At 35.7% G+C, this 53,932-nt stretch overlaps 2 protein-coding genes across 7 annotated transcripts; one reads left to right on the forward strand and one right to left on the reverse strand.

Annotated features, from left to right (window-relative positions):
* Window positions 1-16,532: 16,532 nt before the first annotated feature.
* LOC140957100 (branched-chain-amino-acid aminotransferase-like protein 1) lies at window positions 16,533-39,569 on the reverse strand. Of its 6 annotated transcripts, XM_073414219.1 has the most exons (22): window positions 39,428-39,569; window positions 39,244-39,353; window positions 37,993-38,091; window positions 37,380-37,451; window positions 35,223-35,315; window positions 34,790-34,957; window positions 29,356-29,414; window positions 24,673-24,775; window positions 23,801-23,977; window positions 23,576-23,676; window positions 20,884-20,938; window positions 20,641-20,727; window positions 19,831-19,882; window positions 19,653-19,738; window positions 19,240-19,293; window positions 19,071-19,154; window positions 18,628-18,699; window positions 18,068-18,148; window positions 17,476-17,511; window positions 16,841-17,028; window positions 16,628-16,751; window positions 16,533-16,588 (listed from the first exon to the last, which is right to left on the reverse strand). In XM_073414219.1, the coding sequence occupies exons 2-20, from the start codon at window positions 39,331-39,333 to the stop codon at window positions 16,900-16,902; spliced, it is 1,698 nt and encodes a 565-aa protein (XP_073270320.1). In that variant the 5' UTR covers window positions 39,334-39,353; window positions 39,428-39,569; the 3' UTR covers window positions 16,533-16,588; window positions 16,628-16,751; window positions 16,841-16,899. The 6 variants fall into 6 exon arrangements, with proteins under 6 accessions (XP_073270320.1, XP_073270323.1, XP_073270318.1 ...); XM_073414222.1 differs by lacking the exon at window positions 16,533-16,588 and having other exon boundaries at window positions 16,618-16,751; window positions 34,820-34,957; XM_073414217.1 differs by lacking the exon at window positions 16,533-16,588 and having other exon boundaries at window positions 16,618-16,751.
* An 8,706-nt stretch (window positions 39,570-48,275) lies between these two features.
* On the forward strand, window positions 48,276-51,717 carry LOC140956898 (transcription factor ABORTED MICROSPORES-like). Its single transcript, XM_073413829.1, has 10 exons — window positions 48,276-48,953; window positions 49,035-49,133; window positions 49,248-49,427; window positions 49,499-49,577; window positions 49,664-49,732; window positions 50,015-50,080; window positions 50,161-50,607; window positions 50,686-50,973; window positions 51,055-51,231; window positions 51,364-51,717. Coding segments are annotated over exons 1-10 (1,632 nt in total). The 5' UTR covers window positions 48,276-48,951; the 3' UTR covers window positions 51,589-51,717.
* Window positions 51,718-53,932: the final 2,215 nt, after the last annotated feature.

Genomic DNA, 53,932 nt, shown 5'->3' on the forward strand with positions numbered 1-53,932 from the left:
TTTGTGAGACGGACTAATCTGGTCTATACCTGCAATGAAAAATAATAATTCTGAAAAAAAAAATAATACACAATATACTTTTAATATTAAAAGTAATTATTTTGACTCAAATCAAAATATATTAACACAATATTTTTTCATAACATAAAAAACAAAAAATAATATTTTTATATTGAAAAATAATATTTTAGACATAAAAAATAGTACTTGTCATGGGCTGGTAGGATCAAAGATCTGTCTGACAAAGTTGACCCATGAGACGGTCTCACAGAATTTGTGTTGTTATTAATGTTTCAATTGATCATATATTCATTTTTATACATTGGATAATCATTATTCTTCTACATCGGAATACACAAACAATTCTTCCATATTTAAAAACTAAAACATTGATCATTTTCTTTCTCTATTTCATATACAAAAAAATTGATAAAATGATGATTTTATTCCTCATACTTTATTACTAAAATGCTTATGGTTCTTAAATATTTAATCTTAATATTTTTGGTCCCTAAACTTAAAAAAAAAAAAAACGAGACATATTTAGCCTTTGTCGTTATCTTTAACCACAAAGTTAACAACAATAAATAAATTTGTCATACTTTTAAATTTTATGGACCAAAAGTGTTATATATAAATAATAGAGGTTAAAAATAAAAATATTATTGATAAGTATAAAAATGGTAAATAAAATTCATGTTTATGATATACATATATTTATTTTCTCTTATTTTATTACTATATATCTACGAAATTAAATAAGCGTGAAATTTTAACATAAGAAAAAAAATTGTTAGGGATCATAATAGAGTTTAAAGGAGGTAAATAAGATCTTCTAAAATTTTATAAATTTTGATCCGTTCTTGACAGTTTTTAAATTGTTAAAAAATATTTTTGAACGACTAGTTTTGTTGGACCACTGACAAATGAGTTAGTGCGGAAACAGTCTGGTTTGAATAGTAATAAACTATATAAAACGGTTTGACAGTTTAATAACAAACAACTTGAAAAATGATTTGAAAGTATGTAAAGTACGTAATGAAATAACACAAGTATTTTTATTGACGTTCGGAGATAAAACTCCTACATTACTCATTCTTTCACTTATGAATGTTTCCACTAAAAGACTTTGGTTTTACAACGATTTGTACCAACTCACTTCGGCTAGGACTAATCACTGCTTAATTTGAAACTCTTAGTGATCACTTTACAAATCTAGATATTTAAGAACCGTCGGTTCACCAAAAATCAATACAATAACCCAAAAGTCAATCTTGATGGCTTGAGCTGTTGGTGTAGTACAAAATGATCTTCGATGATTTGATATAAACTGATAAAAGTGTGCTAAGAGAGCATATTGAGATTGAAAGCTTTAGTGTACTCAAAGTTCTCAGAAAATATGCGAGCTTCAGATAAATTTGTTGATTCAACAGATTCGGTCGTCTTCTTTCTCTTTGAAATCTTCATATATAAAGTGGAAAAGCTCAAAGAGCCAGATTTATATTTCAATGATCAACTGTACTGTCACCCGACAGAATGGACATATCACTTTCAGTTGTCACATGTATAACTAAATGCCCATTTAATGTTCTTTTTTATTTTGGGACTTTAAGCTCTTGCTTTTCATAAAGATGACACAACATGTCCGAAATAGGTAGCATTATACCATTCGAGAGTTAGTAGGATACTATGTATCCTTCTAAAAAGAACAGATATTAAACGGCTTGACTTGTAGTATCCCTTTTTAAATTACTCATTTTTGGCCGATGGCAGTGCTGTTGGACTTTCAATGGTTTAAACATGTGTACTACCGGTCATTTTGACAGATGATATTTGCAGCTAGAGTTCAGATATTTTGCTGTTTGAATTCTTGCCAAAATGGCTTGATCTTCTGATGGTCTTGTCTGAACGACTTGATTTGCTCCAGCGGTCTGAAAACCTGAAAATACAATTGAAAAACTGCTAGATATGAAACAGCTCGGTGTTGTTATTTTTTCAATCACCAAATTTAGGGTAATAAAAATATTCTAACAGTTTCTCCCTCTTTTGATGACAAAACCAAGCTACAAATCTATACAGAAAGTTACATTAACACAATTAAGCGATAATGGAAAAAGAATGAATTTAATTGAGTGAATGAAATGTCATTTGTACAAGTGCAATAAAATGCAAGTCCTAAAACACCTATAAAGAAAATAGAAAGCTATCTTCTCTTGTTAGTACCTCCACCACTGTCACTGTCTCTACTTCTTCTCTCATCCTCTTCCTTTCTCCTCTTATCATCAAATCTCTTTGACTCTTCATATTTGGATCTCTTAGTTCGACGTTTGCTATCTTCAATCTTTTTGTAGTACATAATTTTGCCTTTTTTGGCATCAACACGTTGTATATACTCACAAATTTATTGCAACTAGCTGCCCATAATATCAAACCGCTCATCCATATGTTGTCTGACTTGAGCAAATTGAGCTTTCAGTTCAGTCTCCATATGATTTTGACCTCATCAAATCAGAGCTGAAATTTATGTGTTCATGGCAATAGCTCGATTCTTTATTATGGTTTGATGAGCTGTGGTCAAACAAAATTGGGATTCAATGGCATTTAGTTTCTTGATCACTTGAGCCTTGAAACTGTAGAACTGCACATGATGAGCATAGTTTTTGAATTCTATGTCATTCAAAGATTGAGAGATTGTCAGCATCTGAGACATGAGATGATCTAATAGAGTCTTGGTTGGAGAGTCTGCTCTTTCGGTTAGAAAGTTATCAGGAGTAGGGGAGGAAGGACTAGCTTGGTGTTCCATAGACCTACCGGCTAGACTTGGAGTGATGGCATTGGCGGCTGGAACTTGGAATTGTTCGAGCTATTGCTCAACCACTTCTTCAATAAAAATCTGATCAGACTCTTCTCCATAAATAACCAACTCTTTGCCAGATGGATTCTTAGGAGAGATAATTTTATCTTCAGTCTGTTTGTCTAGAAGAAGTGATTGGCAATGATTCCACATTCAAATCTTCGTCAGCATAATTTCCCCCTTTCGCAACAGTAAAATCTTCAAGCATGGGAGAGGTTGGTTCCATCTTGCTTTGATCGAAGTTGAACTGGGATAGAGATCTAACTACTTCATCCACAGAGATTAAAGAAATCTCTAGGAGTTCTTCAGATGGCACTTGATGTGGCGTGGAGGATGGAGCTTCTGCATTCAAAGGTTCAGACCGGTCCACTTGACCACGGGTCTGAAAAGCAGTTTTGACAAATTTTGGAATTAGAAAATCATTTTCGACAACAGTAAAATCTTCAAGCATGGGAGAGGATGGGTCCATCTTGCTTTGATCGAAGTCGAACTGGGATAAAGATCTGACTACTTCATCCACAGAGACTAAAGAAATCTCTGGGAGTTCTTCATATGACACTTGATGTGGCGTGTAGGATGCAGCTTCTACATTCAAAGATTCAGAACGGTCCACTCGACCACGGGTCTGAAAAACAGTTTCGACAAATGTTGGAATTAAAAAGCATTTTTGACAACAGTTGGAATCTGAAAAGCAGCTACTTCCTTCACCTTCTTCTCTTTTCTTGTCACTTTCAAATGGACAATGGTTCGAAAGTCCACCCAACTCTCAAACTCATCCATTTTCTATTTTGCACTTTGGTTCACTTGCTCCGTTGAGAGGTTGATGGTGGCTTGAACGTTGGAGAGTTTGGGCTTGACCATAAGGATTTCATTTCCTTTGGCTTTTGGATCAATGATTGGTAGACCGAATTGGTGAGAAGTCTCTTCCAGTTCCACAATTTTCATGCCCTTTATGCTAGACATGGGAATGGAAGGAATTAGATCAGGGCGAAGTGGCTCATAAACGTTCTTTATCAACTTGATCTTCTTTACTCTGGGCTTATCCGTCCGCTTCTTCTTCTTCTCATAGAAGACTTGAGTGAGAGGAACTTTCTCTCTGGCATCTTTAGAATCTAAAGAGAGAACTACTTTCCTTTTAGTCTCCTTAGTCCGTGTCTTGGCCTTATCGATATATTTCTTTTCCTCTTCTTATTCTCCCCCAATATTTAAATCCAAAAACTCGACTCTGTTTGGAATATGGTAGAAAGGAACTACAAACCTAGCAGATTGGGCTTCCTTCTTTACCGTGTAGGTGAAACTCTTGGACAAAATATCAGAACATTTGACATTGATTCTGGAGGCAACGGTCTCCATGACAAGGAATTTCTCAATCTTTATTTTGTCAAAGGCACCAGTCTTGACCAACAATAGCTTTCTATCTATGTTTGCTAGCAACCGGTACTCCACTTTCAAATCCTTATTCTGGGCGGTGAGAGCAACAAGAAAAGAGCCTGACAAACTGAAATCGGTTCTCCGGTGAGTAGAGTTGCCTTCTGGCCATTGGAAGAAGGATCTAAGTCCAATCATTGGTAGGTCGAATGTTTTTGCAAACAACTTCTTGGTTATGCCGAGATTAGTTCCTTGGAATGTGCACAAGATGAATCAATTATCCATCCTTGTGTCTCTAACAACTAGTTTATTATAGTCTCTGAGTACTAGAAGCTGCAACCCAGAAACTTCCTGAGTACTGAAGCCTCCAACATAATGAACATTGGGATCACGACCTTGTCTGTCATGACCAAAATATAGGTGAAGTTGATAGCAAGAGTGTTGTTCGATTGGCTTGTCATTTTGAATGTTGGTTTGAATAAACGGTCTGACTGTTTCTGCACTACGCATTTAGAAGGCAAATAGAATAGTATTTCTTGAAGAATATGAAAGGATGCAATGTAATCGGAAAGAATGAAAGACAATTAACACAAAATATATATACTACTTGAATTGATAGACATGACATGCCACATATTTGTATGTCACTGATGTCATTTTAAAATTTTGAAAAGTCAAAAAGTGACTTTTGGCGGTTCATGTATACGATTAAAAATAAAAGATTTAAACATGGATAATAACCGTGAAATCAGTAAATTCTGAATTTAAAATAATTTAAAATTTGAAATATTTAAAATCAGACCATTCAAAAGATTAATTTATTTCAGATAGAAGTAGTTGCAAATGGTTCAATTGATAGAGTGAAATTTTGCTCAACTGTCTCAACAACTTCAGTTTGACTTGCCACTCCAATTAACTTTTCAACCATTGATTGGTTCTGAGCAAGTTGGTCCCTCACTGATTTAGAAACAAAGAATGATTCAGGGATCGTGACTGTAGCAATTGGAACTTCAACTGATTTAACTGGTGTTGGAATTGATAGTGGTGGTAAAGAAACAATTTAGAACCCAAACTCCACTTCAGTTTTAACTGCCATCTGATCCTCTTGATTTTGAACTAAAATTTTCAAAACTTGTTCTTCAACTTCCAACATTGTTGCATCAGTTCTTAAAACTATTCTTCAAGAACCTCTGCAATATTCTTAGTTACAGACTTCAGGATCTTATCAACATTGAGTAAAGACACACCATCAACTGGTTCAATTTTCAACTGAACTTATGGTGCTAGACTGATTGCAGGTACAGTCGAGTCAAATGGTGTCTCAGCTGAACTTGATGATGGTCTAGCTTGGCTTAACTTCTATTGGACTTGAAATGAAGAACCACCCTCAACTTGTTTTTCTTTGGTAGAGTCCTTGGAATTTTTCTTGCTTTTGGATTCAACAGGGTCTATCTCTCAGAATTTGATTTTAATTTGTAAAGAGCTGAAATCCACATCCAACTAAGTAAATGTTGCTATGTCATCATGAGAAGTTGGGCAGGTCGGATCATAGTTCTTATTCAGTTCTTTACAAGTCAAGGTCAGTTTCTTGATTCTCATTAAATCAAATAAATATTATTTCCTTTCCAACGCATGAACTACTATCACTGCTTTCACAGCCTTCATCACAATCTTCTCAAGAGCAATGAACTTCTTCGAAGTCTCTTTCCTCTTCAGTTTGCGAGCAAGAGTGATTGTCCTAAACTAATATCATTCATAAAAAAATTCAGTTTTTGTATCAACGTAATCATTCAATTCATCCATTAATAAATCAATCTGAGTTTGGAATATAGATAATGGTTTGGAATTCTTAGTTTCAACCATATTTCCTTTTTTTTTCCTTATGTCCCTTTAGAAGAGAAACTTGAGTTCAGTCTAGACCTGGTGTACTCAATAGATCCCTGATTACCACGCCCTTAGACCTTGCTTCCTGTAGAATCGTGGCTGGAGCAATTGTTTGCAGATGAGCAACTATCCCAACCAATGTCAAATTTTCTGCAGGCTTAGCAGAAACTTCCTTGTCAGTTGCCTTAGCAGTAGCTGCCTTGGCATCTGTTTTGGGCAAACGAGGATCAGTTTTCTTTACTTCAATCTTCTTCTTCTTCTTCTTCTCAACAGACAACAGTTCTAGCTTGCTCAGTGTTGAGATTGGTTTAGTCTTGGTGGTTCTATCTTTCTTGACTGGTGGTGAAGGTGTTGTCTCAGAGTCACTCTCATGAGTGATCGGTTTCTTCTTAGTCTTTGGCTTGTGAGCTAAATTGATTTTGCTTTCATGTCCTTAGACTTCTTAGCCTGAGCTAACTCATCCACAATTTTATTCATAACCTTTAGCAGTCTTGCCAGTGAAATATTCTCGAGCCTCAGAGCCATGATGCTTTGTGCATTCAACTTCCTGAGTTTGTGTTAGAGGAATGCTAGAGTCCTCAAATAGTTTGCTCAACTAAATTGCGATGCCAAAAAATTGATTCGTATGCTGCACATATTCTTCAAAATTTTGAACAGAATAGTTGACCAGTTGATCTTTATCCTCTTTACTATAACCGTCATTACTTGAAACTTCTCGACAGTTAGGGCAACAAAAGAACCTGTTTTAGCAATCAAAACCTTGACCACAACATCCGCCATCAGCTAATACTCTAACTTGAGCTCTTCCTTAGCATCCGACAATTTAACAGCTTTCCAAAAGCATAAAACTTCAGTTGCATCTCCTCCATTTTAGTTAAAGAGATGCCAGCAAAACTTGTAATACCATTAAGACGGTAACTAAAATAGAGAAGCAAAGAAATCCTCGTCAATCAGGAGAGAATGCTCATTGATGTGCATCACTTTCTTTTCTTCTTCATTGACCTTACTTCTTTTATAGACACACGACAACTTAGTCAAGAAGATGTCCAAGCAAGATGCCAAAAGAAAACTCCTGAGTCCAGATGACTCCAACAGTCGAATACTCCTGATATTGCTTCGTCTTCCATGACATAAATAGAGTCAGAGTCTACAGCAAGAGAGTTCAAAACATAAGCTGGTGAAGGTGATGCCATTTTGAGAATAAAATCGAAAAAAATTTAATAAAATATTGAATGCGGTTGAAAATTGGTAAGCAAAAGCACAAAGAATTGTACAGAATATTTTGAAAAGTGATGTAAGAAATGTAAGAGGTAAACCAAAGTAATCATGTATGGTAACTTTTTGAATTTCCTTTGACAAGACCACGTGGTAGTCTGTCATTGGAAAAAAATATTTTTGAAAAATTGGTAAACTAATTTGAAATAGACTGATCATTCAACCGTGACAACTTCATATGAAACTAAACTGAGTTAAAAATCAGTCTACTAAATGATAAGATCAGTTTGTCTAAAAGCACAAAAGATCAGTTTAGGGAACTAAACTGACAGTCAATTGAGCTCAATGTAAACTGAGTCTTTTTAGTTGACCTTTTTAACAATCAATATTCTTCCTAAATTAAGTATTAAGATAAATCAATAAGCCACTAAAATATTTCTATAGTAAGAAAACTTAGTCTCTGTTATTGGCTTTGTGAAAATATTTGTTGCTTGTTGATCAGTTGAGACATATTCTAGTCTTATGTCTCTCTTCAATGTATGATCTCTAATGAAATGATGTCTGACGTCAATGTGGTTGGTCCTGAAGTGTAGATTTTGATTGTAGGTGATTTCGATGGTGTGCGTATTGTCACAAAATATTGGTGACTCCTGTGCAATGATCCAATAATCTCTCAACTTTTGTTGAATCCAGGGCAGTTGGGCACGACAGCTTCCAGCAGCTAAGTACTCTACTTTTGAAACGTCTACTACTCGTCTTTTTTAAAATGTACTAGAAATTTTTTTTCCATCCATACTTTCGGCCGAAACGCTACACGCATATATATAAATATTTTTGCTATTTAAATACCAACCAACCTATTATTTGAAAATCCCAAAAATGCAATTCATAACGTGAAATCGTAAATCATCCACCCAAACATAAAACTAGCATTTTTCAAAATAAAGCATAAACTCTTAAATCTCTCAAAACCACTCAAAGCATCATAAGTCATAAAATCTTTAAAGTAAACTTAAATCATAAACATAATTTTGCGAAAAACTAGAGACGGTCCTCGGGTTGTGTGCACCTTCAGTCCAGCTAGTTCAACCATCAAGTCCTCTATTAACATCAACATCATGCTTACCTGCATCGATCACACCTGGTGAGTCTATTGACTCAACAAACCTTAACCATGATAACAAGTAATACATATATATTCACAAGCAACAGTGAAAGATACTTTTAATAAAAATAGCTTTTCATGAACATAAACTTTAAACATTTTTCTTTCATCATATACTTTTTTCTTTTCATCATATACGTATATGTTTCCATTTTTAATGAATTCAGATCGTTAATTGTGACTTTCGTATTAGCTGTAAGTCGATGGATCCATCTACGTATAACCACGGTACCGGGCCGCGGGGATATCAACGATACTCTCACCTGTCAATTGAGCCTTGGCCTTACATATCATTGTATCATTGTACTTGTCAAAATTAATTCACCTCCTTAAACGTTTCATAATTCCATCACTTATAAAAATTCATGCATATATAAATAATTTTTCTTTTAAACCAAGCAAGCAACATGTCTTTTAGCATTAATGTTTCATCATAAAATTCCATAAAAATTTGAAATAAACATTTTAACATTTATTACAGAATTTAGGGCACTGCCAAGACGTCTAACATTTTTCAGGTGTAAAATGATCATTTTGCCCCTGAAACCCTAACTTTCCTAATTTATCCTTAGACCTCGAAACGACGATCCAAATCCATCCAAACTTAACATAACACCTTAAAATACGCTCATAAATATTTCTTAGACGTAAACTTAAGCTCCTCGACTAATTTCTCAATTCGTTTTAGAAATTAAACCTATGCCTCGGTTTTAACTCGAATTGTCTCAAAACTTAACCAAACCATACCAAACTTGAACCATAGCTTATTAACACACAACCATACCATATATAACCCAAATAAAGCCAATTAAGACCTTTGAACAAGCCTATACCAGCCACTGAATTTTTTGCCCTTAGTTTTGAAACCCTAGCCTCACAATCCCTTGCACCCATCGGCCTCAACCCTTAACCAACAAGACCTGCAACTAGGCGGCCTTCCTAGGACCAAGACCGAGCCCTAGACGACCTACTGGAACAGACCTCATGAGCTATACCCTTGCAACCCTCAAACCCATCGCTTAGGAGTCTTGTGCGTCCAAGCCTCATGCCACAGCCCCTTGCCTTCGCACCAGCCCTCATGTGACCACCCTAGGACCTTGACTAGTCTCTCTTAGGACCCTTGAACATGCCTCTACAACAGCTAAGAGTCGTGCCCTCCTTGGAATCCTTGGCCGAAAACCCTAGCCCTTAAAACACAAATTTTCGTTCCATCCTTCTACCCTACGTGTGCAGCCCTTATCTAAGCATCTATGGACCCCCTTAACATGTTGGAAAAATTTCCCTTCAAGCAACCCTACCATGGCAGCCCCTTTGTGCATCATAAACAAGAGTTTTAAAAAAATAAAACTCTAGTTTTGTTCATGTTGTGTCATAAAACCGAAAATATACAAAGTGTATCATGTTTTTCATGCAATCATGTACCAAAACATATAATATGGTATAAAAGATGAGTGGAGAAAGATTAAGGCGTGTCTTTGCGTTTATTACGCACGAAAAACGATTTGCAATGCGAGGGACGTCGACGTAGGGAGGACCTTGCTGAAATTCTGCACTATTCACGTGATTTTCCTCTCAAAAACTAGTGTGGTGTGTGCGTTTGTGTGCTGATGGATAGTCCTTGCGTTTGTGTGTGAGGTGTGCGTGTGTTTGTGTAGTAGGTTTAGGGTTTTGAAAGGCTTTTAATTGATATAAATACTTTTGTAGCAAGCTAGGCCCAATAACATAGTATAATAGGCCCATTAGGCCCATTAGATGGTAATTAAAATATTTTGTTTAGTTTGCTTCTCAAAATATTAACCGAGCCTCCAAAAAGTTCCTATTTTCCTCAAAAATTGATTGCCGGTTTAAAATACGACTCGACGCGTAAAAACACCTCAAAATACCTCATTTTCGAAAATACATATTAAAAGATACCATATATTAAATAATTAAAAATATCATTTAATAAAAATATTTTCACTTATATGGTTCCCGATCTTCGTTCCTCTATTGCGTCTCGAATAACCTTTAAAACACAATTTTTGCATTCTAATATAAAACCCTATTTAAACATGTAACCATTCCTACCATAATCAATTCATGCAATTAAAACAATTTAATTAAAATACATAAGAATTTGATAACTTGTATGCATGTGGTTCATGTGGACCTTCAAATTTTCGGGACGTTACAACTTCAATTGTGGATGTTGCAATGGAAGTCTGCTTCTTGCTAAACCAAGATATCTGCCAGTCTCCTAGAAAATGATATGATCAACTGGTACTTTTTCTATCAAGCTTGCACCATGTATAATCTGTATATGAATAGACAACTCTAAATTGAAAGAAGAGTATTTAGCATACAATAGGCCCACATTTTGTGTTCCTTTATGATATTAAGAATTCTCTTGGCAGCTAAATAATGAGATTGTCTAGGATCATACTAAAACCGAGCACACATACAGACAACAAAAACAATATCAGGTCTACTAGTAGTTAGGTACAATAAAGAACCTATTAAGCCTCGATATATGGTTACTTCAACTGATATCCTCCCTTCATCTTTGTCTAGTTTAACTCATGATCTCATTGGGCTTGTTGCTTCGGAACATGTTTCCATATCAAATTTATTGAGTAGTTCCTTTATGTACTTAGTTTGACTAATGTAAATACCATTATCAATTGTTTCAATTGAAGGTCAATAAAGAATGTCAGTTCACCCATCATACTCATATTAAATTTGTCATGCATCAGTTTAGAGAACTTTTCACACAGCTTGGGGTTAGTTGACCTAAAAATAATGTCATCAACATAAATTTATATCGATAAAGTATGATCTCCTGTAGTAAACTTAAATAAAGTCTTATCAAAAGTACTTATAATGAAATCATACTCAATAAGAAACTTAGATAATGATTTCAGACAATATAAAGTTTTTTTCAGTTTATAAACATAATAAGAAAATAAATGATTAATAAAACCTAGAGGTTGTTCAACATAAACTTATTCTTTTAATTGCCCAATCAAGAATGTACTATTTACATCCATTTGATAAAATTTGAAGTTCTTGTAAGAGGCAAAGGCAATGAATATCCTGATAGCTTCCAGTCTAGCTACTGAAGCATAGCTCTCATCATAGTCAATTTCTTATTCTTGCCAAAATCCTTGAGCAACTAGTCTTGCTTTGTTCCTCACAACTGTTCCATCTTCATTGAGGTTGTTCCTTTACACCCGTATTGTACTTATAACTGATTGATGAGAAGGCCTTGGAACTAGATCCCATATAAAATTTCTAGTAAACTGAGTTAGTTCTTTTTGTATGACATCAATCCAACTACCATCAATCTTTTTAGGTTTAATGTTATAAATGAAATCAGAGTGTAAAAATAGATTGAGCATCTATCCTCTAGTTATCATCCGAGCAAATGTGTTACCTATTACTAAGCTAGGTGGATGATTTTTGTTCCATGGTTAACCAATATTGTTTTGTGGAACTGAATCAGTTTGGTTGGCATCAGTTGAGTTGACTTCAGTTTGGTTGTCATCAGTTTGATTCTCAATCGTTCTTTGTGCATCAGAAAACTGGTCTACTGGAACACCATCTTGTTCAAATGATTGATCAAACAGCTCAGGCTCTAGAGATCGAAGTTTCCTTTTGTTGATATAGACCTCATCTTCACTCTCATCCTCCAAATCGATCTCTTCAAATTGATTTTTCAGTTCAGCTGGAGCAGTTGACTGATCAATTGACACCTTACCTATGGTTCTACCTTGAGAAACATCTCCAAAAGTAATCTTTGGTCTAGTAAACAGACTCATCTTATATAGCATTTTAGTTTCACAAGTCATGTGGTTTGAACATCCAATGTCCAACTACCAAATTGACTTCTTGATTATTTTAGTTCATGTTCTCTGCAATAACAAATGAAGAATAATTCTTGTTACCCATACCTACTTGGGTCCAGACGGGATTAGTCTTTTTGAAATCCAAACTTAGACAAGTTTAATTGATCAACCACTTGTTGTGTTCCAAATAGGTTGTGTATAGGCATGTGTGTGGTGTGTTTCGTGTGCAGCAGATACAAAATGTTTAGCCCTTCCAACTTCATTGATTTTCAGCATCTTTTCTGAACAGACTTATCGTTAAAGTATCGGTTAGGCTTGCCTTTCATTGAGTTATGCCTAGAAAACTGGTTCGGTTAGACTTCCAGTTTGGCTTAGCATTAGAACTCTCAGACACGAACCAACACCAAACTTTCTGTCTTTACTCATATTTTCAATAGGCTTTGAAACTTGAGGGATGAGTACTTTGCGTCACATACCAAACTAGATCTAACAAAATGAATATACTTTCCTTTGCACTTTTGCAGTTTTGGTTGAGTACTTGTCTCAACAATGCTTTCATTGTTGTTGAAACCGAGACTAGTTTTGTCTCAAATGGTTTCTGCTCTTGCATTTCAGATAAGGAAATTGAAGACTTGTTCCAGGATGAAACTAGTTTAGTTACCTTCATATTCTCAGATTTTAACCTCTTGTTCTCATCCTGTATTATATTGGTTCATTCTCAATTTTCAGTTTAGCAATCTCTGTCTTTAGACTCAACATTTCACTAGATGTTTCCAGTCAGGTTTAGTTTTGTTGTTTAGCATATTAGTTTGCTTAGCTTTAACTTATTCGAATGAGAGATAAAGTATTTGGTACTCATTTACCATCTCATGTAGTGCAGTGACAAGATCGTCTCTTGTGAAATTAGTTAAGCTAAAATCAAATACATGTTCACCAGTAGATTTCAGCTCAGCAACATTGGCCATCAAACACTGCACTTCCTCATCATCACTCGAACTTCATGAGCTTTCTGACTCAGATGATACACATTCAGAATCAGCCCACTTTGACTTGCTTTCCACGGCCACCAACAACTTATGCTTCTTTTTGAAGGACTTTTTTTAATCTTTGGATCTACTTTTGTCAAATGACTTTTTGCCCTTCTTAATTGCTCTTTTGTCATCCTTCTTTGGTTTGGTATAGTCAGCTATAAAGTGCCCAGTGTTATCACAGTTGAAACAAGCATTGGAATCATTAGTTGATTCCCTCTTCTGATAAGGTCTTTGGTAAGAGCCTTGAAAATTGTCTTGATTCTTTATTATAAACTTGTCAAAATTCTTCACAAACATTGACATGGCATCACTGCTCAACTACTGGCTGACTTCTCAATCAAAACTGATGGTTCTAGTTTTACTGCCATTAAGACCTTGGTCAAATGAAAGGTAGACTGATCATCCTCTCTTGTTTGCAACTCAAACTCGTACGCCTTTAAATTCGCAAAAAGATCGTGCAACTCCTGTTTGTTCAAATCCTTAGATTCTCTCATTGCCATTGTTTTCACATCTCATTCCTTGAACAAATCATGCATCACTTTTGCAAAACTTCTCGTTTACTGTACCCTTTTCCAAGTGCACTCAGTTCAATGATAATTGCTTACTCATTCATCAAATTCAGACATTGATTCTCCTTGTTTCATTTTCATTCTATCAAACTTTTGTGTAGCGACAGAGAGTTTGTTTTCTTTTGTTTATTCATTTCTTTCGCACAACTGAATCATTTTTTTTCTCAAATTTCTTTTTTTGTCTTGCACATTTTGATCTTGCTGAAATTATTCTTGTCAAGAGTTTTATACAATATATCTTTAGCCACATTATCGAGGTTGGCTTTCTTATTATCATCGTTTGTCCATTCATCTATTAGCTTTTCAATTTTCTAAGGTGCCCCATTAGTTATAGCAACAACAATGGTTGCTTTCATAATTTTCATTGGTCCATCAATAATGAAATGTACCACATATCATCGTCTTGTGCAGCTAAATGAGGATGCACCCTTATCTTCCAGTCGTCGAAATATTTCTTTGAAAACACTGAAATTTTGTTAAAAGAAGTAATTTAAAGAAATGTTAAGAGACAAGAATCAACCTCGCTATGATACCACTTAATAGGATCAATGGATGTGTTTAGAAGAGAATGTAGAATAAACACTCACAACAAATTTCTTAACTTCAAAATAATTCAGTCTAGTTAGAAACTGAACTTGGTATTCTCGATGTCAATGTTAGTTGGCTAACAAAAATACGTGCGAAAAGAAACCAAACTGACAGATTAGAAAAGTTCAAAACTGTCTTGACTAGGTAAAATGGATGGTAAATAGACAGAAATTTGTTTCTGGATATTCGGAGAACTCAAGCTCCTGTGTCACCCCTTCTTCCTTTTGGGTAGGTTCACGCTAGAAGATTTTGATCTTTACAAGCAATTTGCAAAAGACCCAGTTCAGTTTGGACTTAACACTGTTAAAACTGAAAATCATAGTCTACTCAATTGAACGAAGAAATATTAATACAAATTGTTCTCGAATAAAATGAATTACAAAATATTTCTAGCACTTAATGATCTTCAATTATCAGATACAATACTTTGTAAAGTGTGCTTGAGAGTAAGATTAGTTTTACTTGAATTTGCAAGCTTAAAACAAATAAGCAATGTAAGTGTATAATTGTTGTTCTTGTAACTTAGTGTGCCCTGCTCAACGGATCTTTGTATCTATTTAAAGACTTTAAACTGCAATTGTCACAAACATTAAAAAAAAAAAAAGAAAGATATGTTGCTGCGTCCTTTTGTCCACTTTTGCTTCACTAATCCAGTTTAGTTAAGATCAAGTTTTGTCTTAAATCATTTGTTAACACCACCAAAACATCAATGTTCAAAAAGAATTGTAAATCTCCGAACATCCATAAAAATATTGTGCATCCTTATTTTATGGCATTTAGTTAAAATTACTTTTTCGTAGGTATTGTTGAAATATTTTATTTGTTCTTTCAATTACCAAAATATTGTAGACAAATTCTTTGATAAAGTTCTTCAATCAAACAGTTTTTATAAATGCAACTTTAATTATTTTCAAATAATTTACAAATTATTCAATCGGTTCTAAGAAGGTTATTTTTTAGTTTCTTTCGCTCGATTTAAAGCTAATATAATATATAATTTCTCGATATTCGGTTCATTTTTTAATATTTTAAGAACGAGTTATTGTAGTTTTTTTAGAAGCAAAATATTTTAAAGTATTTATTCACCCCCTCTAAACATATTTTCGATCCTAACAAGTTGTATCAAAACATGTTGTTCTTGAAAAAATATTTTGAACTGATTTTATTTTAAAACTGTATTTTGAGATATTTTCAAACACTTTATGCATAGCCGAGAAGTTTTGGCAACTTACAACAATCTTGGGAAAAATTACATAACTCTTTGATCGATTGTCCAAATAATGAGCATCTTTTTGTATTGCAAACTAGACTCATACAAGATCGCAATTGTATAAAATTTGCAGCATCTTCATGCACACAAAAATCAATTTATTGGTTAAAGTCGAACTACGACATAAAAAATGGACAAAGTTGTTTTTGTCAAGAAGTTTAAGAATGTTGCATCCATCAATCGAAGAAGCAAATAAATTCAAATTTGAGTCTTGACATAAGAAACATTAAACATTAAGCGGATTGTGAGGTTACGACCTACAATCAAGAGTGTGTTAGGTGTTTCGATTAGGCATAAAATAAGTCTTAAGTCGAACTAGATTTGGTTTCTACAAGGTGTCACACAAATCAAAGTCTTTCTAGTAGATACCTCCCGACAGTGGAAGAAAAGATGACGTAAAAGTTATTAATCTCAAAATATTTATAAACAAATTTGTACATCTTTATTTTATCGCATTAATTATTGTTACTGTTCTATTTTTATACATTCAACTTGCATTATTTTAAAACCATTTACAAATTTTTAATTGGTTTTTAGAGAGTTGTTTTGAGTTTCTTCGACTCGATTTAGAACCGAACTCAATATAATTTCTCAATGCTCGATTTATTTTTTAACATTTTAAGAACAAGCAATTGTTTCTTTTTTAAAAACAAAATATTTTAAATTGTTTATTTATCCTCTCTAAATACATTTTTCATTATAACATAATATTCCTAGAAAATCTTTTTATAGAGAAACTTCAACTAAAATAATTTATAACTGGACCAACATGAATGATAAATTGACGCACAAAAAAATCAAAAACATTACTTGTAGTTCACTAACCACCCTGCTCAAAAAATCAACGGGGACTACCAACCTACAGTTTTCGTTGCAACAAGAAAATCAACATGAACTTGATACTCCATTTCTCTTATCAAAATAGCAATTTGATAATCATTCCTCAGACAAAAAAATGTCTCTGATTTCGAGTTCTAGGTTACCTACAAGCCACAAGTTTAAAACATTCAATTCATCAAAAACCATCTTGTTATTTTGGATAAAATGCAGCTGGAAGAATCGAACTAGTCACCTTCTTCAATCGTAGTGACCTGGCACAATTTCACACAGTTCTCATTGTAGAGCTTCCTTTCAAGGCTTTTGATAAGTGGGTATAGGGACGCCTGAATCTGCAGTCAACTTTTTATAAGCATTTTGTAATCTTTGAGTGACAGGACCCACTTTACCATCACCAACTGTGCGGCCATCGATTTGAATAACCTACCATGATTAGGGGCAATACGTTAATTTTTTCATGCATGATATGAAATCTAGCATCGAAATATAGGAAGAACTCTTGATTTTACTTGGATGAATGAGATACAATTGATTCAAATAATATCAGCGCTTGAAACAATAGAGTAGGTAACAAATTCTTGAATGGACTTGGTTAAGTTTTGATAGTCAATATGTAAATTTTACGAGTTTTTCCTAGTTATCTTCACTACCGGCAACATCACATCATGATCTCGACTGCCTTCATCTTAAATTATACCTATAATGTTAAAGTAGATGATAAAACATAATGTTCGTAACAGTATTCAAATTGTTTATTTTTAGCATTCTGCAGAAGTACATTGAAAATATTTGACATGAATCCTAGCCCTGTCCACGTTTAATCAAAATTGTTTGGACGAGATGTACCAGCAGAGTATCATATGGACTTACCGGAGTAAGTTCTCCCATGGTTCCTGCAGTGAATACCTGCAACAAAACTGTTGCATAAATACATATGTTTGCAATAAAAGGACGACAAAGATGAAACAACATCAATCTAACTAGCTAGATGAGTTACTTGTCTCACTATTTCTAATGATGAATGAGAGATGAATAAATTCTAAAAACATGCAAAAACCCAGAAACTTGGGTTAACAAAAAACAAAACTGCGTAAACATGTATCGCTACAAGGAGAAAGCATGACACTTCCCTTCCTGAAATAAAACATAAATTGCAACTATGAATAGTCATATCCATTTTTAACTGTACACAATCAACTGTGAACTTCTTGAAGATAAGTGATACAAGGTATCAAATAATGCAAAAAACAAGGCTCTTTGGATGTATTCTTTTGGTGTCCTATGTAATTCCGATGATTTATTGTAATTCAATTATTTGGAGGTCTTGGCCTAGTCCCCTCCCATGTAAGTTGTTTTTAGTGTTCAATAAAGTCGGCTTTGCTTTGTATGCCGAACAGTATCTACTAGATTCTCATTGACTCTGCAAAACTTCCCTGCTGAGATGAAAATAGAGAAGTTATACCTCATCTGCCGTGTGGAACTCTGATAAACTAATTCTCCGCTCCTCAAAATCCAAGTTTTCATTGACCATAAGGTCCATGACCTGCATAATACATTATTTGTTTTCATAATGTATAACAAAGCTGAAAATTTTTCTCATCTAACTGCAAGAACTGTCATTTATATTTAACATGGACTGCAAGTCCAAGTAGTGCAGACTGACATTCAAAAAACTTGTTATTTCTCAATACGACCCCACATTCAGATAAGAAACTAATCTGAGGTCTTAATAAAATACAGACTCGACTTTGAAGATCCATTCACACACCAGTGAAAAGTTGAGTCCTAATTTGACGCGACACATACTTACAAGAGAAAATGTGTGTGATATAGAAGCCATACTGTAAGTTAAAATTATTAATTGAGAAAAGCCACAAATATTGCAAGACAGTCTAATTTTTCTTCACAGATCATCACAAAATTGAGGAAGATAAAAACTCAAGAAAAAATGAAGTAAAAAACTGTTGTTTTATGCACTTATGAACACCAAGAGACTCTTGGAACAGTATTTATGGATCTTACTGTTGCCCGTGTTATGCCAGGAAGACAATAATCAGCATGGGGAGTTGCTACATGGCCTTTCTTCACCAGAAACTGGAATATGAGTAGATAAAATCATTTAAATATTAAAAGGTGGTTTAACAAAATGCAAAACGCTAAAATTTGGAGCCTAGGAATCGACCAACAAATTGGTGCAATGTATCTAAACTGAAACTCAACTAGATAGAATCCTACCAACTCCTCCTCCTTGTCTCATAAAGACTTAAAAATCAGATTTCATACAATACAAGACACCTATCATAAGCATAAATTATCAACATTGAGAACCGCAAAAAGGGGGGGGGGGGGGAAGGAAAAGAACGAAAAGCAAATAAATTCATTCAACAGATTCCATCATGTTGAAATTTCACTGATAGCAAGTTATTCAGAAGATTGCACACTTCAGTCTAGTGCACGAAACTCACTATGTTCGTTGCATTAGTTTCTGACACATAGCCATCTTTGTCAAGCATGATGGCGTCATCGGCATGTGAATTATTCCCTTCTATCTGCAACAAGTCAAGAACTTCAGGGTCAAAATGTTAAAACAAATCCTAGCAAGTCGATTTTGTAAAGATACATATAGTAATTTACCTTAGCAAGAATATTGTTTAGGAGGTTGTTGTGGTGAATTTTTGAATCCAAATTCTGCAACAGATGATTTTACGTGTCATATGGTAAAAGCTAGCATCAATTTTACAATATATTCGTAGAACTCCTGAGCATTATATCTAACGGCAAGTTTCAATTCATCGAATGGCAATCATAAATTTTTCACTGCAAACTTATACACAGCCACTGAACCACCTTACGTTGTTGATGGACCATAGCATATGGTAAAGATCATAACAGGTTAATTTTGTGCACAGAATAATTTACCTTGATCACGCATGATGAAGCGCTAAATTTGAAAAAAAAAATCCAGAAAATGCGCGAAATGAAATAAAAGAAAAGGATGAGGTAATTTTACAAAATCAAAGCAAACAGTGAATGACTTAAGACCTTACATTTGGTGAATTACGGCGTGTGGTTGCTGACACCAAAGTTATACCACTTGAATTGTTATATACTGGAGGCTTCCATTCAGCAAGAACTGCAAAAGCACAGAATGAAACCAGTTGTACACGTACTCATCATGTTATACATTCAATAATAAATGCTAACAAAATAAAAATGGCATATTACCTATCAAGGTACATCCACATAGGTTGAACGCTGGGCTCATTCCAGAAGTAACCTACAAAACAAAATAGAATTGATCCAACATTGACCAGAGTGAAAATCTAAAATAGTATCAAGTAAATGACCTCTCTCTTCGAAAGCTAGGGTAAGTTCGACATGTTTCCAATATTTAGTAAAACATTGTTTGCAAGTAAATGACCTCTCTCTTCGAAAGCTAGGGTAAGTTCGACATGTTTCCAATATTTAGTAAAACATTGTTTGCAAATGTTTCCCAAATTTCTGAAATTGAATTGGAGTATGTGATGTATGTTTGAACAAGGTATTTTCCATTGTAAATCATGACAGGATGTGTCATGCTACTTAGTTTCTCAATACGGAGTATCTTGAAATTTCAAGGGCGGCAAATAGGATCTGTTGTCTCCTTTTCCATTAAAATCACATACTCTAAGTTCCTAGTAGCCTATTTGAATTTGAACGAAATAAGTTGAAACATTTCAAGATCTAAGGATATGTGTATTGAAAGCATTCCTCACATGCGGCTAATACCTTGCTCTCTTTACAAAAGAAATGTCCTTTTGTTTCCTTAATTTGCAGTTGCATCGTTATTGATTGAAAAGAAGGTGGGAGAGAAATGGTGTACAAGTTGCAGATAAAATTATCCTATCAGACCATTGTTATTGGAAGTAAATCCATTGAATTGTTCTAATGTTTGCATGTTTTGCTCCTAGGACAGAGAAGTCAGGTCGAATCCAAATTTCAAATCTTCCCCGTACAAATAAGAGGAAACTAAAATAAGAAAAAACCTAGACATACCTTCTTCCCACGAGTCAAAGTCAGTCTAATATGTGCATTATTGAACATGCCATTCCTTATTAAAGTTTTAAAAATCGCTTCCTTCACCTGCAGGACAAAGCATGTTAAATTCGGCATAGATAGCAGAATTCAGCAACTACATGTGTGCAACCCTACAACAGAAAATGCTATAAAGATGAAGTTCCAACAACCATAATTTCATTATTTTTCAATCAACCATTATGTACTCTTGTTCAAGAATACCTGTTCACGAGTTGGTATATTGCCGAATGCTAGAGCTTTTGCCGAGTCAAACAACCTGAAAATAAGAACATATCGACAGAAATAATTAAATGACTCCATAAACATTCCTGTTCACTAGTTCCTGGCTCAAAAAATAACTCATTCTTTTTCAAAAAAATTAAGGTACCTCTTCCCTAAGATCTGCTACCAATAGCTAAGGCATCCAAATTGATAAAGCTTGAATCACAGAGACTCACCCAGTGATTAAAGCATTTTAATTGACAACTACAAAACGATCTTTAAATTAGGCTCACAAGAACAGGGGCCGGATCAGAATCCATTGAGGATGTGTTAAAAGAGCCTTCACGAAACTATCAATACATGAATGAACCTAAACTAGTGGAAGGACCATGAACAACAAACTTTTTTTTTTAATGTAAACGAAATTTTATTAGAATAAGAGAACAAGGTACAAGTAAGTGGATGAGAAATCCGCAAACAAACCACAAAGAAAGAAAACTACTACACTATCATCAATAGCATAGAAATTTCCAATCTCTCACTACGTCTGAAATAAAAAGGTGGTTAAACTCTGGCAACTTTGTCGTCTAACTGCGACTCTGAATTTGATCTTCTCCCAAACCTCATATTTAGACTCAGCTATGTCAGTGAAAATTCTTTTGTTCCACTCCAACCAAATTGGCCAAAATAGGTAATGAACTACCAAATACCAAAAACACCTAGTTCTCCTTCCGGTAAGTATACCTGGCTCCAAAAGAAACATGTCCTCCGCCTTTCTTGGAAAGATCCATTCGAAACCCAATTCCTGCAATCCTTTGATCCAAATTCTGCTCGTGAACGAACAACGCAAAAGTAGAAGGTCTTGATCCTCCTCTTTGTTCCGGCATAAGCTACACCAGTGCGGACTTAAAGCACATATAGGCCATCGTTTTTGCAACGAATCGCAAGTCGGCAATTTCCCCAAAGCCATAGTCCATGAGAAAACTTGAACCTTATATGGGATAGGTACTTTCTAGATATTAGTGTAGTACCGGAAAAAAGGGAAGTTGTTGATCGGAAAAAAAAAGTCATAAAAATAACTAACAGAAAATGACCCTGAAAAATTGCCCAACCAAACCCTAAAATCCTCCATGCCCAACTCCAAATGAACTGTATCTAAAACCCTTAATAGAGTGTTGAACTCAACAATTTCGACCTCATTTAAAGCTCTTCTGAAATGCACAGAAGCATCCCAGTCAAAGTTTGAGTCAACCGGGAGGTCCACGACACTGATGAAGTTGCTAATAGGTTAGTTAAGAGTTACGGAGATCTAAAACAGAGATGGAAACGCTCTTTGAACGACGAAGCTCCCCCCCTCCCCCAATGATCCTCCCAAAAATGAATGAGATTCCCCCATTTGAGCACCGCCCAAATTAACTAATGAAAAGTCGGGTAAAAACGAGAGATAAATTTCCAAGGGCTTCTAAAAGTCGTGTTCCTAGCCAACCCCATGTCCCACCCATTTTCTTGTAGACCATAAATGCTCTTGATAACTTTTTTCCACAAGGAATCCCCTTCCACTGAACATCTCCACCACCATTTCCCTAAAAGTGCCTTATTCCTCAAACAAATATTCCCAAGCCCAGACCCCCATCTTTTGGTTTACAAACTTGATCCCAAACAACTACATGACAATGCACCTCCCCATCGGCTCCGTCCCACAGAAAGTCCCTCATTATTTTTTTCATCCTTTTTGCCACCCGAATTGGCACTTTAGAGAGACATGAAATACGTTGGCATGGCACTTAACACCGACTTTATCAATGTTAGGCGAACCCCCCCCCCCCTATAGAAACGTCTTTTTCCAGCTTGCTAGCTTCTTAGACATCTTGGAAACCACGGGTTTTCAAAAATCAAAATTCCTAGGATTGCCACCCAACGGTGCCCCGAACACTTAATTGGCCACTTTTCTTTTTTACATCTAATCGCTGAAGCCAAACTTTCGACCTCCACTTCCGAACAATTTAATCCCAACAAAATGTTTTTTCCAAGTTAATCTTCAATCCTGATTTTAGAATGAAAGAATTGAGTATTTCCACTAAAGCATGCAGATGCCTCTCAAATTGGACAAAAACAAAGTATCATCTGCGAATTAGATGTGAGAGATTTTTTTTTTATCTCTCCTTACTTCCGGCCCCCTTACTTCATTCGCGACCTTAGCCCTGTCTACCAAACGCCCCAATCCATCGATCACTAGATTAAAAAAGAAAGGGGATAATGGGTGCCCTTGCCTAAGACCTCGTTCCCCTTTAAAATGCCAAAGTTTGTAGCATCTTAACCAGCATTGGTTGCATGAAAATGTCACAACAATAATGCACGGCCTTCTATCAACTTGTCCGCAAGGATCAAACAAAGAGGGTAATTGGCTAGTACCCAACTTCTTGACATCTAAACCCAGGTGCTTCCATAAATCCAAACAAATTCTCACCGCAAATCCGTGAGTGAGTAGAAATAATAATATTATGGGATGAGTTCATTTGAACCAAGTATAGATTCTTTCACAGATAAATCTTCTATTCTACAATATCTTTGTTATATTTGATAGCCTTGAATAGTACAATCAGATAACACATGCACTATTAAAATAGATCACACAAAAAGGTAATAGCATTCATTCTATTATATTAATTTCTATCGTTTTTAACTCGTTTACCTATCTAAATGCTCCTCCAATTTGAATACCTTCCCATCATAAACACGAAGACCCTCCCAAACTGCATCACCACCTTGGACAACGGAGTCAAACACTGAAACCTGAAGCATTGCATGACAAAGAAATAACATGAGTAATTTTGGCACATTTAGACCGAATGTAAGAGCTTCAGACCTCAGTGATTATTGGAGAAAGTTTAATCTTTTCATGTTCATAGCAACATACCTTTGCACTTTCACGGGGCAATATCTCATCACCAACCCAAACAAGTAACTTTTCATTGGCAGGAACAGGAAATTTTGAAGGGAGGGGTTTTGTAGCGGTCTGCCTCATGTAGAGCTTAAGCAAATTGTAGAAATGCAAGCTTTGCTCCAGCAAGTTGTACAAAGATGATGGAAATGGCTGAAAATTTAAATGAGGTTAAACATTTGTCCAGGTCTTCATGAACTGTTCCTAGTGTGGGAGTGTGGCAAGTACAACCCAATCAAGTTGACAATTAACAGTGCATGATGTAAGTGGGATATTCAAAATAGTGATTTTAATCATTGCAAGTAGGACATCTGATGCTGACCTTTGTATGATAATATGTATACAGATTTCAATCAACAATTTGCTAATTGAGAGTATTCAATGAACATAACATATTTGACACCCCATTTGAGCATGGATGAGGAATGGATTTGGACAAGAAATCGTAAGCGCCTTTAATAAAAGTAAAAAATATAATTGTACATAAGTCTGGCCAAGTGGAATTCTCAATTAGAAGCTTACTCATCAAGTTCATATTTTATACCCACATAGCATCCCCATAAAATATTTACAGGCTTCAGCTTCTCACATTCCCTCGAGGAAGGATACCCCTATAAAACCCAAGGTTATACATAAAAAAAACCCTCAAATTAGAAGTTTGATTGGATCCCAGTGGACTAACATGGGCATGTTGTGCTTAAACAATCCTGACGTTAGCTCCACTATATCCTTTCTTAGAGACAGAAGTATCAGTATCGACACACAATTCACATGGCTATACGGTAAATTTTAGTACTAAAGTAACTATACCCCCAACAAAATGAAAATGTGAAGTGGCTTTCACTTACAGAAGAATACTTCCTCGGCCGTTCAAATCCTGTCGATCTATGCGTATTTTTGTACCAATAGGATGCCCACATGCCATCGAATGGTTTTGGCCCGGATTCCCATCTGAAAATTTCAATTATTCATACTTTAACTTAACTGAAATTTCAGGAAAGGAAAAAATATTGATGGTGCCAGAGAGAAGTAGATCCCCAGAGATTTGATCTAGTCTGGTAAAATGAAAGGCAACAATATCAAACACAAAAGCTTAATGGAAGCTAAATAATGATCACATGGCCAGAGAATACAAGTTCAAGCTGGTCTCATCTATGACAGGAGAAAAAAAGCATTATCATGGCCATCACTAATTAGAATGGCGTTAACATATGCTATTACTTGGATTTTTATTTTTAAGAAACGATAATTTATTAAATACTTAATAGCTTTTTTTAATTACAATAAGCGGAATAGTAATCTACTCACGACAAAATAATAAACAAGACCCTAGCCCTATCAAGAGCTCAATCTTTCAATAAATTTGATATCGAGACATTCCAAGTAGATATTTTGATCTTGATCTATTACCAGCGCTCTTTCTCTCGATCTTCAACGTTGTAAAAAATTCTTCTATTTCTCTCTATCCATACAGACCAACATAGGCAATGAACCACCACTTTCCAAAAAATCTTGCCTCTCTCGCCAAGAAACTATCCAAGATCTGTATCGAATAAATCTTGCGTTGATTTCAGCATCATCCAAACCAATCTCAGTTCTTTTAAAGCTCTCGCCCACAACCCACTCATCAATGTATAATGAATCAACATATGATCCTGTGTCTCTCTGTCATTCCGACACAACACACATCAATTTGGGCACAGAGCACATGTGGGCCATCTGATCTTGTGTCTCCTTGTCATTCCGACACAACACACACCAATTTGGGTACAGAGCACACGTGGGTCATCTCTTTTGCATCATTTTCGAAGTTGGCAACTTACTTAGAACTGTTTCCCACGAGAATACTTGAATCTTTGTTGGAACTTGAGCGTTCCAAATAAAATTGTAAAATAGAAAAGCGATAAAGCTACTGCTCAAAAGAAAAGACTCAAAGAAAGATTTGACTGAAAAGAAACCTGACGGATCCCTACCCCATACTCGGACATCATCTACCCCTTCAATCAACTTGACCCTATCTAAATCTCCTAATAACGCACTCAACTCACGCAACTCCTCATCCCTCAAAACCCTCTGAAAATGCAAGTCTCATGACAGGGAAGAGGACGAATTATCAAATAAAGCAAAATGAGATAAAGGCATATTATGAACCGAAGAAATCTGAAATAAAGACGGATAAAGATCCCAAAAGGAAGAATCCCCTCACCACATATCCTCCCAAAACCTGACCTTGGTACCTCCTCTAACCACTATCCTCACTAATTGATGAAAAGTCGGGCAAGATATAGAAATAAACTTCAATGGGCATCTGAACGTCACGTTTCTTGCTAAATCTGCATCCCATCTATTATTTTGTAACACGTATTTACTCACTATAATCTTCTTCCACAACGTCCAGTCTTCTATGTAAAACCTCCACCACCATTTCCCCAACATGACCCTATTCCTCAAACAAATATTCCCAATACCCAACCCCCCTCTATTTTTGGGTTTGCATACCTGCTCCCAGGCAACCAGATGACTATGTGATTCACCATCAGCTCCATCACAAAGAAAATTCCTCATAATATTCTCCATCGCCCCCGCTATGCCCTTTGGTACCCTAAAAAAAAGACATGTAATACATCGACAGAGCATTCAAAACGGCTGCAATCAACGTTAACCTCCCCCCTTTTGACAGAAATGCTTTCTTCCAACTTGCCAACTTCTTGACAACCTAGTTAGAATCGGTTCCCAAAACGAGATTTTTAATGGATTTTCTCCTAAAGACATTCCAAATACTTAATTGGTCATTTCTCTGTACCACACCCAATTGCCGAGCTAAATCTTCTACTTCTTCTTCGCAATGAAGACCCAACAAAGCACTCTTTTTCCAATTGATTTTTAACCCAGACATTTTACAAAACGACCTCACAACTTCCACAAAAAATCTGACATGATTCAACTTCTTGACAAAGAAAAGTGTGTCATCCGCAAACTGAATATGAGTTATCTCTACCTTATCTCTACCCACCTCCATCTCTATAATTAAGTCCAAGGCCTTGGCCTTATCAATCAACCTCCCCAACACATCCACTACCATATTAAACAAAAATGGGCACAAGGATCCCCTTGTCTAAGCCCTCTCTGTGCTTGAAATTTATCCCTTGGCCTCCCATTAATCATAATCGAGAATGACACATTCGAGACACAACCCTTGATCCACCTTCTCCATCTCTCACCGAACCGCTTCTTCCTTAATACAAGATCCAGGAAATTTCAATCCACATTATCATATGTGTTTTCAAAATCAAGCTTCAAAACCCATCCTTCTTCCTCTTCCACCTTCCTTCCACTATTTCATTCGTAATAAGACAACTGTCAGGTATTTGTCTCCCCTCAATGAATGCATTCTAATATTCTGATATTGTGTATGACAAAAACTTTCTCCGTCCTTGCAGATAACACTTAGCTATTATCTTATACACACTAGTAGTGAGACTAATAGGTCTAAAGCCTTTAACCTTGATCAAATCTTGTTTCTTTGGGATCAAACATATGTATGTCTCATTAGTAGTTCCATTTATAATACGCCCTTCGAAAAACTCATTGAAAACTTTCATTATATCTCATTTAACAATATCCCAACAATCATGAAAAAACCTCAAGGTAAATCCATCCGGTCCCGGAGCCTTACAACCATCACACTCAAACATTGCCTTCTTGACCTCGTCTTCTAAGAAGGGTTCCTCAAGCTCTAAACTCAAATCACTATAAATGGGGCACCACTCTACTCCTTCAATACCCCATCCCCTCATATTTGTTTTACTCTACAACTCCTCGAAAAATTTAACTATGATTGATACTATTTGATCCTCATCAACGGTAACCGACCTGTCATCCCTTTCCAGTTTATTGATGGTAGTATTGCTCTTCCGTTGATTCAAGAGAGAATGAAAGAACTTTGCATTGTGATCCCCTTCCTTAACCCATTTGACCTTCGCTTTTTGATTGCTCATCTGATTCCTTCGACACACCATTTCTTCTAACACCTAATTTGCTTTCTTCCTTTCGGTTGCTCTCCTCAAATCCCTGTCCCTCACTCTCCAACTCATCCAACCTTCTCATTTTTTCTCTCATTTCCGCCTCCCTCACCTCCACCACCCTGAAAACCTCCTCATTCCATCTTCGAATATCGCATTTAATAGCTTTGAGTGTTCTCAGATTTGTACCCCTACCATCCTTGAAATTCTGCATTCCACCACGACAAAAATGATGGTTTGAAACTCTTGTGCTTCAGCCACACATTCTCAAATCTAAAAGGAGACGAACCCCATTTACACTTTTCCATATCCAGAATAACTGGATAGTGATCCAAAGTAATTCGTGGTAAAACTAGTTGTCAATACTCACCCACCCTCCCACGAATAAGACCAGCATGCACTGTTTCCAATTACCCGCTCCCACTGACAATTAAATCTCGGACATAAAAGGAATCAAGGTACACTCTAAAAGACATAATAGCAAAATAAAAGTACAAAACTTTAGATCACTCAGTGGCTTGGGATCTGTCTGGACTCCAAAATCTATACTATTATATTAAGTGTGAGGGCATGATAATAACTACCTAGAGAGGACACCAAATTTTTCTTCCAATTTTACCCTTATATGATATTAATATTACAATTTTGTTTTTTGTTTTTTTTTTAAATTTCAACACACACTTTTATTTTTATTTATTTTTATTTCAACAATTCAAATATCAATTTAGTCCCTCCATAATTTATCAAATTTCACTTTATTCCATCGATAATAATAAAAAAGATTGTACACACACGCATCGCGTGTGCATAGTAACTAGTAAAAATAAAAAATCTAGGAGGCACTACACAAGTCCAATAGAGAAACATTAGGCAACTTGAAAAATGTAAATAAGCTAAACGAAGAAAATTCTTTCATAAAATGAAGGTCTTTTAAAGACTTTTTACAGCCTCAATGTCCTATCCAATCAGCAATTCTTGGGGATACAATTTTTCTTTAGCATGTGCAGTCTTTAATAGTATATCTAATTATTTGAAGTGGCTTCTTTTCCCTCGCATGAATGAGCTAAATAGTGATCAATCACTTTGACTTACTCTGAAACAAAATGGTACATTTAAAGGCCAAAACAGAGACATGGCGCACATGTATTTGCTACATTTGTAACACTACTACATCCAATTAGGGAACTAAAAAATTAAACAGCGCCCTCATCTGTACGCAATAGTTTCAAAATTCTTATCAGAATTCCATTTCTTCTCATGTGTACTTTGTGACATTAATCTAGAACTATTTTGTGCCCTATCTGTCATTCTGTGCCTCTCTTCTCCTCTCTTGTTTTCTTCTCTCAACTAAAGGTTAGGCTGTCACCACAAAGCACATATTCTTCCTTAAAATTATTAATACAAGGCAGAAGTTTGTAAAATAAGAAGAAGCTTCTCAGGAAGACTTCAGACAGGAGGTTTTATGTAGGTTGTATATTATGATTACACGTGGGAATTATTTTGCCTTACTTGAGCATCGCAGCTTGAAATGAAATACCAAGATCGTCACATAGGCCACGTAAAGTAGGCTGCATAATGAAAAAGGATGATTAATTATTCAAATAGCATCAAAAGGATTTTCAACTAACATCATTTCAAGCACAGACTTCAAAAATTATGTCTTTGGCAATATACAAACTATAACAAACTCAAACCAGCGGTGAAATTACTTAGATATAAAGAATAGCCTATTACTTATGCTCTCAAAGCCCAACACAGTCTACAAGCATATCTCTCAACAACTCATACAAACACGGGCTATCGTGTCAACGTAGAACAAAAGCACAAACACACACAAACTCAGAAGTTATATAGACTTTGACTAAATAAAATATCTGAAAGCAATTGGTAGAAATAAAACAGATTAATATTATCAGACCAAGAAAAAATAAAAACAATTTATTGCATTATCAAATCTGGTTTCCTCACTTATGAGGATTTAGTTTGTTTACTCTTTAAAAAGTTGAAGAAATACAGACTTTTTCTTCTTATTCCCATAACAATATGTAGTCCAAATATATAGTTGATATGATCCCATCAACTAAGGAAACAAAATAGCACAAAATAAGGAAACATAATAACCAAAATCAAATCTAAATCTAATCAAATCAAATCTAAATCTTAATCAAATCTAAATCTTAAATAAAATATTCTTCTACACTCCCCTTCAAGCTGGGTTGTATATATTATGCAAACCAAGCTTGGAGTTTAATTCATCGAAGCAGCTCTTGGAAGTGCTTTGGTGAGAACATCAGCAATTTGCTGTCGTGTTGGAACATAACTGAGTTGAACAATTCCTTTGTTCACCTTCTTTGATATGAAATGTCTATCGATCTCGATATGTTTAGTTCTGTCACGATGAACGGGATTCTTGGCTATGCTGATAGCAACTTGACTGTCACTAAACATCTTTACTTTGTTTTGTGTCTGAACCTTCCGCTCTTTTAACAGCCTTTGAAGCCACAATTCCTTCACAAATTCCTAATGCCAAGGCACGGTACTCTGATTCAGCACTACTGCGAGAAATAATAGCTTACTTTTTGCTTCTCCACGTCACAAGGTTACCCCAAACATATGAACAATAACCAGTGATTGATCTTCTATCTGTTAGTTCTCCTGCCCAACTAGCATTAGTGTAGATTTTTACATCCCGATTTTTAGACTTTCTGAACAGAGGACCGTGTCTTGGAGTCATCTTCAGGTATTTCAAAATTCGAATCAGTGCTTCCATATGATCTTCATTTGGATCATTCATGTGTTGACTGACTATACGAACAGAGTATGCAATGTCAGGTCTAGTATGAGATAGATAGATGAGCTTACCAACTAGTCTCTGATACCTTCCTTTATCCAAGAGGCTACTGTCCCCACTCCTGATCATCTTCTTATTAGGATCCATAGGCGTGTCCACAGGTTCGCATCCAAGTAACCCTGTTTCACTTAACAAATCTAGTATATATTTTCTCTGAGATATGATAATTCCTTCTTTGGACCGAGCCACTTCCATTCCTAGAAAATATTTTATGTTCCCCAGGTCCTTGATTTCAAACTCCGCAGCCAACATATTTTTGAGACTGATAATTTCCTCTAAATCATCTCCTGTCAGTATGATATCATCAACATTTACTATGAGAATAGCAATTTTCCCTCCTGGTTTGCTTTTTAGGAACAGTGTATGATCTGCCTGACACCGGTGGTACTCATTAGCGATCACAGCCTTAGCAAACCTATCAAACCAAGCTCGTGGTGACTGCTTCAGGCCATACAGGGACTTCTTAAGTTTACATACTAACCTGCTGTTTGGCTTGGTTTCCATTCCTGGAGGGATAGTCATATAAACTTCTTATTCTAACTCCCCATTCAGAAAGGCATTTTTTACATCAAGTTGGTGAAGATACCAATCTAGATTCACTGCTAGAGACAGTAAAACTCGAACTGTGTTCAGTTTGGCAACTGGAACAAATGTCTCCTGGTAATCAATCTCACATGACTGCATGAAACCTTTGACCACAAGTCTAGCCTTGAATCTTTCAACATTGCCATCTGCCTTGTATTTTACTGTGAATACCCACTTACAACCAACTGGATTTTTGCCATGTGGTAGCTCTACAAGAGTCAATGTATTGTTCATTTCTAAAGCCTGAAACTCCTCTTCAACTGCCTTCTTCCATGCTGGAATCCTTAGAGCTTCTTGTACAGAATTAGGCGCTTGTATGCTGTCAAGGGTTGAAATAAATGTTCTGTATGTCGGCAGCAACTTCCCATAGGCTACATGCTTCTCAATAGGATGATTAGTGCACCCTCTAACACCTTTCCGATGGGCAATTTGCTGATCCAAATCATCAATCATATAATCATCATGGGCAGGAGAGTATGGTGCTTATGAGTGAGAGTTCTGAGTTGTAATGATGTCCTGTATATGCTCGATGGGTTTTCTCCTTCTATAGACACGTAGTTCGGAGTTGTGAGTGTCGACTGGTGGTTGTTTTAAATCAAGTGGAGCTGTTTCAGTAGTAGGAGTAGCCAAGGTTAGAACTATTTCAGGCCTGGGGATGGACACAGAAGTAGATATATGTTGGGATGGTGCTGGAACTATTTCAGGCTCGAAAAGGTACACAGGAGCGGGTATTTGTTGGGATGGTACATCATTGGTATCTGGGAAAAGATCCGAGGTCCGGTTTTCCCCCTGAAAGTCGGATTCGAAGAAATAGGGCTGATGTTCAAAGAATGTTACATTCATGGTGTTGTATACTCTTCGAGTGATTGGAGAGTAACAGTTGTAACATTTTTGGTTGGAGGAGTATCCAATAAATCTATACTTTAGAGATCTTGGATCGAATTTAGTGTGATGCTGTTGGTGAATATGAACAAAAGAAAAACATCCAAAAACTTTGAGTGATAGATCTGAAGAAAAAGACTTAATGTGGGCATAGACATTGAGAAGTGTCTTACGGGGGGGTTTGAAATTTTAAGACTCGGCTTGGCATCCTATTGATGAGGTACGTTGCAGTAAGAATGGCCTCTCCCCATAAATACTTAGGGACATTGTTGGTGAACTTGATAGCACGGGCAACTTCGAGTAAGTGTCTTTTTTTCCTTTCTGTCACTCCATTTTGTTGTGGGGTATCCACACAAGAACTTATGTGAATGATACCGTGTTTGGAAAAATAAGATCCAAGGACAGAGTTGAAGTAATCCTTAGCATTATCTGTCTTAAGGACTTTGATCTTGGTCTGGAATTGGGTGGATATCATGGAGTGAAAGGTTTGGATGATCATGGATGTTTCTGATTTTTCCTTCATGAGAAAGGTCCAAATAATTCTTGCGTGATCGTCTATGAATGTAACAAACCACCTAGCCCCATCAATATTCTTGATGTGTGCGGGTCCCCAGAGATCACTATGAATTATAGAGAATGGAGATGAAGGTTTGTATTGTAAGCTTGGATATATACTTCTTGTATGTTTGGCAAGTTGACAAATTTCACATTGGTAAGTGCTTGAACTTTTATTAATGAATAGATGGGGAAACAACTTTCCTATATAATCAAAGTTAGGATGACCAAGGCGAAGATGCCATAACATAACTTGGCTTTCAACAGACGCTAAATTAGAAAAAGACACAGAATTTGGGAAACACTTGACTGAATTTGATGTAGGACCAAGGTCTGGTGAGTGAACTTGTCTACTGAGGTCTAGAGATTATTTCCTTTGAGTAAATACAGGCCATCATGCATCTCAGCACTGCCAATCAACTTCCCTGAATCCACTGCCTGAAAATCACAAAGATTGGAATAAAACTTAGTCACACAGTTAAGATCCCGCGTAAGTATACTGATAGAAATCAAATTACAATTCAATTTTGGAACATAAAGAACAGAAGAAAGTTGAAGGTCCCTTGTCAATTGAATTGATCATATTCCTGCCACAGGTGATAAAGAGCCATCAGCTATTCGTACTCCAGAATTATTCGTGCACGGCTGATAATTTTTTAGGAGGTTGGAGTCTCCTGTCATGTGATCTGAGGCCCCTGAGTCAATTATCCAAGGTTGTAATGATTTATTTTTGACAATATGAGCATAGGACATGATACATTGGTGTGGAAGAAGCACTGTGTGTGACTCGGCAGGTGCGTGGGATGATTGTCCGGGGCTTGATGTTTGATTTAGCATTTTCTGCAATGCCTCTATTTGCTCTACCCTCGGTACTAATCTCTGTGGTAGTAGCATTATTTGCACGGGTTTCTCTCTCAACTTGAGTGTTGGATGGCTTTCAATCTACTGGTTTGCCGTGTAATTTCCAGCAAGTAGCCTTGACATGACCCAGTTTCTTGCAATGGTCACACTAGGGCTGTCCTTTGCCAAACCTATTGGGTTGAGAGGAGTTGTGGGTGAATAAAGCCGAACCTTCCACTCCGGGTTTACTTTCTGTTATAATCAACATTTTCCTACTTTCCTCTCTCCTAACTTCTGCGAATGCCTCTCTAAGGTTAGGAAAGGGCTTGATTCCCATGCCTCTCCCTCTGACTTCATCTAGGTCCCTATTTAGGCCAAGGAGAAATCGAACTGTCCTTTTCTGCTCAATTATCTTCTTATACAATGCAGAATCATCAACACACTTCCAAGAATATACTTCGTATAGGTCTAGTTGCAGCCAGTAGCGTGTGAGAGTGTTAAAGTACTGAGTAACGCTCATATCCCCTTGTTTAAGATCATACAGTCTCGTCTCAATAGTTCAGAGGTATTTTCTATGCTTGAGTATGTTTCAAGTGCCGCTTCCCATAACAATATGCAGTCCAAATATATAGTTGATGTGATCCCATCAACTAAGGAAACAAAATAGCACAAAATAAGGAAATAGAATAACCAAAATCAAATCTAAATCAATCAAAATCTAATCAAATCAAATCTAAATCTTAATCAAATCTAAATCTTAAATAGAATATTCTTCTACAAAAGTGAATGAAAGTTTGTGCAATGAAAACTTATTGCGCGGATTATAAGAAAGAAATGTGCTATTCAAACAGTGTTCGCCTTTCGTCAATCAAATTAAATACAACAAAGACAATTACCGAGTTTAAACTTTACAAAGATTATGGAAAACACAGAAGTCAGCAAGACGTACTCGCAATTAAAGTAGGAAATAGCAAACACAAATACAATACAGTTTGTTTTGATAATTATTACGATATTAGTCGTCTGCATATGCATACAAATATATTCTGATATAACACATAAAGAAAAGAAGAAACGAAAACACACATTCATGCTGCAGAAAAACGAAACCTTTTAAATCAACCAAATAATTCCTACACATATTTAAGTCGATAATAGCAAAGATGAACTGCATTTATTGCACAGAAACAACAAAAACTGAAAAGGAAAATAAAAGGTAAGAACAAATACAATTTCATATTTTAGAGAACTCTTTGAAACCTCGGGATCTTCTCGAAGCAGATCTGAATCAATGATAGAAGGAGATTTCCCTTGATTACAGAGCTCGCTGTAAATGGAGACCATTATTTCATACCCCAAAGCAATGTGTGATGGGGGAGTTACCTTGTCATAGGATGTCTGATACAACATATCAAATGTAATCAATAAAATCATGATGCACGTGTTGATAAGAAAAAATACCAACAGTTTCCTGCAAATTTTATCACATCTTAGTGAGCTTGTCTCGGGGGAAAAAGGTCTTTGTAAGTGAGTTAAATGAAATGTGACTATCATTTTATGTATGGGGAAGAATTATATAAATGTACAATATGTACACACAGATGCTAGGTCTGAAAAATAAAAAATTAAAACAATTTATGAGTTCATTAAAAATCTAATTTACCAGCACATCAAGCGGATTCCTTATCAATAAGAAGTGTTTTCCTCTCTTCATTAACTCAGCTGGTAGACCAGGCAATCGCTGACTAGCAATGTGCTACAAGGCGAGGAGAAAAATAAGGAGTAATCAAATCAAATGTTAATACCATGTTTTTACCTTAAATCCAAACCAGTGCAAATTTTACATATTCCAACTAACCGAACACCCCAACAGTATGCTTTGTGCATGACCTTATTAGTTGCAAAAATTTGACTCTCAAACAACATTCCAACCAGAAATTTATTTTTAATGGACTCATTTAATATAATGATGTTATTCTATTTATTTTAGTGAGTATCTCGTTCCGATGTGCATACTATTAGATGACCACCTCAGCCAAACGCACAAATTGTTAGAAGAGGAGGCCATTTTCTAGAGAATGGGAGACAGGCAACGGACAAGGATCTGCACTTGAGCCTTATTGACACCTCCATTCATTTATGAGTGAAGTTTCAAGAGCAAGACCTCCTAAAATGTATAAAACGTCCCCGCGAGGGGCATGTTAGAGATGAGATATAAAGAGTGGGTGATGGGCTATGATTTTCCCAATTGTCGAAAAACACAATTGACCTTTATATGATTGTTTTTTCAAATTTGAAGTGACAAAAATTTATTCCTCATTTTAACTATTAATCTCTCTCTTAAAACCCCACTTCAATATCATTTTTATTTTTCATCAGTTGTCCTCAAGTTTTTTCCACTCGTCTCTTCAACAATAATCTTTCTTTCTAACAATACTTCAATATCATTTTTAATCAATTTGTGTCAATAACTTCCCTCTTCAATTTCATTTTACCTTTTCTGGTTGCTGCTCAGTGCTTCCTGGGCATAATTGAACCCAAACAAATATCAGTTTTAACAATGTCATATAATACAACGTCCCTGGAATAGCTAGATCTTCCATTCTATATTTTTTTCAGACGGAAATCCAACATCTATAATAAACTCAGGGCTATCTTTGAAGAATGAGGCCAGCGGTTCAATTTCAAAACATTGTTCATTCCGGACAAAGAATATACTACATTTGATGAAGCATTTGATGAGTAAGTGAGTGTTACAAAGAAAAAAAACTATTTTCAAACAGTAATGCAGTGTAATCAGTTAGTTAAAGTTTGCAGAACCCATATCCGGTATCAAAATTTGACTATTGAAATTAAAGGGTATAATGACAAAAGCATTAAAGAAATTTAAGATATCTAACTGAATCAACGATGTCAAGCATTCTCAATAATTTACTCCAATTCTTCAGAGCTCGTTGATTCTCAAAAGTACTAAGTGTCTTAGAATATATATTGAGAGAAGGTTATCTGCAAAGCTCCTCGGTGCTTGAGCTGAGTAAGAGGAAAATGTAAAATTTCTTGAGTGGTTGTTTAGCCACTTGTACCAAAGTTATGTTAAGCAAATCCTACAAGGTGTTAGCATGAGGATTAGATTGCATAATTCTTGAGTGGGGTCAATCATAAGCAATCAACCTTCGGACCTATATGATTCTCTGTTTTATTTATATGTCCCATACTTTTATTTGCACTATCCTATCTAATACCAATTAATTACTTGTCACACTCTTCAGTTTTATTAAGAATATAGAGTTGCCGCATCTCTGTCGTATCGGGTGAAAAATAAAGTTCGAATGGGTAAATCTTTTTACATATTAAAAGTTTATTCAACCACCTTCCTTCACATTTAGGCCCTACTCCAACTGTTTCTATCTTAGCAAAGATGTTAATGGTGTGAGATCACTATCTAATGTCAAATAAAGTATAACAAAGTTTCATAAATAGATCCATAGCCAAAGAAGTGAAATAACTAGTCAAGGATGCAGATTAAAAAACACTCCAGTAGTTTAGCTACTTGCTCTTGTCAAGGAAAAAAGCGGGAAGTGAGAAAGTAAAAGAACATAATCCGTGGAACGATGACAGCTGATAAAGAAAACTGCAATGTTAACTGTCACAGTACCAAATTCTTGCAGCTGATAAAGCAAAGTGCGATGTTGACTGTCACAATGCCAAATTTTCGATTTCAACTAAAGATGTAAATTTCATGTAACCAACCAGCATTAAAGAATATCACAATAACTTTTTCACCTTGCAAATTAATCATTCTTGAGTAAAGAACAATTACCTTGCAAAATCTGTACTTCTTTTTCCCAGGGCCATAAATGATCTCTTTCACGACCTTATTTCCATCTGATTCCTATTCATTCCAGAAAGTGATATTAAGTTATTTAAAATGAAACTTAACACACACAAAATGCTTGTTATTTAATGTATTTACTTGGTCAAAATTTACAAGAAACAATAACAAATCCCCTTGAGGAAGTCTGCACTCATTTCACTAAAATGCAAAAGGTAAAGAGGATGGAGATGAAAACAAGCACCAAGTGTGACCCATTAACTTGTTATATATGGCTCTGAGACTCTCCATGGAAGCACTCAGAATTCCAGGGCGACCAGTGCACTAACTATCCCACGACTAACCCATGCGGTTAGTTATGCAGATATAAGTGAGTTAGGTTACAAAAAGTAAGTACAGGAACAAGAGTGAAGTAGGTGATGAAATTAAAACAAGTTCACCCTCTATTTATCAATATCTATGTCAATTAGTACATGTAACATAAACCACACATTCTTACAAATTTAAAGCTCAGAAAAACAGTTCTTCGCTAATTGCATATAATATACTGTTGAGCAAGTATCAGGCATGAATATAATTTCAGATCAAAGGGTATATTTACCGATTTTGACAGGAGTTCTTCCCTGTAGGGCCTTGCCGCTCCTGTCACACGCAAATAATTTGGATAGAGGGGTTCATCAAGGACTTCCATGTCATCTCTCTGGATGCTCAAAACAAAAAATATCCTCATAAGTAATTTTGGAATGTTATCACCTAAATTAGTTTGGATGTAAAATACAACACAAGCTGACATAAAAGAAAATAGTATGTTAGGCCTTGAAAGGAACAACAGCAGGAGCCTATTATATATTTAAAGCTTAGTGATCGAAGCACAAACGTTATCTAGTAAGAAAAAATCCCACATTTCCACATCCCTTATTCTGCGCTTCACGCGGACTCATCATGGTACCCTTAAAAACCCATCTCAGCGCTCTAAGTTTCAGACATTTCTGGGGGCCTTTCTCCAATTCCCAAATTCAGCCACCAAGTATCAGACAACCAGGACATCCCCAAACTGGAGCATCATTAAAATGGCATTCCCGCAAGATCCGACAAGCAACCCAAAAGATGTTTGAAGGGTGTGATTGATGTCCACGACTCTCTACTCAAATTCCAGTAATATAATTTAATGTAATTTTAAGTGAATTTTCATCACTGAATTCTTCAACCAATCCCTATTATTACCTAAAATCAAAAGTAAAGTAATAACCCATGCTGCAGTGCACATTAGAATTAAACAAGATCTTGTGCTTCACCACTATAGTATGTATTTATGCAGGAAATCATTAAATAAGGTAGTTATGTGAGTTTTTCATACCAAAGCCTGTATGACACAGTTTCATGACAACAGGGAATATCATGCAATAGAACTTCAGAACCTATTAATCGTTACTTATCTTTGCCAACCCATTTGATAATTGATACACACAGTCAAAATCACTCAATCAACTTGGAAGGATTAGTTCCTTCACGCGTTGAAACAGAGAAACTATAGTAGAACAAAAATTGGCAAGAGTCAATGAAATGTTTCTTTGAGATCCCTCATGGGTTTATCACATAATTATGATAACTCGTTAAATGCAATCTATTCCGTTCGCACAATACCCTGCAGCACTTGATCAAGGGAAACAACATTCACTGATAATTTCTTCAAACGGCATAGGAATGCCCCTACAAAACAACATTCACTGATAATAATGTAGCCTTGCAAAGAAAATAATGAACATGGAATCAAGGTTCTCCTTCCATTCCATCCCGAAATTGTGATCAGTCGTTCTACCAATGCATGAGCAAACACTGAACTGAAATTCACCTGAGCGAAAGAATACATGAGGCTTGTACTGACAGACCTCGGCGTAGACCACATGTGTATCACCTCGACTTCTCGTCCTTCCTCCGCCATCCTCGATTCTTCCGAGTACCCTAAAAAACGAGTATACGATCCAGGATTTTATTGACTTGAATGAACTGGCATTTGTGTACAACTGGCAACTTACTATATAATTATGAAATTTGTTGCCACCATCACCAGGGAGAAGAAATGGAACCTTACAATCTCGAAAAACGAAAATATATTTATTTTTTAGAAATAAATGCGAAGAAAAAATGGCAGTCACTTTTTTTTTTCAGGTATTTGTGAAATTTCTTTTATCTTAAATAGATACAATAATAAAAGTTGTAAAAGATTTGCTTCAGTTTTAACTTAATTTTTAAGACATGAGTATTATTATCAGAGTTGATTTTTTAGTTTTCGATGATGTGACGAATCAATGTAATCTTACTGGTTTACAACAAATCGAGCTGAACTGCAACGCTGATATGAGCCGAGCAGAATGATGATACGGATCTGCACAGACGAAGGAAATTTAGATGGCGCAGGAAGTTTTTCTGTCGTAGCCCTTTCGATGCTTAAGTCAATATCGAGACAAAACTTAAGAGTGTGAGATATAAGTAGTGCTTGTGATAGCAATGAGTGAATATATAAAATTATGTGAAGTACATAGTGTTTATAGAATTAAGAGGAGATAGATACATTATAGAAGAAGAACTGTTAGTAAGATAAGTCCTTGAAACACACCATTCATGATGAGATTGGTACTGATTTGACTTTATCTTTGACAAATTATAATTTTTGAATGTATATCATATTTTGATATTATTAGTGTTTTTCCTTTCTAGGAGACTTGATAACGTGTTTTGCATTAACAGAAGTGTGTATCCACCGCCATAATTATTTGGGCTTGTCTCGATAAAATTTATCATTTAGCCCGGCTGCTCATGTGAGAACCGAAAATCTTGCAATAATTAATAGTTGGAAGGAAATTTATTAGCATAAGATTCTTTTTGGGAATCCTTGTATTAAAGATTTTATTATTGAAAATCTTAATTTATCAAGCCAATAAGATTATGTATAAACATGCAGATTTCGAAATTTGGGGGAGAATATTTACAAGATTGAGTATCATACAAAATAAAAGGAATTGAGAATGGATATGACAAGAAATTTCGAAATCCCCCTAGATTAGTTGCCTAATTTTTGGTGATGGATAGATACTAGTATGATTGGAAACTAGATCATCAAATTTGGCTCAAAATCCCTTGGCTTAGCATCATGATTTCGAGCCAAGCAAAATGGGGAAGGAATCAAGGTTAAATCCCACAAGTTTGGTAGCCAAATAAGCTTTGCTTGAAATAAAAATATGGGGAGTCAACCGTGTGATTTGGAGGCAAATTATGGGCATGATTTGATTACCTTGTTGAGCCTCATCTCATCCACCTATAAATACTCCATCATTCCTACTCATTCCCTACTCTAAATTTTCGAAACCCCTTGTTGAAATTTCGAAATTCAGCAGCCTCTCCCTAGCCAATTTTGCTCCAAATCCGTCCCAAGGTTAGGCTAGAAATCGAAGCCGAAGCGCGGTCCGAGCAAGAACGAGAAGCGACCCAATTCCCGAAGCCAAGCATCCACGTTTTTCTTAGCATTCAAATACTGTAAGTGGGCTTGTTTTTAAAATTTAAATTTCGTTTTATGCATATGAAATTTCGGTTTTTGGTTTTAAAAATTCGGTCGAGCTCTGTCTCCCGTCTATACGTTTTTATGAAATTTGGATACGTTTATGTTTTGACACTGTGAGAATTCCCTGAAAATGGGTGGAATTCCAACATACGGCCCTTCACGGTGGGATAGAACCGTTTTATGGCCTCGCCCCCTTAGAGGATTAAAACTTAGGGACTGACGTCAGTAGACCGTTAAAGGTGAAAAATCGCAGTGTTATTATGTTATGATATGATGTTACGATTATGAAAAGCATGTTGTATTTATATGTTATGTTTTTTCGAAAATGTTGGAAAAAATTTATGTTCGAAATTCCCCCATTTACTTAGTATTTCTCAAAATACTCATCCCCTTAGTCTCCCCTCCCAGATAAGTCCGAAGAACAGGTTGAGGATGAGAAGTCTGAACAATTTTGGGGCTGGTAATTCGCAAGATTAGTAATAGGTTTTATTTCGAATTTTACGATTTAATGAATTGTAAGACGCTTCCGCATTAATTATTTTTTGTTTGGATTTCGTTTTGGGAAAGACAATTGTTGTTACATTTAAATTATGATATATAAACTAGTTTGGTTTATACTGTGCTACAAGAAGGCTTGTTGTTTCGATCGTGTGATTGTTAAACAACGCCGGTGTCAATCCCGAGTTTCGGGGCGTGACAACTCAGACTTAATTGTCTTACGCGGCCCATTGTCCGAGTAGAAAACAGTCTGGACTCTGTATGCTCTTATCATAACTCCTTCAAACATGGGCCAACCATTTGCATATGTTTGGTCTTGGATATTCAGAGTTCAGGTATGGCCACAAATATTTTGGGTTGGGTCGGATAATTGAGGGTATCAATAATATCTCCCTTTTTTGTCTAAAACAAGTATGGAGTTTAGACCAAGTGTTCATGTCCCAACGTGTCTGACCCGAATATACAGCATAAATTCTCAAGCATGTGTTTCTTTCGAGTTTGTTATATTTTAAATGACATCTAAATCGTTGAAATGGATGGCTAAGATTGCGATCAAAGTGCTTTGTGCTTTCCACTCGGATCTATGTTTTTCGGTAAACTTCTTAACCAAGGAAATGAACATTGAGAAACGTGATCTGTGTGCTTTTCTTTTCATCTATTGGATGAAAACATGGACTATCAAGATCTAACGGCTATTGATTTTCCTGAGGCGCTTGTTCGGCATCAACCAGAATTTGGACCGTTATATCACTCATGATCGTGCGACTGTGATCATTCGATCCTTCACATGATAGGAGAACCTCTCTTGTCATTATCACCTTTCTTTCTTCCTGAGTCGTTACTCTGCCCAATTATTTACTCGCTTCTGACCAAAATTTCTGCTCGAAATCCTTCGTTCCATTATTTTTTACTTCCTTAGTAAGTTTTTGTCATTTCTTTAAGATTCTAGTCCCAATCCTAGGATAGTTGATGAGGTAGCTCGGGAAGTAGATGAGGAAGTTGGTGTTGCCTCCATATTCGAGCACTCTTTAGATTCCGAGCAAGAATTCGAACATGCTCGGAGAGTTAAGAAGCTAAAGGCCAAGGAAACTCGGCTGAGGGCAGTGGGGCTTCCTTGGTATGTGGTTGAGAGTCCCACCTAGATCATGCTCGGGAGGACGAGCTTAGAGAGAATTCGGGTATGCCGAAGTGCTCGACTTGTTAATGCCAGACATAGATGACAGAACTCACGAATAGATTTTCACACTTTTTATACTGATCAAATAAATATGGGTCTTAGATCTCTAGTCCCCCGCTTAATCCAAAATATGTGCAAATACTATCGTGTTTGCCCGAGCCAGTTGGCTTCGATCTATTATTCTAACATTCTCTCTCTAGGAGTTCTTTTTGGTGTTTTAAGATCTTGATTAGTGTAGCTCTTCTTTTAAAGTTTTCAAGCATTACGAAAGTAGCCCATGTAGGTTTAATTCGTACCAAAAATAAGTTATTTGGCGGCAACCCCCATTTCTCATAAGCAGTGGCCAAATGGATATTTTTCCCGATCTCCTCATCGTTGGCTTGTAAAATGGCCTGGGTCAATGAGGTCAATGCTCGGCCCACTCTTGAGCTTGAGCATTTCCTTGCTCAATAATTTTTTGTCCATCGTGTCAATTAAGTTCTTTCGAACTCTGAGCCTCACGAAGGACGATGTGCTCAGTCACTTCAACTTCTGTAAGAAAGTGGTCCCATAGAAGGAGACATAGGTAGAGCTAGGGTCTTTCTTTGTTTTAGTACTTGCAATTTTTAAATCACTTGTTTCCTGTGCAGACAACGTGATCATGAGAGTCAAGATGGTCAAAATGATGAAGAGGAAGAAGGCCGAGCAAGACGAGCAGGCCTCTCCGAGTTTCTGGAGGAACATTTTTGAAGTAAGAAGAAGAAATCCTCAAAGCCCGCTGCCCACACTTAAAAGATATTTTCCGGGGTCGGGGGCTCCTCTTCGGGTGATGTTGTGGAGCTCGGGGGCTCCGCCAAAAGGGCTCGGGTCGATGAGAAGATCTTAGTGGTCTAGGTTTGGGACTCGCCGCCCACCTCCCTTCCTCGGGTCGAGAGGCTGATTTGAGGCTAGTGAAGCAGGTGTCTGACCAGGAGGCGGAAGAACAAATGTCCCTTGGCTTTCTTTGTTTCAGAAATTATATGTGAAGACCCAAAGAATTAACACACAAAGCCATGAATTAAAAACACATTCAAGCCATGAATTCAAAGAGGAATTTGAAGAGCCATAACAACATGTTAATGGTGTTTAAGGCCATTAAGAAGGCCATAAACATGGTTGTAATGGTAGTCTTTTCACCTCCCTTCCATAAGCCTATAAATAGTGGCCAAAGGGTAGGAGAAATCACACCTTCAAGCAGCATTTCAACAACTCATTCTTGTCCATTTTCGAATACCGCAGCAGCCGAATTCTTGTCCGGTTCGACGCAGTCCAGTAGCTTTCGTGTCCGAATTTTAGTTGTCTTTCCCTCAAATCTTTGAAGATTATCATCAAGTAAGTGGGCTTTTGCTATATTCTTACGTACACTTGCATTTCATAAGTGTACTACTCGATATATATATATACAACGACATACTTGTTCTTCGTAGGTATGTCCACAATTTCTTAAAAATACGCTATGTATGTTTCTTGAAAGTCGACCGGCATGATATATTCGTTCCTAATTGTTATGAAAACCTTTGAACAATTTATTGTTGGATATTAGTTATAATATCTGAAAGCATGTTTGAAATGTTTGAAATGCACTGTAATGATTCAAATTAGAAATGACAAGGAAATTCCGATATTTGATATATTTTGTTTAAGGCCCTGATGCGGTGGGTTATAATAACCGTTCTTTTGGCCTCGCCCCTTAGAGGAGTAACATATAGGAGATTGATGAGTAAACCATGAAAAATGAGATGATTTTTAGTGCTATGTTTGTATCTTGTTCATATTCGATTCAACATGCTTATGATTGAAATTATGATAATGTATTCGTATAATTATAACTTTGATATTCGTTATGCCTGATCGACCCCCATTTACTGAGTATTTCCCAAATACTCACCCCTTACATTCCTGCCCCAGATAAGAAATAAGAACAAATCGAAGATAAAGAACAAGAATACTTTTGGAGATGGTGATGAAGCCAATCCAATTCAAGACCAGTCTTATTATTCCGTCTTTAGTTATATTATCATGTTTTACGCTTCCGCATTTCGTTTTGATCGCATTATAAAGACGATTATTGATTTATGTAATAGACTGGCTTTTGGCTATTTGATGTACTACATGGCTTGTTGTTATACGATTTTAAATTGTTAAACGACGCCGATGGCACGTGTCGGTTTCGGGGCGTGACATTATATCCTTGTGTATTTGCATAATTCTTTGTGTTTCACATATTGTAGCTCGTAGGCTTAACTTATTTTGTTTCCAATGTAGGGCATGTTTTTTGCTGGTGAGTGTACCCTCCGAACCTCCATGTCCCGAGCCACCTGAGACCCACAAGAGAAATATTGATTATGTGAGGACTCGGCACTCGAAGTTGATGCAACAGCTTCATGTTGCATAGACTCGGGTAGTGGAGGAGAAGGAGGTGCTTATGGTCGAGCTGGAAAAACCTCGGGAGCATGTGGCACTGGAGGCATGGAGAAAGCATGCCTGGCCGAGGAAATTTTGGTTCTGGAGACTCAACTGGCCATCAGCAGGAGGTTGAGGCTCTTTGGACGAGCAAAAAGAAGAAATTCATAAAGTCTGAGGAGTTAAAGGAACTCTGTACGAACAAGACATTGGAGTTCTTCGAGTTGGGATTCCAAGGTTGTGTGTCTCAACTCCGATCCAAAGGCTACTCGAAGGATGAGCACCTAGTTTTTCTCCTTAACTGGGAGAAGGCACTCGATGACCTGCACGAGGAGCCATACTATTTCTGTGTTTTTTTTTGTTAATAGCTTATGGTCTTTTTAATGAAATGCCTTTATTCCTTTGAATTCTTGTCTCATATCCAAATCTCAAAATATTTAATAAGGAACAAAATTGCATATTTACATCGAGCAAACTTGAACTGTTTAAAAGTTGACTAAGTGTAGTAATATCAATCTTTGCACTATTAACTCATCAGATCACATAATATATCTTCACTCGTAGGCAAACGGTGAATCTTCGACTACAATGTATTGGCTCCTATGTATTTCGAAACTACACCCAACCTCGCCACTTGATGACCTTTAATTGAGTCGGTAAACAGATCAAAGTGCATGTTAGTACATTGAGCCTATACGTTGTCCCCGGTCAAAGAACTAATGGTGTATAACCATAACTGCGGACTATTTCCCTCGACAAGTGATAACCACTTGGACATGAGGGTTGTTCAGTACATCATCAAATGATCACCCATCTGTATGAATGGACATCTACACGCCCTTACTAATGAAACATGGCGTTTACATCACAAATGCTAGTATCAAGCTCAAACGACATTTTTCCTTATTTTAGGCTGCTGATTCGACTAGGAACCTGTTTAGAATATACAGTACACTTCCTAATGAGTTTCATGATCTTACGTTAAGAGACAGACCTCATGGTACCTATAATATATTCAAAGACTTTATCTAAGCAGCTTGTATGGGTATACAGATAAAGTAAATGTCATAATTAGATAAAACATTAAAATATTATTAAAATAAATATTGTTTTTACATAAAAGTCAATCAAGCTCAAGCCACAAGTTGGCTCATTAGACACATACTCTAACAAGTGATTCGGTAAATATGGTGGGGATCTTGCTCAGGTCCTGCGCTCGAGTGCTTTGGTAACCCTAAGGTGCTCGTGGTTCTTAGTATTATTTGTATACCTTTTGTGAGTGGTTCAACAGAGGAGTCTGGGATGTGTTTTCATTTGTTCTGCGGAACCGAGCTTAGCAGAGGAGTTAGCAGAGATGAAACATTATTCCATGGTTCCTGTCGAGGCCGAGCCTAGTAGAGGAGTTAGTTGAGATGGGATGTGTTTTCATTTTTTCTGCTGGACCGAGCCTAGCATAAGAGTTATGTTTGATGTGTTGGAGGATGTGTTTAGGGGTTACAATATTGGTATGCTAGTTGTCGGTACTCAGAAGCTCGAGGTTGTGTAAATTAGTGCTCAGGACCTCAGATGCTATGGTTAAGCCGAGCTCCCATTGTCACGGTGACGCTCGACACAGATTTTATTGAAGGTTTTCACCCAACCCACTTTGGTTACGCCTACCGACCTTATGTCCTTATGCCGATCATGATATAAATACCAGTTATAATGGTTTTCGGATATTTCTTCGTGTGGTTTTCTCGCTATATTACTATGTAGTTCAGACAAAAATATAATTTCAGATTTCTTAGGGCATGGGTTATTGACTCGGACTTCACTACATGGTTTGTGATATTTTCTATATATCTCTTGGATTTTTTCATCATTAAGGAGCCCCTGGATCTTTTTTCATGGTTCTCAGGCGAAAGATAGGGTGATTTGAGCACGAGGAGGAGACTTTTGGGAGCATCAAAGATAAGATGGCTTAATTATAAACTTTTAAATTTGTATCATATGAAACCACTTTTATAAATAAATTTGTTAAAAATAATAAGTTTTAAATTTTATTTAAAAATAAATACAACTATTTATTTTTCTGAATTTTTTGATTTTAAAGAACTACTGAATTTAAAATACTTGTTTCCAAGAGGGGATCATCATTAGATGGAATTGGATACAGAATTACATTTATAGAAAAAGGGTCAAAGGGTGTCCATAACTTTACTCTTTTGGGAATTCGAAATTTTGTGGCATAATTTTTTTTCCAAACAAAAAATTTAAAATAAGAGTAAATCCGTTTTTATTTGCTAAAATGACAAATTAGAAATTGTTTAACTAATTAATCATTTGTCATGTTTTCATTAATTTTTTTAAATGTTTTCCAAAATATTTTAATACTCTAAGTTTTATATTATTTACTTGATAACTTCACCGAGGAATTGAATTTTGAAAACTTAGGGATATTTGTTTATAATTCAAGAGTAGGTCTCTTGTGAGACGATCTCACGAATCTTTATCTCTGAGACGGGTCAACCCTATCGATATTCACAATAAAAAGTAATACTCTTAGCATAAAAAATAATAATTTTTCATGGATGACCCAAATAAGAGATCCGTTTCACAAAATACGACCCGTGAGACCGTCTCACACAAGTTTTTGCCATAATTCAATTCTAAGGATATTTTTTATTTTTACTTTTTGCAAACACAAACGAACATATTCATGGTATTTTGAAATTTTAAATTACATTTCACTCTAACAACAATTGTTCAAATTTTTTGTCACTGCTAAAAAAATTAAATCATGATATTATATTCAAAGGCAACATATTACATTTCCCAGTTTTAATATAACAAAAATAACTTTATTTGAAAGATAAATGTAGTATCCTTCTGCAAGCATAACCGAATAATATATATTACATTTTTAATTCAGTCTATACCTAGAAATATAATTTCAAAATTTCTTCCTAGAATATTAAAAATATAAGAAACTATAACATTGACAAATGAAACTAAATATTTATTACATTTTTCAATATATTCCTACAAATATTTTTTCCAAATTTTCTTCCAAAAACATTAAAAGTAAACTCACACGGATAGAAGACTTTTGAAGGTAGTTATATTTGTCATGTTATTATGGTCATGCAGAACGTCCCAGCATAACTAATTGAAGGAGATAAATTCTACACAATCTTAGCTTATGCATATATATAGTGAGCATACTCACAATAAATAGGACATATATACTTCGATTTGAGATTCGAAAAAATCAAATATTGCATCAGTTGATCCGTCTTTTCGACAAAATTAAGTTAATCCCATATTAAAACAAACTCATATATCTTAAAAGTAATTATATTTTTCTTGCCTTGAGCTCTCTCTTTAAATTTTTCATGCATGCTATGTTGTTCAACTACCAATATTAGGAAAGGGCTCCACATACTTTAGCTTCCTTCTTTATCTGAAGTTTTGAAAACCTTCTCACAATTTGCTAATAAAAAGAGGACATTATGCAACAGTTAACCACCATCCCATAAATTAATCTTTCTATTTTTTTTTTACATTTCTGAGAGATTTTGTAGCTAAAGGGCTACCAGCAAAACAAGAAGGAAGGATATCTTTGTGTCTGGTGTAATCTCGATGCTCTTTCGATTTTCTTTTTCTTTTTCTTTTTTGAAGAACTTAATGGTCTTTATGTGTGTGTTTCTCTATGCGGAAGATTTTAAGAATATGGTTGCAAAAGCATGAAAATTTTGGCAAGGTTCTATGTTTTGCTTATCATTTTTATAACTTGAAGAGAATTATTGTTTTAACATCGAAATGACCACAACTCTAGTATGTATGATTATACAAAACTGCACCTTGTGGCTGATCCCTCCCATTCTCTTGAGGATAAATGTATAACACAATGAGTTCTTGATCAAATGTAATGAATCTAATCCGTTTAGTATCTCGCGTCCATAATCATCATTCATATATATACAGCTAATTCTTTCTTTGGTTGCAGGAAAATGTCGGTGCAAAGTTTTATAGAGAGGCTAAGACCCTTAGTTGGTATCAAAGGCTGGGAGTACATCGTTCTATGGAAGTTAAGCAATGATCATAGGTAATTTAATACAATATATACAGAACAGAAACAGAAATCCTTATAATTTTGGAAAAAAAACCAAAAATTATATTATAGGATTCATTGTATTCCCATTGTACTTGGCTGATTTAGGTCTATTGAGTGGATGGATTGCTGTTGTGCTGGAACAATAAATTTCGAAAATTTCGAAGATGAGCTTCTTTTGCCTGCTGCAGCAACTCTGTCTTGTCGAGATGCCATATTTAGGCATCCAATAACCAAATCTTGTGAATTATTAGGCCAGCTTCCTTCCTCCATAGCACTTGATTCAGGGTAAAATTTTTGTAGTTATAAATTATATGTTCAAGAAATTTCATGGGATTATGACTGATCTACACTTTCAGATTTCATGTACAAACAATCCTTTCAAATCAAGTAAGTTGGTTGAATTTCTCACAGAACTCAGATTCAAATTTGTCAGATGTAAGTTCCGTTTCAAGCTATGCAATTGCTCAAAAACGAGATTTTCTACACAATTCAGTAACTGTTTTGTGCTTGATTCTCTGTAGGAAACAACCGGTACCCGAGTTTTGGTCCCGCTGTCTCTTGGATTACTCGAGTTTTTCGCGACTAAACAGGTACTTCTTCCGCACTTCCCCAAATCCATTGCACCTTTTCTTTGTGGGAAAAAAAGTTATTTGTGATGGTTTGGTTTGGCTCTTTGATCAGCTAAGCGTTTAAAAAATCTAAAATAAATAAAGAAAAATCACAAACTATAACTTTTAATGCTTCTGCTTCAACTAAGATTTCAAAAAATATGTTAATTCAATAGAAAAATATTTTTATTTCAAAAAGCTCTTCTCAAGAAAGTGCTATTTTAATCCAAACTTTCTCTTTTTGTTTCAATGTTTATTTTCCAGATTCCTGAAGATCAAGAAATGGTAGAATTCATCAAGATTCAATGCAGCATCCTCTTGGAACAACAGGCAATGAGTAATTCTACCATCACACGTTCTTTCTCATCTGATCTAAATGCTCAAGAACATCTCATTACCTCTTTTTTCAGCCACATATTTCTCCAGAAATATCGAAAGAAGACTTGGATTTGCCACACGATATATCAGTTGACAGAATCTATCTCGGTAACTCTTCTATGAACACTCCGCATCAATTTAGCTGCACTTCAGAAGCCAACAGCATATTGTTAGAAGCGACTACTTATAATCACTCAAATATGAACTTCACCCCTTCGGTTGAGAATGGATTCCAAGGTTTGGAAGCATCAGATAATAAAATATGGATGGAGCCATCATCTGGTACAATAGACGATCAAATGAATGAAAATAACCGGTCAGACGACTCTGATCTAAATGAGGACGAGGATGAACCGAAGTACAGAAGAAGGAACGGAAAAGAACTTCAATCGAAAAATCTTATGGCTGAGAGGAGGAGAAGAAAGAAGCTTAATGATAGGCTATACTCCCTTAGAGCATTAGTTCCTAAAATTTCTAAGGTTGGATGAAACCATATTTTTTTTAAGTAAAAACTTTGTAGCAATTTTGTTCATCAAGTTGCTTGCATTGTGCTGCAGTTGGACAAAGCTGCAATTCTTGGAGATGCTATTGATTATGTGAAAGAACTGCAGAAACAAGTGAAGGATCTACAAAATGAGCTTGAAGAACAAACAGATGATGAGGATGGAAAAGAAACTTCAAGAACCGAAATTGACCAAAATATCGTCCCAACAAGTACTAAGCATCAAAATGGTACGAAACGTGGACCTAAACGAGAACACGAAAATCTTCTGAATGGCTTTCACAAGAAATCTTTTGATAATCATGAGATGGATAATACGAACGAGAAAGTGCAGCAAATGGAGGTAGAAAGAGTAAACTTGTAAATAGTTGAGTTGAATTGTTATTACATATTCATGTTTATGTCTTAACTTGATAAATTGCAGCCACAAGTGGAAGTATTTCAACTGGATGGGAATGAGTTCTTTATCAAGGTATTCTGTGAGCACAAAAGTAGCGGATTTGTGAGGTTAATGGAAGCTTTGAATTCTTTGGGACTGGAAGTAACTAATGTAAATACAACAAGGCATACATGCTTGGTTTCGAGTATCTTCAAAGTAGAGGTACCTAAATCTCATTTCTGTACATTTATTTAAACTAATGGGAAACGTGGATACTAACACATACTATGGCAGAACCATGTTCTGAAAATGGTGACTTACATTTTGTATGTTTTTGTTCTTGGATGGCAACAGATAAAAAACAATGACAATGTCCAAGCTGACTATGTACGGGAGTCATTACTCGAGCTAACACGAAATCCATTGAAAGTGTGGCCTAAATTACAAGAAACATCAAGTGGTGGCGACAATATAGATCAAGAATATTATCGCATTCACCCCAACCAGAGTCATCACTCTTTAATCCATGGCTGCCAAATGAATTCTCACCACCTTCAGCAACTGCACCATCACATGTAATGAGTACAGTATGGAACCGTTTTGATTTTTATTCTCTTTTAGATCAAATAAGTGAGAGGTTAGGCCTAATGAATAAGTATTCTTGAACTATACTGGAATAATAAGTTTATCATTCATGCATGGTATTTAGTGTTTTGTGTGTTGGTTCAGCCCCATCGGTGCAAGGATTCGTCGTCTGAGGACAACTTGTTTTGGCCGCCATGGATCTATCTAGCCACTGACGTTGCTATGAACCCATGGTTTTGTTTTGGACTTTGGTTGTTTGGTCAGCTCAGATCCATGCATGATAATGTGGTCAAAACTTACCTAGTTGTTATATATTTTAGCTTAACATATCCAATATTTACCCAACCATTACTTTCCGGACAAACCAACCCGGACCTGTCCACGCAAGTCTTCTCTGCATGAGCAGAGCATGGAGCAAAATCGAGCAATTGATCTTAGAAGAATTCTACTTTCAATTTAAGCACGACGACTCCTATTTATGGGCATAAAGAAATCGTCTCGGTAGCAACTACCAACAACTTTCGATTCACTCGTGGGATCCGAGCGGTCCAGGAAACCGGTTTTCGGGTATCTAGGCATGGTTTATGCCAAATGATATATGTGAAGCTGGTGGAATTATGTTGCATTCATTCTAGGTTGTTTTTATTTATCTAACTCTAAATTACAATAAGTATTTGGAACACAACGATAGTCTGCGAGATGTTGTTGATTTTCCGGTTTTCAGTTCCATTGAGTTCAAACTAATTCGAAATCATTGGATCAAACCCGAAGTTTTCTTAGCAAAAATCGAACAAAACTTTAAAAAAAAAATTGTATAAATTATAAATAATACCCATACATTGAGAAAGCTTTATATAGGTAGACATTTGATATTATGGTATTTTATGGCATGGTTTAGTTCAATGGGGGCAATTTACAAATCTAAATGCGTACATTTTAATTTGTTGAATTCCAATAGGGTAATAAATTTTTGACTTTTTATTGAGTTATGAAAACTTAGTCATGTTTTGTTAGTGTTTCTAGGTGTTTTTTTTCTTGAAAACACGAACAAGAACATTTTTTAATTCTTTTCTAAAAAATATTTTTTCAATCGACATTTAATTCCTCGATATAACCCATCATTCTATTCGACTTTCATCATTGTTAAAAGCAATTCCGTTCTTATACTATATCCAAGAGAAAAAGTGCAATTTTGGTTGTTTGTTTATTTGCTACTTGAGTCGTTTATGTTGATTAATTTCAGTTTTAGTCATATATTTTTCAATTTTTGACAGTTTCAATCATTTCTCATCGATATTGCTGATGTGACACGGTACACATCAATGTCATATTGGAGTCACATAGGCGATGCATATGTGTTATATCAGCGTCATGTCTGAAAAATGACTAAAATTGAAAAAATAATAAACATAGTTAATCGAAATTGAAATTTAACAAAATAGATAACAGAACTAAGATTATATTTTTTCTTATTTAACAACATGACTACTATCTAAAACTAAACGTTCTAGTAGAAAATGTATCATTATGCAAGTACAACTATACATATTACATTCCTTAATTCATTATGAGAAAGCGAAATTACAATTTTGCTCATGTATATCTGTTTTTTTATATATATTTTTTGATCTTCTATGTTCACCAATTTTAATTTTAGTCTTGTGTCTTTCAAAATTTTTTTGACAATTTTAGTCATTTTCCGTATGTGTAAAATGATATGGCATTGCGTAGGTCGAAACAACGTCAGTATCATATCAGCGACACGTGGAAAAATGACTGAAACTACAAAAAAATTCATAGATAACGGTTTAAAACTGAAATTTGATACATAAAGAACAAAAATCACAAAAATGTCAAACATACATGACCAAAGTTGCAGTTTTCCCTTATGAGAAATATGTTCCATAATTGGCTTCTTCTTTCTTTTTTTTTTTTGGAAAGAAAATCACACGGTTAGAAGACTGTTGAAGGTAGTTAAGTTTCTCATGTTATTATGGTCACGCAAAATGTCTCAACATAATTATTTAAAGGAGAAATTATATACAATCTCAACTATATCATTCTCTCGTCCCAATTATATATGTTTCTTTCCTTTTTCAGTCGTCTCGAATATATAGTTCAGTTTCTATATTTAATAGCAATTTTTTTGTCTTTTACTAACATAACTCTATTAGCTAAATCTTGAAAAATACGCAACCATTTTTTGAATGAATTAAATAAGAATTTAGGGTGTTTGTTTATAAATTTTTTTTTCCCTATGATTTTTTTAATTTGTAAGAATAAACAAACAAGTATGTATATTACGAATGAATTATTATTGGAATATACGCACAATAAA

This window comes from Primulina huaijiensis, chromosome 14 (genome assembly GCF_012295235.1).
Source record: "Primulina huaijiensis isolate GDHJ02 chromosome 14, ASM1229523v2, whole genome shotgun sequence".
NCBI lineage: Eukaryota > Viridiplantae > Streptophyta > Magnoliopsida > Lamiales > Gesneriaceae > Primulina > Primulina huaijiensis.

Bases quoted from the DNA above. Each gene is read 5' to 3' on its own strand.
- LOC140957100 (XM_073414219.1), bottom strand. From the start codon at position 39,333: ATGGCGGAGGAAGGACGAGAAGTCGAGGTGATACACATGTGGTCTACG. The intron at 37,452-37,992 runs GTAAATATACCC...TGGAATGAATAG, and splicing joins AAGAACTCCTGTCAAAATCG to GAATCAGATGGAAATAAGGT. The intron at 19,294-19,652 runs GTAAGGTCTTAA...CATCTGTTGCAG, and splicing joins CACGCCGTAATTCACCAAAT to AATTTGGATTCAAAAATTCA.
- LOC140956898 (XM_073413829.1), top strand. The intron at 49,428-49,498 runs GTAAAATTTTTG...CTACACTTTCAG, and splicing joins TCCATAGCACTTGATTCAGG to ATTTCATGTACAAACAATCC. The intron at 50,974-51,054 runs GTAGAAAGAGTA...GATAAATTGCAG, and splicing joins AGAAAGTGCAGCAAATGGAG to CCACAAGTGGAAGTATTTCA.